Source organism: Camelus bactrianus, chromosome 2 (genome assembly GCF_048773025.1).
Source record: "Camelus bactrianus isolate YW-2024 breed Bactrian camel chromosome 2, ASM4877302v1, whole genome shotgun sequence".
In the NCBI taxonomy this organism is placed as follows: Eukaryota; Metazoa; Chordata; class Mammalia; order Artiodactyla; family Camelidae; genus Camelus; species Camelus bactrianus.
Genome location: NC_133540.1, coordinates 82,749,680 through 82,821,768, shown reverse-complemented (window position 1 = coordinate 82,821,768; position 72,089 = coordinate 82,749,680). Strand labels below are relative to the sequence as shown.

At 34.5% G+C, this 72,089-nt stretch overlaps 2 protein-coding genes across 9 annotated transcripts; both read left to right on the top strand.

The window, feature by feature from the left end:
- The first annotated feature begins 17,755 nt into the window (after positions 1 to 17,755).
- On the top strand, positions 17,756 to 35,282 carry LOC105080415 (sulfotransferase 1 family member D1-like). The gene is given in 7 exon segments (XM_010969391.3): positions 17,756 to 17,903; positions 20,644 to 20,769; positions 21,600 to 21,697; positions 26,014 to 26,140; positions 28,499 to 28,596; positions 31,417 to 31,597; positions 33,616 to 35,282. Coding segments are annotated over 7 exon segments (891 nt in total). The 3' UTR covers positions 33,729 to 35,282.
- Positions 35,283 to 45,396: 10,114 nt separating this feature from the next.
- SULT1B1 (sulfotransferase family 1B member 1) lies at positions 45,397 to 66,013 on the top strand. Of its 8 annotated transcripts, XM_045506198.2 has the most exons (11): positions 45,397 to 45,567; positions 46,224 to 46,298; positions 49,421 to 49,515; positions 51,487 to 51,657; positions 52,563 to 52,691; positions 54,454 to 54,543; positions 55,783 to 55,880; positions 57,614 to 57,740; positions 58,379 to 58,473; positions 61,816 to 61,996; positions 64,850 to 66,013. In XM_045506198.2, the coding sequence occupies exons 4-11, from the start codon at positions 51,510 to 51,512 to the stop codon at positions 64,960 to 64,962; spliced, it is 981 nt and encodes a 326-aa protein (XP_045362154.1). In that variant the 5' UTR covers positions 45,397 to 45,567; positions 46,224 to 46,298; positions 49,421 to 49,515; positions 51,487 to 51,509; the 3' UTR covers positions 64,963 to 66,013. The 8 variants fall into 8 exon arrangements, with proteins under 8 accessions (XP_045362154.1, XP_045362157.1, XP_045362155.1 ...); XM_045506201.2 differs by lacking the exon at positions 46,224 to 46,298; XM_045506199.2 differs by lacking the exon at positions 49,421 to 49,515.
- The last annotated feature ends 6,076 nt before the right edge of the window (positions 66,014 to 72,089 follow it).

Sequence of the window (72,089 nt, the reverse complement as noted above, 5' to 3'; positions counted from 1 at the left end):
GACCATGAGCCAGAACCACCTTGCTGCATCATTTCCATATAACTGTGTAAGATAAAAATTGTTTGTTGCTTTAAGCTACTATATTTTAGTGTATGTAATTTGTTACATTATAACATATAACTAATTCAATATAGAACTGGATATTGCAGATAGTAAGTGTATCTCTCCAGAGAATACTAATCAGTTACAAAGAGAGAAATGGTGACATTAAGACGTACAAACCTATCAGACTCCATTTAGATTAGTCAGTCAAAGATAATATTTATTTTGTCTCTCTCCAATCCAAATACTATTAAACTCCATGAAGGCAGGAACTTTGTTTTATTCACAGATGAATCTATATATAAAACATAAAAAGATTCACAGACATAGAAAACAAACTTATAGTTACCAAAGGGGAAAAGGGTAGGGGGAGGAATAAATTAGGAGTTTGAGATCAACAGATACAAACTACTATATATAAAATAGATAAACAAAAGGTCCTATTGTATAGCATAGGGAACTATATTCAATATTCAATATAGTCCTATTGTAATAAGCTCTAACGAAAAAGAACATGAAAAAATAATGTATATAACTGAATCACTTTGCTATACAACATAAACTAATATAACATTGTAAATTAACTACACTTAAATAAAAAAGCAACAAACAAAAATAAAATAAAATCTGTTCATAAGTTTGCCAATCAAAAATGATGATATCTAACAGACAGTTCTTCTTGGTTTCCACTAGTGATTAAAATTTTTAAAGGTTAAAAATTGTAATACATGTATAATTAGGAAAGCCATTGAAAATATAAGAAAAGCATTTCAATATGTAAGAATGGTAAGATATATGTTGTCTGCAAAAAAGGATGTAAAAAGTGGAGATAGTCTTCTTAAGAGAAAAAGAGTAATTTTTGTCCCAGTTTGTTATTCCTAAATGGGAAAGAAAAAAGGGACAAACTAAATATTAGTTTCCCCCAAATTCAGTAACACGACCACAATTCCCTTGTTTTCACTATATGACATATTTTCGTTGGCTACAGCTGGTGATCCTACTGCCTGAATCCCTACTTTTCAATTTTTCTAGTACATAAATCTCCAATTGCTTGCAAGAGGAGAAATAGGGGCAGAAATGGGCACAACCTAAGGATCATTTTCTGGTCCCAAATCTGGAGCGCAAACTAGGAATGTTTTTCCAACTCATCTGAAAAGTATCTAATTGCCTCCAGTGGTTTTTGCCTTCCTGTAGTTCTGTAGCAGCTTGATATCTGGGCTGTATCTTGGTTTCTTCCTTAAAGCACACTACAGAACAAATCTTCATCTAGATTTTTCTATGGGATTCAAAGAAAATATTTGTTTAGGATGTTCATGGAGGATAATAACATAAAACATTTACATCTTCACATTTTGTTGAATGAGAGATTTCAATGTCAAATGTCATTATTGTGCAGGTTGATAAACTCACAGATTTAAAAACTTTGCCCTTTATCGGCATTGTGATTTCAGGACCTAGAGACCAAAAAGAACCAAGTGACAAAAAATATTTTGGTCATGTGGAAAATGCCAGGAGTCCTCAAACCAGTTTTTTTTTTTTTTTCCTCTTTTGAAATGTGTTTTTATCAGTCACCACTATAACCAAGTGGCTTAGAAAGGTGATATAAGAAAGGTGATATAAGAAAGGTGACCTGCATTTAGATGGAACAGGCATTACTTAACATGCAGAATATGCTCCAGTATTTCTTGGGTGCGTTTCCCCTCCCCTTTGCTCTCACACAGGGAGCACGCTCTGGTCTGCCGAACTTACCCAAGCAGTTCTAGAAGTAAGGATAAATCATGTTTCAGTGAAGTATTCTGACAGAATTACTGAAGTGGAAAGGTCATCTGCATTTTGATTGTCCTTGTTGTTGATATCAGACACAAAAGTGAAAGCAAAACTAATGTGCCTTCATCTACTATACATAATTATTTGAGAAAAGTTAATTTCAGTTACTAAGCTTCATAGATTTCCATGGACTCTTTGTTTCATTTCATTTACCACCACAAGAGACAGCAAAAAACCTCCCCTTAAGTCTTTACCACTTAAAACACCGACAGGCTTTGTACAGTTTAGTCACCAACCTCACACAGCTCTGAAGACTTCATTTTTGCCTTCCTAATGCAAAGGACAGATTATCTTGTTTGACTGAAGCAACATAGAGAGTGAAACTTCCATTAACCAATGCAGTAGAAACACAGCCTGGACCTCCAGTTTTTCAAGACAGGCACCAGGTAAGTGATTTATCAAATCTGTCTTCACAGTACCTGTATTTTGTGTAAAACAATTGAAAACTTAGAGAATGAGAAATGGAAAATTCTAGTATGGATGTTTTGCCACAAAATGGGAAATATTTGGGAATTCTTAGGTCCAGGTTTCCTATCATCAATTCACAGGGTTATTTTTTGTATTTAAAATTGTGTTTAGGTACTCTACTCCACTAATTTTACATATATAATGTTACAAAAAATGTTAAAGTCTATTAGTCTTCCACCTTCTCAATGTTTGTATTTAATTCAAAAGGAATATTCTTGCATGGTCTGTGGCTAAATTGAGTTCTTAAAAAAATCTGTGTCTGGGAATATGAAAATCAGAGCTAGTCAAAGGTAGTTTTCACAAGTCTGTTTTTTTGTGTACTTCTGAAGATTCCTGAAGACCATGTATTGTATAATGCTAGATAAATGCATTTTCCATTGATGACTGCTTTATTTCCTTTTTCAAAAATATTTTGACTATATGGCATATTTTTCACTATAACATATATGCAATCTTTATTATTAAATCAGAGAACAACTACAGTAATGGGTTCTTCAAATTTCTGGAAATTAATTACTTCCTAAAGAGTTTTGAAACAAGATTTGAGCTATTTTTTTTTCCCACATATACTCTCCTATTGTCATCTTAATCATAACCACTTCAGTATGGTGTATACATCCCTTAGTTTTTTCTCTTGAACTTATTACCAAAGCTATTTTCCAAGAACACCACATAAGTACAAAAAGTCCTAATAAAGGAAGAGACACATATCATTCTTTATTATAGCAATAAAAAAGTGTGTCTAGAAACAAATGAAAAAGGCTCAACACATTTTAAAATGAAATATTTTAAATTAAATAGAATTCTAGGAAGTCAGATTAATCTATTTAAACTAATGCCTGAGATCAGTCAATACAAACTTTTTTTCAATGGATAAATGTTTCACAATTACTATTTTAAAAAAAACATCTAAATATTTTCCTCAGATACAAGAACAATTGTGTATCTGAAATTTATAAACCAGTGTTCTGAAAATGTTCCAAAACCAGATTTTTATTTTTAATGCTATACAGATTTGTTAGCTATCAAAGTGTATAAAGCTTTACTGGCCTTTAATATCACTACATACCCAACTTAAAGTGAGGTTAATATAGTTGAAGCCTTATACTATCATATGATATCTAGACTTCCAGATCTACTAAAAGAAGTACTTGTGTGATTTAAAAAACAAAAACAAAAACAACAAAAAAAAAACAGCTCATTTTAGGTCACACGACTTATTAGTATTTCATGATGGCCCAGCATATTTACAGGACGTTCTTCAACATCAATTTGATTCTTTGTTCTCCCTGGAATGTTAGCAAATGCATACCTTTCTTCACTGCATTTAAGAGCAACTTTCTCTTGGGGTCTGAAACTTGATACAAATAACCATGAAAGTCTTTGAAAGTGATTTGAAAAGTTGTTAGGAAGTAGCTTTCAAACGCCTTTAAAAATCTGCAGGATACTTTCACAGACTGTGGCCAGGCAGCAGAGGACTGGTGGCCAGGCAGAATCTAAAATGTTTCAGTTCTAAGATACACAAGTGGGTTAAAGTAAGCAGTCGTTTACTTCCATGAAGAACTGAAGTGCCACTTTATTAAGCTTCACAGTATACACATCTCATTTCATTCTGTATTTAGAGAGGAAGAAGAGTGGAGATAACATTAATCTTTCCTAGAGAAGAAAAATTTATTCTTTGGGAAAGCCTTGGCAATAAGGGATCTGACATTACCCAGCTAATTCTCGTTAGGTCTGATTTAGCCCAACACGGATCACTTTAGCTCTGGAAATGTGGATTTAAGGCTATCCCTAACTCTAGGCTTCTCAAGTTAGCAGAAATTATCAATGCTCTTAGCCTATGTAAATATCGCTATTTCTCGAAGACTAAATTTTGTATTCTATCTTCAACAGAAACTCATGCTATAAAAATTACAGTACTAATAGGAGTTGAAGATGGTCAAGGAAGAAAGAAACGTATTTTAAAGAAGAGGAATAAAATATCTCTGTTAAAGAAGTACACCTATATAGTAAGAAAATCAAAACTGGATAAATATATTTAAATGTAAGTATATGTGTATGCATATATACATATATATGGATTTTTTAAGGGATTAGTTGAGAAACAGATTCATCTAGACAAACTAAAATAAAATAGAATTCAAAAAAGAGAATTAAGGGGTAGAAAGGTGAATCTATGATAATAAATATTATATTCCATAGTAAACACAAAACAATAAAAGAAATCTACGTTTCAAATAGCACTCTTTCAAAGTGAAGAGGACACTGACATACTGTGTGTCAACTGAAAGGACCAAGAAGTATAAAGAGGCCAAAAGGTCAATTTATTTGGGGTGTTAGAATTCCATTTGAGAACCACAGATTCCAGAGGAAGCCAGAAATGTCCGACCAGAAGAAAATGAGGGAGTTAATGCTGCCTTGCATAAGTTGCTTATTAAGAATTTGGATTAAAGGGTAAATTTATTCTACACACATGATTGATTTATACAACTTATCTCACCTGTTATTAGGGAAAGTTACATTTTCTTTACTCCAAGAAGAGTCCAGTTCTCAGCATTATTCTTTCCTTTTGGCAACTCAACAAATATTCAGCAGCTTTATTTTACAGTGTTCAGCCAAAGGTCCACATGGGCAGCAAATATGGAGGTCCTTGGGCCATGTCTCAGTCATTCCTGACACAGTTCCTTGTACATGTGTATGTTAAAAATTTTGAGAAAAATTGATGCAAACATATGTACAGAGGGCAATTTTACACGATAGTAATCTGTCCAAATGATTAAATTTTTAAAGATTCTGAAGATTTAAAAATAATTGATAATGAATTCATTTGTTTGTGTCTATATATAAATGCATACATTTATGCTTATACCACCAATAGATAACATAACTTGCAACAAAATGATCACTCATTAGCATAAGAAAATCACAAATCTAAAATGTAGAGTTTGTGATGTTTGTATTCTCTAGATGAGCAAATTAACATAGAGTCCAATTAAACATTGTAAAATGTGGTTGATTGGAAAATTAAAACTAAACCAAACTGAAAAAAAAATAATCTGTTGGGTCAGCAGTCATATGATTCAACATAAATTATGTGGTAAATAATAAAAGCTAGAAATATGAAAAATCTCTGGGATTTGGCCAAAGCATTGATCAGTGGCAGGTTCAAAACCTTAAATGTTCATATTAGGTTTAAAAAAAGAACTAATGATTCAACTGAAAAAAGAAGGGAAAAGATTGTCACCAAAATCTGTAAGACCAGTTATGATTTTTTACTTCCCTATGTAGTTGTTGTTTGATTTTGCAAAGTGTTCATAACTTCTCTAAGACCGTTTCTTCCCCTGTAAGATAAGGATAAGTAATATTCATCTCAAAAATTGCTATAAGGTTAAACTATTATTCTAGTTGTTTTTCTTGCTAATATTTTATTGATCTTTACTTTGCATCAAATGTTATTCTAGGTACTTTACTCATTTAATTCTCACAACTGTCCAGTGTGATGGGACATAAAATCATTCCCATTTTAGATGAGGACATTATGGCAAAGAAAATTTAGATAAAGTATCCAAAATCACACTTGAAGGTTCCTTTTGAAAACTTAGCCCTGATCTATAATAAGTGTTGCATAAATGTTTATTTCTCCGCCTATCAATCCTAGCCTATTTTTGATTTAAAGATAGGAAACTTTATCTCAACTTGCCTCACCATCAGCTCCGCTGGAAGGTGTCTGTTTCTCAGCCGCCTACTTAAAACTTCAGGTAAAACTACAGAGCACTAGAGTGACAGGAAAATTAAATCATTAGGGAAAGAAAGACAAAATAAAGGTTAAAAAAAACCCACATATACAAGCACACATATACACAGTTATGGTTTTATTGAAAATCCACATTTGTTATCCTATTTCTAACACGTATTTCTTTTAGGCTGACAAACAAGCAAGGCCTATTATAAAGCAGTTGTTTATGTTTTCAGGAACTGAGATGATGATCTCACCAATCTCTTCTATTGCTATGGGAATGGAAAGTTGTTTTTCTGGATTTTATTAGACCTCGGGGATCCCAGATAGAGAAGACTATAATTAACTCTTCACTATAAAATATCACTGTTAAAAGACTCTGGTGATAAAAGAGTGCCTAATAGCAAAGGGCATCCAGTACTTCCTGACTATGTACAGTTAAGTACCCGGATCTCAGAGAACAGGGCATATTTAACCTTAGAACATCTGTATGAGGCCAAGGAAACAGGAGTAAGGGCAATTGTCTCCAATCAAAGGCTATAGTTGCCAAGCACTTATAGGGTTAATGACTCACTCAAGACTGTTTAGAAAGCAGAGATCAAATATAAAACCTTACACCCACTATCTCTTTTTGTGTGGAACTGAGTGAAGGATGGAGAGTTGTTCTTTAGATTAAATAGAAGGCATTTTTCTTCCAATTTGAGGTAGTTTTGAAATTAAAGAAGGGCATGAACTTTGAGATTATAATGGTATGAATGGCAATAATGTGATAATAATTCTGGTAATAACTTAAGCTGTGCTGAGTGATTTTTACAGACCAGACAGCATGCTGCATCTTTATCCATACTAAATTGTTTCATTTATGAGATTACAGCAATGCCAATAACACAATGACAGTGGTTTTATGGATTGGATACTATCTGCTAAGGTGAAGAATTCTATGCTCAAAAAAAAAAAAAAAAAAGTTGTCTTGCCCAAAGCTACATAGGTGGTAAATTAAAATTTTTTCTAACAGTGGCCTTTCCAGCAAAAAAGCTAAGTGCTTTTATCATTAAGTGTGTTACTTCCTAGGAATTGCAACCTGATTTTACCATTTATAAGTTTTATATAATTGGGCAAGTTGCATAAACTCTGAAATTTTCTAATAATTATATGGATTTGAAGCTATTATTAGGTTGAAGTGGAAATACATGATACAGAAATTATAATGCCTGTAATTGTTCAATAAGTATTAGTCGTTTTCATAGTCTGTGCCTTAATGTCGCTCCATGTTGCTTTTGCCAAATAAATTAGATGCTTGTAATATAGACCAAGATTGCTTATGAGACACAGTGTATGGGAAAAGAACATAGCGTAATTTCTAGCTATACAGCAAACAAAAAAGAACAGAAAACAATAGTCAAAAGCCACATAATTGAATCATATATTGCAGAGGTAAACTACAAATGATCATATGAAAAATACAGAATGGTATCTGTATTACTTTTGAGTTTGTATAAATGAGAAACTTCTATAAATGTAAACTTTGAATTTTTATAAAAGTGAAGCAGCATTTAATTATTAGTAATCTAACGGAATTTTTCAGTAATAAAGGACTGTTCTATTCAATTGCTCATTTCTTTCTTCTTCCTAATGTTGTGACTTAAAGAACCTGGTTTGGTAATCAAAGAGCATTAATTTTGCTTAAAATTTTAGCTGTACTAAATACCTGTCTTCGGTTTCCCAAGTCTGTGCTCAGAAGAGTCCTGCAAATAAAGCATTCCTAATATTAAAATGTTTTAGATTTCACATATTTAAAAGAGAGCTAACAAAATCTGTCCTGTTTAGATCAAAGCTCTGCTGAGTATCGACTACTTCCTGGGAGAATAACATATTGATTATTATTAGTTTAATATTCAATTTTTTATGACTAAGATACATCATATACCTAGGTATAACATTTCATTATTTCAGCTCATCAATAGTCAAGAGAGTGAACAGTTCTGATCAGGTTAACGTGGTCTAACACTGACTTATATCAGTGTGAAGGATATTAAATTATTTCCAAGGTCTTACAATTATCCTCCAGAGGAAGTTATATTTCAAGGGACATTTTCAGAGGAGTAAACAAAAGAGGCCTAAGGGAAACAACCATCTTCTTTCAACACTTCCTGAGCTTTCACCAACTCAATTTCTCTTGCAGAATAAAGTATACACCACTCAAGGGTATCATTCTTTTAATGATTTTCTGGCTCTGATTTAACTTGAGAATATTCACTTAAAGCTCTCAGGAGTTTAAAGGTAAGTTAACTTTGACTGCATTTCTTCCACAAATACTTTTCAGTTTTTTAGGAGTCATAATGCTAATTTAGAGTATTCAATTCTAGCAAAATTTGAATCCGATTTAGGAAATATTATAATGCATGAATGTGATTAATTCACCTTCAGTGTTTGATCCATAATGACCAGCTATTGGCAAAAACACAGATATTCCAAAAGTTATAAAATTCTGTATATAAATTAATATAAAACATTTCTTTGTACAGTTTTTGTATATGAAACAAGTTTGAAAATGTATGATATCTCCTTTTAGAAATGGCTTCAAATAAAATTTCATATAATCAGGTAAAATATATGAATATTGAATGAAAATAAATATTATTAAAGGAAATCATTAGTGTGATTCAGTTTTTCTAAAAGTCATCTCCTATGCACTTTAGTAGTCATTTCCATAGATTTATGAAGCACTTCAATGTGTATGATATTGAGGAAAAAGAGTATTGTTTTTATATCTTTTCTACCTTGAATATTTTTGTGTCTCTAATTAGCCAAACTTCATGGTCAAAATCAAATCACCCAACCTGCACTGTAGATCTACCGTCCACTTTGCCATAACTTGGCACTTCTCCAATGTCACCTTGTATTAAAATTTATCTCTTCAATGTTTGTATTTAGAAGCGAGTATAGACTATTGATTAAGATTGCTGGCCCTGTAGTCAGACTCTGAGTTCAAACCCAGTCCTGCCACTTACTGAGGGTGTGACCTGGTAAGTTACTTAACTGTCTCTATGTTAGTATTCCCCTTGGAACAATGGGGATAATAGAACTTAAATTAGAAGATTTTTATAGTAATTAAATTACATAGTAACATGCACTGAAAGCAGGGTTGTGTCTGTGTATATGTCTATGTGAATGTGTGTGTATTTTGAATAATGAATTAGAATGTAAACTACTTGTTGATTGGGTTTATGACCTACTGACACTTCCAGGTATATCTCAAAGTGTTAACTTGATAATCAGAATTATAGTGGTACAATAAAGTAATTTAATCTCTGATTATTCCACCTAGAATATTAGAGAAGCTTCATTTCATTTATTACATACATACATTTATTAACCTCAATAAACTAAAGTCCTTGGAATTATAAAGCCAAACATATGTTCCAATCTAGGAACAAGGAACCTGAATTCTAGATAGAGAAAAAGACACTGCAAACAGATAATATCAACACACTAAAGTATATAAAATAATACCTGTATATTCAAGGTATAGAAATGGAGGAGAGAGAGTGACTAATTTTGTCTTTAGGTTACCAGGAAAGCTTTTCAGAGGATGTGAAACTTGTACAAGATTTTGAGGAAAGAATAAGAGTTTTCCAAATAGACGAGAGAAATGAGTATCAGCTCAGAGACAGAAACATGCAAACACAACAGCTAGGTGTCAGGGGTGGGTCTATTTTTTTAATTGCCTTATTGCTGGAGGCTAAAGTGTAAGGGGGCAGAGGTAAACAGAGGGAAGGTCAGAGAAGTTTAAACATTAAAACTATGATAAATCTCTTTAAACTTTATCCTTTCAATTATGGGGTTGTGATCAGCTATTATCCCAATAGCAGTTGGAAGGAGCTGAGCTTGGAGATAAGGGGAATAATGTTAAGACTGTTGCCAAAATACAGGGTAGATGATGGTAAGGATATAAATTAAAGCAGATTTGGGGGCAATAATAATAATGATAATATTAATGATGCCTACAACTTAACAAATATACATATACTTTATAACATGTTACATCCATGACCTTATTTCTCATTCAAAATAGCTCTATAAAGTGCAAAAGTCATTGCCTCCATTTAAAATTAAGAAATTGAAGTTAGGTTTATGATTTGTCCAGAGTCCCACTGATAGTAAATGACAGATACGACATATGAATTTGGAATCTGGAGACCTCACAGTCTTTTTCTCTTTTTTCTTTTTTTTTTTTTTTTTTTTTTTTGTTTGAGTAAAAGTAGATTTATTTAGAGAGATGTACATGGTGGGTGAGGGGGGTAAAAAGGTTAAAATAAAGGTAGAAAGAAAAAAAGAAATTGCACTTCAGAAAACACACAGGTAAGGGGAGGGGGCCAAGATGGCAGAGTAGAAGGACACTGGCAGCTCACCCTGTCCCACAAATACACCAAAACTCACATCGACAGACCCACTCAGGCAACCAGAGCACCTGCTGAACTCCAGCACAACATCACCCTCTTCAAAAGACAAAGACACCATGAATCTGGTAGGAGAAAAGGAAAAAAGAAAGAAAAAGTAAAACAGTGCAGGACCACGCAGAGGGAGCAGAAAAGGATGAATAGCGCTTGTTCACTGAATCTCCCCCTCTCCAATGGAGAGGCCAGTGGGACGGAGGGGGAGCCTTCAAGGCTCAGATCTGCCTGGAGCAGCCCTTGACCGACAGAACTAAGTTAAACAGGCACAAAGGGTCCCTGCGACACCCAGCCCGAGACATGAGCTGGCAGCTGGGGGCCGGGACAGGCCGCCTGAGCCGGGCGGAGGACTGACGTAGCCCCGGGAGACTGCAGGGTGCTGCGCACCGTGGCCGGGACGGAATACAGAGCAGAACAACCTGGGCCCCCCATAAATTACGGGGGAAAAAACCCAAAGCAACACTGCTGGTGTGCCCTGGGGGGAGGGGCACTATAGCCTTTGTCTCCTCAGACCTGCGGCACCATTACAGGTGCTTCTGGAGAGAACAGAGGTGGGGTGCCGCCACAACCGCCATATCCTCTGTGCACAGCGCCCTGGCAAGGGCCGGGCTGAGACCTGAATCTGCACCTGAGGGCTCTGCAACCTCCTAGACAGGACTGAGACTTGTTTACAACCCAAGTCAGATAGGATCTTTCTGCCCTGGTACCTCAGAGAACTCGCACTGCCAAGACAAACAAGGAGCTGGGTTTTGGAATAGAGCAGGGGTGGGGCGGTTCCACAGTCTTCCCCGAGCCCGCCTTCTGAGCGCCGACCGGAGGCAGAGTGGGCAGCTGCACAGAGCAGCAGAGTGACAGGTGCCAGGAGAGGGCAGGCAGCCACCTGCCTTCCCGGCAGGAAGGCAGCACCTGACCACGGTGCTGTGAGGGGGCATGATCCACCCGGCTACCTCCCCACAGCAGAGCATCTGACTGAGGCATCGGGAGGGGGAGTGACCCGCCCGCCCACCGGGTAAGAGCGCAGCACCTGACCTAGTGTTGGGAGGGGGCGCAATCTGCTTGCTGACAGGCACTGGGAGCAGCACAGACGAGGGTGCCAACGGAGGGCCTCTGGAAACAGCAAGCTGAGTTCCCGAAACAGGGCAAAGACAGAAAGACTCCTCGATAAAATCATTAAGACCAAACAGTCTCCAGAACACATCCTTTTTTTTTTTTTAAATCTTTCTTATAACTGTTCTATTTTCTATTACCTTTTTAATTTTTACATTTTAAACAATTGTATATGTCTACAGTTTTAATCCCTTTAAAAATTTTCTTTTAAAATCATTTTATTATTATTATTTTTAAAAATCCACCTCATTTCATTTTTAATTCTCTTGATTTTGATCTCCTGTTATTGATTATACACAGGTTTCAAATATTGTTTTCTGATTTTCTTCTTTTTTTTTTTAAACGTTTTTATAAGACGTCTCAACTCAATTGCTATTCTTCTTCAACTTGTTCTTCTTTTATTGATTATACACTGTTTCAAACCTTTTTTTCTCCATTCTTCTAAAATTCTCTCTCTCTTTTTTTAAGTTTTATTCCTGCATAGGCTTTAGATAGATAAATAAATAAACTCCTTAAGGACCACAATAGATAACTGATATTCCTTAAGCCACAGTACCAGAGAGATAATGAGCAATATAAAGAAGCAGAGGAACCACTCCCAATTAAAAGATCAAATAAATCCCCCGAAATCACAATGAATGAAATAGACATTGATGGCCTACTTGATCAAGATTTCAAAAAAGGAGTGATCAAAGTACTGAAGGAACTAAAAGAGATAGTGTTTAGAGATATAAAATATGTCAAAAATGAGATTGAAGCTATAAAGAAGAGCCAAGTAGACAAAATAGACTTTAAAACAAAGGCCGTAAAGATAAAGAAGGGCATTTTATAATGATTAAAGGAGTAATACAAGATGAGGATATTACACTCCTTAATATATATGCACCCAATATAGGAGCACCTAAATACATAAAACAATTACTAACAGAGATAAAGGGGGAAATTGATGGGAATACAATCATTGTTGGAGATTTTAACACTTTATTAAACTCACTAGACAGATCTTCCAGACAGAAAATAAATAAAGCAACAGAGAAATTAAATGATACAATAGAAAAATTAGATATGGTGGATATTTTCAGAGCATTACACCCCCCAAAAATAGGATATACATTGTTTTCAAGTGCACATGGAACATTTTCTAGGATTAATCATGTACTTGGGCACAAAAGAAGCCTCAACAATTTTAAGAAGATAGAAATTATCTCAAGCATCTTTACTGACCACAATGTCATGAAACTAGAAATCAACAACAGAGAAACAAAGGAGAAAAAAAGGAAAGCATGGAGAGTAAACAACAAGCTATTAAAAAACCAATGGGTCAATGATGAAATCAAAGCTGAAATTAAAAAAGACCTTGAGACAAATGAAAATGAAACTACAACCACACAAAATTTATGGGATGCAGCAAAGGCAGTTCTAAGAGGGAAGTTTATAGTGATACAGGCCTTCCTCAAAAAAGGACAATATCAAATAAATAATCTAACCCACCAGCTAAAAGAATTAGAAAAAGAAGAACAAAAAACCCCAAAAGGCAGGAGAAGGAAGGAAATAATAAAGATCAGGGAGGAAATAAATAAAATAGAGATTTAAAAAACAATAGAAAAATCAATCAAACCAAAAGCTGTTTTTTTAAAAAAGTAAATAAAATCGACAAGCCTCTGGCCAAACTCACAAAGAAGAAAAAAAAGAGAGCACAAATCAGCAAAATAAGAAAGGAAAATGGAGAAATTACAATAAATAACATAGAAATACAGAATATCATATGAGAATATTATGAAAAACTATATGGAACCAAAATGGATAACCTAGAGGAGATGGACAAATTTCTGGAAACATACAGTCCACCAAGATTAAACCAAGAAGAAACTGACCACTTGAAAAAAATGATCACTAGAAATGAAATCAAAATAGCAATAAAAAAAAACCTCCCTACAAATAAAAGTCCAGGACTGGACGGCTTCACCAGGAAATTCTACCAAACATACAAAGAAGAACTCATACCAGTCCTTCTCAAACTCTTCCAGACGATTGAAAAGGAGGGATTACTCCCAAACTCATTCTATGAAGCCACCATCACCCTGATACCAAAATCATGCAAAGACACTACCAAATAAGAGAATTATAGGCCAACATCACTGGTGAACATAGATGCAAAAATCTTCACCAGAATATTAGCAAATAGAATCTAACAACACATAAAAAAAATTATACATTATGATCAAGTGGGGTTCATCCCAGGGACACAAGGCTGATTCAACATACACAAATCAATCAATGTAATACATCATATCAACAACAGAAAGGACAAAAACCACACGAACATGTCAATAGATGCAGAAAAAGCATTTGATATCATTCAACACCCATTTATGATAAAAACTCTCACCAAAGTGGGTATAGAGGGAACATATCTCAACATAATAAAAGGTATATATGACAAACCTACAGCCAGCATAGTGCTCAACGGTGAAAAACTCAAAAGCTTCCCACTAAAATCTGGGACAAGACAAGGATGACCACTATCACCACTCCTATTCAACATCGACCTGGAAGTCCTAGCCACAGCAGTCAGGCAAGAGAAAGAAATAAAAGGGATCCAAATTGGAAAAGAAGATGTAAAAGTGTCACTATATGTTGACGACATGTTACTATATATAGAAAATCCTAAAAGGTCCACACAAAAACTACTAGAGCATTCATCGAAGAATTCAGCAAGGTAGCAGGTTACAAGATTAACGTTCAAAAATCAGTTGCATTTCTTTACACTAACGATGAATAAACAGAAAAAGAAAGTAAAGAAAAAATCCCTTTTAAAATAGCACCCAAAGTAAGAAAATACCTAGGAGTAAATTTAACCAAGGAAGTGAAAGGATTATACACAGAAAACTAAAAACTACTGATGAAGGAAATTAAAGAAGAGTTTAAAAAATGGAAAGATATTCCATGCTCTTGGATTGGAAGAATCAATATTGTTAAAATGGTCACATTGCCCAAGGCAATCTACAGATTTAATGCAATCCCTATCAAATTACCCAGGACATATTTCACAGAACTAGAACAAATCATAACAAAATTTATATGGAACCACTAAAGACCTAGAATTGCCAAACCATTACTGAAGAGAAAGAAAGAGGCTGCAGGGACAACTCTCCCAGACTTCAGACAATACTACAGAGCTACAGTCATCAAGACAGCATGGTATTGGTACGAAAACAGACATATAGACCAATGGAACAGAATAGAGAGCTCAGAAATGAACCCACAAACTTTTGGTCAACTCATCTTCGACAAAGGAGGCAAGAATATACAATGGAATAAAGACAGTCTCTTCAGCAAATGGTGTTGGGAAAACTGGACAGCAGCATATAAAGCAGTGAAGCTAGAACACTCCCTTACACCATACACAAAAATCAACTCAAAATGGATCAAAGACTTAAACATAAGACAAGATACAATAAACCTCCTAGAAGAAAATTTAAGCAAAACATTATATGACATACATCAAATATGTTCTCCTAGGGCAGTCTACACCATTTGCAGCAACATGGATGTCCCTGGAGAATGTCATTCTAAGTGAAGTAAGCCAGAAAGAGAAAGAAAAATACCATATGAGATCACTCATATATGGAATTTAAAAACAAACAAACAAGCAAACAAACCCCCCCCAAAACAGAAACAGACTCATAGACATAGAATACAACTTGTGGTTGCCAAGGGGCATGGGGTGGGAAGGGACAGACTGGGATTTCAAAATGTAGAATAGAAAAACAAGCTTGTTCTGTGTAGCACAGGGAAATATATACAGGATCTTGTGGTGGCTCACAGCAAAAGAGAATGTGACAATGAATGTGTGTATGTTCATGTATAACTGAAAAATTGTGCTCTGCACTGGAATTTGACATAACATTGTAAAATGACTATTATGCAATAAAAAATTTTTTTAAAAGCTAAAAAAAAATTTAAATTCATTGAAAGAACTCAGATTTATACAGAGATTTTGACAATATTAATCTTACACACACAAAAAGGATAATATAAACAAGAAGTATTATTTAAACAAAATGTATTTGTTAAGACATTCTTAATACTTTGGCACATTAAACCTGACACATCTAGATCACTTTTTGCCTTAGAGACATCGATTTATATGTTTATGCACAGGGTATAATTTGCTATGCAGCACTCATGATGCAGTGTTTCCTCTAACAGTGCTTTTCTCTTGAGATGTTTTCCAAGACCCTGACACCCTTTCTGCATATTTTGATGCTATTGCTTACTTGATCTTACTGGAAGGTTTAATAAAAGATTTTAGACAATGAAGAAAGGAAAGAAAGGAAGAAAGGAAGGAAGGAAGGAAGGAAGGAAGGAAGGAAGGAAGGAAGAAAGAAGGAAAGAAAGAAGGAAGGAAGGAAGGAAAGAAAGAAAGAAAGAAAGAAAGAAAGAAAGAAAGAAAGAAAGAAAGAAAGAAAGAAAGAAAGAAAGAAAGAAAGGAAGGAAGAAAGGAAGAAAGAAAGGAAGGAAGAAAGAAAGGAAGGAAGGAGAAAGAAAGAAAGGAAGGAAGGAGAAAGAAAGAAGGAAAGAAAGAAAGGAAAGAAAGAAAGAAAGAAAGAAAGAAAGAAAGAAAGAAAGAAAGAAAGAAAGAAAGAAAAAAAGAAAGAAAGAGAGAGAAAGAAAGAAAGAGAGAAAGAAAGGGAGAAAGAAAGAGGGAGAAAGAAAGGAAGAAAAGAAGAAAGGAAGAGAGAAAGAGAGAAAGAGGAAGGAAGGAAGGAAGGAGAAAGAAAGAAAGAAAGAAAGAAAGAAAGAAAGAAAGAAAGAAAGAAAGAAAGAAAGAAAGAAAGAAAGAAAGGAAGGAAGGAAGGAAGGAAGGAAGGAGAAAGAAAGAAAGGAAGGAAGGAAGGAGAAAGAAAGAAAGAAAGGAAGGAAGGAAGGGGAAAGAAAGAAAGAAAGAAAGAAAAGAAGGAAAGGAAAGAAAGAAGGAAAGAAAGAAGGAAAGAAAGAAAGAAAGAAAGAAAGAAAGAAAGAAAGAAAGAAAGAAAGAAAGAAAGAAAGAAAGAAAGAAAGAAAGAAAGAAAGAAAGAAAGAAAAAAGAAAGAAAGAGAGAGAAAGAAAGAGAGAAAGAAAGAGGGAGAAAGAAAGAGGGAGAAAGAAAGGAAGAAAAGAAGAAAGGAAGAGAGAAAGAGAGAAAGAGGAAGGAAGGAAGGAAAACATACAGGTTATATCCATTGACTCCAGAGATTTCTGATTTTAATCTTTGAAAAGAAGTTCAGTAGCTGATGGAGGGCTTCAGGAAGATTTATAAGCCTGAGCTTATGGACAGTATCTGTTTCTCCAGAATTTTAGAGAGAAAAATAACCACTCAGCTTGTGCTAAATTGGGAAAACAACAACAATGACCCATTTTGGAGTTGGACTTGGGATATGTTTCAAGCTCTTCCACGTTTTATATAAGGTGGCTAAAAGATGAATTAAGGCCCTTGCACAGAATATAAAATGACACATGCTGTCACTTAGCGTTAAAAGGTTTGTTAGAGCAATGTATCTCCCATGTTACATTTACCTCAAGTTGTTTCTTTTACTCTTTCTATTTTGTCATTTAGTTCCTCTTGTCAGCCCTCCCCTCCCCATATGCCTTCATTCCTGTGGTCTGTTGTAGATAATTTAGATAGAATAATTTACCAATCCACCCTGTGATTTCAGGGGAGGAAAGTACTAATTTAGATCAGCCCTGTTTTTACAGTTAAGATGGTCCAGTGCAGTTACAAGACTTGTTCAAATACACATTACAGTGAGTTGGTGGAGTGCTGTGGTTAAGCCTGTCTCTTGATTCCAAAGAATCCAAATAATAACAAAGATTCCAAATAATAACAAATAACTTTGTTATTATTTAACAGAAGCAGTATAAATGAAATGATTTGTGCAAGGCTTCTTTAGTCTTTGTAATACCTTCTCTCATTCCACTGATTCATAACGTACAATACTGTGATCTATGCTGCTAGTCTAGAGTAATGAAATATTAATTTATTTAATACAATATTGATTTACTTTTCAATTTTATTGATGCTATTAAAACAAAGACTATTTTGCGTGCTCTCCTTTGTTTAAAGTCTAGTTTTTCAAAAATGGACGGCAAGCTGGATATCTTCAGGAGGGAGTTAGTGGATGTTAGGGGCGTCCCCCTCTTCTGGAGCACTGTTGAGGAGTGGTCCCAGGTGGAATCATTTGAGAGCCACCCAGATGACCTTCTGATCTCAACCTACCTGAAATCTGGTAAGATTCTTTTATTTATTTGTACTAGCTGGCTAGTTATTGATCAGTATGTGTAAGCCCAGGGATCTGCAGATCACTTGACAAGGGAACAAGGGAAATGTGTAGCAGTTATGGGACAGTTTTGTATTAAGTTACACAGACTCACTTCTTATTTTGAAAGATCTGCAATTGAATGGAGGCTATATCTGAGGAAAAATTAATACTGTTGCCTTTTGTTTTTTAAATTCAAATAAAAATGATTAAAACTGTATATATAAAGGATGTAGGTACATTAGAATATGTATACATATACATTTTCTGTACACTTTAATGTTTAAATATTTTACTTATTTTAATATTTAAACATGTTTTATAAAATAATATTGTATTATTTCAAACATATTTTATAGATTTGTTTGAAAATATTTTGTTATAAATTTAAAAAACTACTGACCTCAGTATATGATCTCAAGAGAATTTAATATGACTCAATAAGAATCAATAATTTGTATTTTTCATAAAATATATATACAACTGAATCACTTTGCTATATAATTTAAACTAATACAATATTGTAAATCCACCATATTTTAATAAAATAAATTTATATTTTTCCAGGTATTTTAACAATAGAGTCTTCCAGTTATGCAGTAAATATCAGATATCAGAGAAATGAAACTCTCTCTTGCCTTTTATCTAATTCATTTACTTGAGCCCATAATCAATCAACTGTTCTAATTACTACACTCTCTAAAGTCAACTTTCCTTTATATTCCTGCCTCATTTTTTAAAGGAATTGAGAAAAAATAATTTTTAATAAATATACTGACTATTGATCTTTTCTTTTTTAGATTATAAATATCAAAATTACTTCAAAGGAATATATAACAAGTTCTAGAAGAAAAGCCCTGAACTTGGGGGATTCTAATGTGACAAAATTACAAACACTGCATGAGAGCATAGGGTTCCTGCTCAGAAGTAAACAAATGTATGATACAGATCTTTGCAGACATGAAAAACAAGCTTGTTTTGGCAAAAGCTGTTTTTCCTTCTTTTGTTCTACTTGCCTTGCTCTCTGAAGAGTTCACAAAACCCAAATTGTTTAGGACCATAACCACTTCGCATTTCTTTGTTGAGATATAATTTAGAAAAGAAAGGTTAGTCCCTGAGAATGTATAGGCTCTTTTGTTTTTGCTATTTTTTGATATATTAACAAGCAGGAAACCATTACAACAATCTCTGGAAGCAACCATTATACAAATAGTTCATCTGTGGAAGTGATATTTGAGGCTGATTTTTTTCTGACATAGTAAAACCTAAATGGCTACACATAAATTAACATATGCTCTTTGGTCGTATTCTTTTCTTTTCTTTTCTTTTCTTTTTTTTTTTTTTTTTTGTCCCCTTTACAAGCTGTTGAAAACATGTCTTAAAATTATTAATACATCAGTGTCCTGTTGATTTTGTTATAAAGGATTCAAGTTAATTAACTCCTTATATGACCTAAACCATTTGCCATTTTTTTCAAGTATTATGGAAAATAAGCAAATGTTTATTTTAAGTTCAAAGCGTAGCTAAATTGACATTCCTTTCAATCAGATTTCATTGACCACAATTTTAATCACCCACTGATAGGAAATAAAATGTGTTTTACTGTACTTTGGAATTTAGATCCCTTTTTTTCCCCATGAATCATTGCTTAAGCCTAAGTCAGATCAGGCAACAAAATATTTAAGGATAGTATTGATTTGATTCATCTTTTTTCTTAGCACTGTAATTGTCTGTGTTAGAAGGATGGGGAAGATAGTCCCATACTCATGATTTAGGGACAAGAAGGAGAAAGAGTTGTCCACAAGAACGGACTAAATAATAAGGAAGTCTAAAGTACTCTAATATCTGGAGCCAATCGAAAGGTGCATCCCTGTGCAGAGCATTCTTCAGAAATGTTGCTGTGTGCACAGATTAATTATTTAATTTAATTTTTAGTCTCCACCCATGATTATTCAATTTAGACACTAGCATTACACATTTATTATAAAGGAAGATGACAGAAACAGTTAAGAAGATATTTTTCTCCTAGGCATTGTAATTGATTTTTTTAGCAGTGCATCAATACTCTGACTGAGTGCCACAGACAACTGAGTCGATCATAGCTTCATACACTATAGACCCATTTCTCAAAAGACTGGTGAGGCACAACTGCAGAAAGATCAGAGTGACTTGATCTGTTCTGCTCAGTCAGGGTCTATGGTCTTTTGTATGTGAATGGCACACTGGTCTCCACAGATGCAATCACAAAGTTCTCTTTGTTCATGCCTCACCCCTTCACCAAATGTTGAACATTTTTACTGGAAGTACTCTTAAGTCCCAAAGCCTAATGGTCTTTTTGATTTAAATAGGAAATGTACAAGTTGCCGGTCAGACTCATTGAAATTAGCTGCTTACCCTATCCATTTCACCCAGGAGGGTGTGCTCTCATTACTTATATACTGGCCCTTTTATACTCCATGTTTGCTTCCTTTTCATGTCTTACTTTTCTGATTATTTTAATCATATTTCACACACACACACACACTATATATATACATACAGGTTCAAGGTAGATAAGGATGTCCCCTAGGAAAAGGGAGAAGAGATGAAAGGCACGGAAATGAAGAGTACATTTTTGTTTTTGATGTTACATGGCTTCTCTACCTCTTTTAACCCTCTCATGGTCTTTTTAACAGAAAAGTTTAGAATTCCTCCCATTCTTTTTCCTCAGGAACAACCTGGATCAGTGAAATATTGGATTTGATCTGTAACAATGGGGATGTGGAGAAATGTAAACAAGACGCAATATTCAAACGAGTGCCATTCATGGAACTTATAATTCCTGGAATCACAAATTGTATTTTCTCTTAATGTTCCTTTTCACCATAGGAATAAATCCTCTGGCTTTTTGTGGTGTCTGGAGGAATCATGGTGGAAAATGATACAGAACAACCTTAGACAGCTGAATCATAAGTGTCTGTAATAGAAGAGGAGAAATTCTGTTATGCCAGTAGCTATGTGGTGCTCATCTTCCAGCCAAAGATAATATCTGTATAAGAGAAGATTTTGATGAGTGTATTTTTTTTTCTGAATAGGATGGATGGAAGTCTTCAACATTTAAATAATGTGTGATGATTATATGTAGAAAATTCAGTGTTTGATCCAATACAGAATCATGTCTACTGCTATGTAGCTAATGTTTACAGACTCAAAGAAAAGGAGGATGAGAATATATGACCTTGTTTAAAACTAGCCCTAAGCTTCATGGCTTAATTTGGCTTTGGGATTTGAATATAAGAAAGCTGGAAAGAAATTTTGAAATCCTCTAGTTCAATTTCCTTATATTTTAAGTAAGAAAAAGAAGAATGAAGGAAATAAATGAAGGAAAAATTAGGACATCTTGCACTTGAACTACTGCTGTTTCTGCCTCATCAAGGGATTATATCTGAGGATTTTATAGACATTTATGAAGATAATAAGCCCTACTATTTATAAATAAAGCAGCCTAACTAACCAGATGTTACCAGTTTCTATTCTCATTGTAGATTTTAGAAGTATTTGAGGCCAATAAAGCCATAGCCATTTCAAGTCATACTGTTGGGTTAATGTTTACAAAGTCTTAGGTTATATTGCAATTGACCTTTATGATTCCATATTTATAATGTAGCTCAACTTTTGTGCTTGTAGGTGTTGAGGAATTGAATGACATGCAGTCTCCTCGATTAGTGAAAACACATCTACCGGTTCAACTTCTCCCCTCTTCATTTTGGAAAAATAACTGCAAGGTAGCAAATTAAAAAAAAAAAATGTGTTGTGTTCTTTTACTAATTATTCAGAAATTAAGATGACAGATTGCAACCCCTGAATAAATTATTGCAAAAAATATAATGTTTTTCCTGTATCCCAAACACCAGCGGACATCAGTGATATAAATAAAGGACTGCACTCAATGTGCAGGCACTGAGACTTGCTCGGGTTTTCTGTTCTCAAAAATGCCTTCTTGTCTAAACCCCTTCATTCACTGTCTGCTTTTAAACAATGGATATTTAAATACACTAGAATTCGCCGGATAATAAATTGAAGTTTACCAGCACCCCAAAACCTCTGTTCCTGTGCCCTTCCAGGCAGGAACTCCTATCTAAAGATAACTACTATAGCGAATGTTTTCACCATAAAATAGTTTGATTGTTTTGTCTGTAATCATAAATACACTTAAATATTTAACTTATGTCACTTAGCATAACATTTATGAGATCAATTCTCATCATGCTTGTTATTTTGCTTTGTATTGTTTCTTTAATGTAGCCTGCTGGATCACAAACTATGGTATCCTTGCCCAAAGTAGCTTATTAGAGGTGCAGATTCTCAGGTCCAGTTCTGATCTACTGAATCAGAAACTCTGGGTACGGGTCCAGCAATCTGAGTTTTAATAAGACCTCCAAGTATATTTGATTTATACTAACATTTGAGAACCACTGATGTAAGGTGTTCCGTTATGTGTGTGAATATTCCACAAATTACTTATCCCCGGCACGGTAGGACAGCTAGGTTGTTGTTAGTTGTCAGGAGTTAAACTAGTGCTGCAGGGCACATCCTTAAGCAAGTCTTTCATTGCACATATGCGTACACGTTTCTCTTGGTTATGTATCTTGGATAGAATTGCTTGATCTTAGAGTACGTATTTGTCCACCTCTAGAATATATATTCAAATATATTTTCAAATCATATGTACCAGCTTACACTTTGACCAGTAGTGTGTGAGTTGAAGTTCCTCTACATCCTCAACAACGCAAAATATAGCTAAAATATTTAATTTTAGCCATACCCGTAAATGTCTGGTGACAGCTCATTGTGGTTTTACTTTGTATTTCCCTAATGACTAGTTAGGTGAAACGTCTTTACATAGCTTTGATATTTTCTTTTCTGAGGTATGTGTTCAAGTACTTTGCAATTTTTTTCTATAGCAGCTCCTTTTTATTTATTATTAGGGTAGAAATTCTTCATATATTCTGGATGTAAGTCTTCTGATGGGATAATTTAATTTCTTTATATTATCCCATTTTCTTTTTTCTTTTTTCATTTAATAATGTTTTTAAAGAAGTTCTTAATTTTGAAGTTACTTGATTTATCAGTCTTTTTTTTTTTCTTTATGGTTAGAGCTTTTTGTATTTGTTTAAAAAAAAAAAAGTCATGCCCAAAGTCATGAAGACCTTCTCCCTTCTGTTTACGTCTGTAGGCTTTATTGTTTCAGTTACTGCATTTAGATCTACAGTGCTGTTTAATACCTATAACAGAAATAGCAATGTTCTTTTTAAAAATGTCTGAATCACTCTCTCTCCCCACACACATGAACACACACACAGACACACTAACGTTATTTTCCAAGTGTTGCTAGTATATGAACATAGATCTTTTATCTCGAAACCTTGCTAAATTTACTTAATAGAGCTTGTTGCTTTTTAAAAAATAGATTTCACTCATTGTTCTATATAGATGCTCACTCTGTCAGTAAATAAAAAATATTCTTACTTCTTTTTTTCTCAATCTGGATATCTTTTACTTCTTTTTCTTGCCCTCTTGAAATGGTAAGAATCTCTAACGTAATACTTAATAGGAACAGTGAGAGCAGAAATCTTGCTTTTGACTTTAGAAAAAAATGCATGAATATTTCACTTCTAAGAATGATGATGTTACCTATAGGTTTTTTGTGTATGCTCTTATCCAGCTGAAGAAGTTCCACTCTAAGTCCTACTTTGCTGAATTTTTATCAGGAATGGATATTGGATTTTGTCTGTTTTTTATGTCTATTTAGACCTATTGTATGGTTTTCTATTATTTTAATCTGTTTATCTTGTATTTCTTTATGATATATTGTCTTTTTTATATTGTTGGATTCAACTTGTTAATTTTTTAAAATTTTCATCTTTGAGAAATATTGGCCTATAGTTACTTTTTGCTATCATAATGTCTTTGTCATTAGAGAATAATCTCTTTGATGTTAGGGTAATGCTGGCCTCATAAGATGATTTGAAAGGTATTTACTCTTTTTCAATTTTTTTCCAAGTATTTAGTTGGAACTGGTACTATTTCGTTCTTAAATATTTTGTACAATTTATCAGCAAAGCCATCTAAGCCTGGAATTTTCTTTATCTGGAAGGATTTTTAAATAAAAATTCAACGTATTTAATAGAAATAGGATTATGTAGACAATGTACTTCACCTTACCTGATCTTTGGTAGTTTGTGTCTTTTAATGAATTGGTCCATTTCATTTAAATTCTCAAATTTTTGTAATAAAGTTGCTCATGAAATTCCTTTAATATCCTTTTAATGGCCAGAATCTGGATTAATGTCACCCTTCTCATTCTTTATATTTTTCTATCAGTTATTGACAGAAGGATATTGAAATTTAACTATAAGTTCTTTATTTCTCTTTGGTATTTTATCTGTTTCAACTTTCAATAAGCAAAATCATTCAATAAGTGTATAGTCAGTAAACATCTGTGGAAATGGTACCATGTATGTACCAGATATGATGATTGTCATTATAAATGCAAACACAAGCTATTCTCTGGGATCTAAGAACATGTTACTACAGAGAGAAAAGTATATGCACATAGCCTAACAGATGTGGAAGAGCAAGGCTTGTGTCAGATCCCACAAGTGGCTCAGTGTGTCTGGAAAATGAATCTGGAGAGCTGGGCAATCACCGAATCCCTAGGTATGAGAAAGGTGTTTAGAGTATGCCATTGCCACAGCATTTTTCATAAAATGAGCAAAACAGTTGTTGTTTTCCCTTTGAAAAACTGATTGATTATGCTTCCAATTTTGTTATACAAAGGTTTTATATGTGTGTTTGTGTGTAACTTCCTTTATCACTTAAAGTCTAATTAAAGCAAAAGTGATAAGGATGTAAAGATACAGTTTATCATCTTAAATCTAGAAGTAAAAATCTATGGAAGCCCCCAGAAACACATGCCCTTGCTATTAAGAGAACTGGGGGATATATCCTTAGATAGCCTCCTGTCTACACTGAGGCAAGGGGAAACAGACCTCTTTAAGGAACTTAGATGTGATGATGATAGGAAAAGAAAATGCTGATTCCTTACCATAGTCTCTCAGGACTGAAGTAGGAAGTTATTGAGCCTGCTTATAAGGTTTAGTATTTTCTCAAGAAATTCCGTCAAAAATAGAATCTCAATTCTCAAAACTCTACCCTCAAACTTTTGAAAAACCCCTTTCTAGCCACTGCCTTTCTCCTCCTCTTCTTGCCCCAGAATATCAGAACTACTACCAGTGATTTGGGATTATAAAAATTTTCGTTTCCTTTTCCCATCAGTTGGACAAGAAGGAAGCTCAGATTCTACTTAGATGAAAGGAGATTTCTTCCTGAAATATATTCTTCCTTAGATATATATTTACAAATGGGTGGCTGGGGCCTCAGTATTGTTAGTTGTGCTTTAGTGGAGAAGTGGGCTTAATGGATTTCAGTGGACCTAATTGCCAATGAGGCATAGCAATGTCATTTTTATCGGGAAACATGTTCAAAATTCTGCCTCCAGGCAGGCTTGAGGTCTTCATACATAAATTTTATTCTCATGCCAATCATTATAAGCAGCAGTGATTGTTATGTAGCCATGATCATGGACAGAATGAAGAATGTTTAATTTCCTTGATTAAATTTACCCAAATAATAATTTATTTTCAATGAAAAATAAGGTATTTTGTTAGCTTTAAAAATTTACTTCTTATTATCATTATTAGTTTTAACAAGTGATACAGAGAAATATTCTACATTTAGCAACAACATTAGTTCATTTTTGTCAATTTAATATTTACTATAATTCTTCTTATAATTGATTTTCCATATGTTAAGAGATGTTCTTCTTTTCAAAGGCTGAAGACAAAGCAGGGGCGTGAGAGATGAGAAGTCTTTGTGTTAACATAATATGTAGTTGTGAATACACTACATAAGGCTATAGATATAAATGCTTGGATTAAGAAATAAAACAGAGAAAATAAGCATTTTGTTAAGGTAAGCAAAAGTTCACAAACAAGTCAAAAATATAAGCAAAATGATGGTTTTCCTTATCTCCCCACAGATGGTCTATCTGGCACGGAATGCCAAAGATGTGGCTGTGTCTTACTATTATTTCTACCAGATGGCAAAAATGCACCCTGAGCCTGGCACCTGGGTGGAGTTCCTGGATAAATTCATGACCAGGAAGGGTGGGTACAACTTGTACTTTGATCATGGAGTTCCATATTGAAAAGTCTTTTTGCAAAAAGGTGTAAACTTTAAATATAAATCTCATATGTATTATAAACCTAGTATGTACCCAGCACTCTACTAACGTATTAGGAAGACGATAGACAAAGCAGAATATATAGTTGTCTCTTCCCATTAAGGACTTTTAGGGGATATGCGACATAAGAGATTTCTCTCTTTCCTTCATTAGTGTAGGGACCACTACGAAGTGCTTTCTTCTCTTACTGTCCATGCCATTGTATTGTTTTGATTTTATACATAGATCTTGGACACTCTTTTCTCTACTACTCCTTCATTTTTTATTACATAAACTGGAAATTCTTGAGTGAAAATTTTATGGTCAAAGTTCTGTTCTTCTATCTCTCAGGGAAACGTATTCATGCCCATAACAGTAACTCTACTTATAATTCTCATATAAATATTTCTTCTACAATGACTCTCTTTTCGAGGCAATGCATTTCAATGGTGTCCTGTAAATTGCTACCACTGCTATTGCTTGGACTGTTCTCTGTCCATAGAATGTCTACCCATTCTCACCATTATTAAAACCCAACTCTTCTTCTTAGATCTAAATACAGTCTACCTCCTCCACAGCCCTTTCTTAACCTCTCAATCTCTTTGTTTTTCTCTCCTACTCTCCTTGTCCTAAGAACTTCAGTACCACTTACTGTGGCATTTGTGTTCCTTAGTGTCTGCCATCTTGCTCCTGTATTTTTAGCTTTATTTTTTCATAGTTGTATTTGTTTGCTAGGGTCACCACAACAAAGCAACACAGACTGAGTGGTTTAAACAACATAAATTCATTTTCCCACAGTTCCAGAGGGTAGAAGTCATCCGAGTTGAAGGTGTTCTCGGGTTGATTTCTTCTGAGTCCTTTCTTCTTGGCTTGTTGGTAGCTATCTTCTCCCTCTGTCTTTGCGTGATAGTCTCTGTGTGTGCATGTCTGCTTATCCTAATGACCTCATTTTAATTTAATTACCTAAGATGCTATCTTCAAATACAGTCGCATTCTGAAGAACAGGGGTTGGGACTTCAGCACATGAACTGAGGGGCACAAAGTTCAGCCCATAGCACTCCGCCTTCTGGCCTCCTAAAATTCATATTCTTCTCACATGCCAAATACGTCCCAATATCCCCAAAAGTCTTAACTGATTTCAGCATCAACTCAGCCTAAAATATCATCTAACTATCATGAAAATCAGGTATGGGTAAGACTTAATGGTATGATTTATCCTGAGAAAAAATTCCTCTCTAAGCTGTAAATATGTAAAAACAAACAATAAGTTATCTCCTTTGAAAATACAATGCTGGGACAGGCACGTAGGTTAACATTCTTATATGAAAAGAGAGAAATCAGGAAGAAGAAAGCCTGAAGCTTAGCAGGGCAAATCCCATTAGATGTTAAGGCTTGGGAATAGTCCTCTGACTTGATGCTCTGCCTTCTGGGTCCACTGGGGATGCCCTTACCGACCCCCGAGGCCCATGACCTCTGTGCCTGTGGTGACAGTGACAGCCCTGCTGACCCTGAACCTTCTTCAGAATCATTCTTGAAAAATAAAGTATGTCCACTGCCAGATAGCTCTATTGGCTAATTTCTCGTCTGTAGCATCCCAGGGGTACAAGAATCTTCCTGCACTGCATCCTGCCACTGTCCCCTTTAGTCTCAATTGGCAGTGTTTTTCCTGAGATGATTTATTGGATCCACAAGTCACACATTTAATCTCTTTGATAAAGATTGTCCAGCCACACACTTGGTGGTCTCTCCAGAGCATGCTTTCTCATATTTTTGCAATATGGATAAGCTGAGAATTTACAGAACTGTGCTCAATATCTTGTAATAACCTTTAATGAAAAAATATGAAAATGAATACATGTATGCATATGCATGACTGGGACATTGTGCTGTACACCAAAAATTGACATATTATAATTGACTGTACTTTAATAAAAAAATAACTAGATAAGCTGAGAATTTTATAAATCTTCAAGTTCTGGTTCCTTTTTGCTCAATAATTCCTTTTCCAATTTATTTCCAAAATCAATTATAGTCTGAAGTACTGGGGGTTAGGACTTCAAAGAATTTTAGGGGGACACAATTTATCCCATAACAGAATTATTTTATCCTTTCCAAGCAGATTGTAAGTTCAGTGAGAACAGGGGTTATTTGATAAACTTTTCTTGTCCTACCACTCCGCATTCTTGAACTAATAAGTAATTGATGTGTATGTATTGATAATGATGACTGGGAATAATGGTTAACAATTCCTTACTTCGTGTAAATAGGTTTAATTTTGGAAACATTTTATCCTTCAATTTAGCGGCCTTTGGTTCTTGATATGACCATGTTAAGGGCTGGTGGGAGAAGAGGAAAGAGTATCATCATATTCTTTACCTATTCTATGAGGACATGAAAGAGGTAAGAGCAAAGTGCAATTTCTTCTTTATTTTTAAAGAAACCTAAGATTCATCTTCTTTATATCCCACTTTTCTTTCTTTTTGATCTATAACTATGACTAATCTACTATCCTATTAGCTTTACCTTGAAAATTGATCTTTCACTTAATCCACTTCTTTCTACCATCACTGCCTCCTACTCTGGTTCAGGCAACTATCTTGACTTATTTGAACTATCTGATTTGCTTCTATGATCCACTCAGAGAGAACGATCTTCTTAAAACCTAACTCAGGGTACGACCAATCCTTCAAATCTCTCAACGGCCTCTGTCTCTAGGTGAAATATAAAATCATTAAGATGATATATTGAATTCAGCATTAGTCTCTATCTCACCAACCTCTTGAGGTGCCTCTTTTTCCTTCTCACCAAGTGAGCCTACCTGAAATACTTTTTCCCACTATTTTTACATTAACCTTTCCTCATCCTTCATGTCTTAAATGTTACCTCTCCAGAGTTCTTCCACAGCCACAATGTAAAATAATTTACCTTGCTGTTACCTATTAAAGTCTCTTGTGCTGCTGTTGTTCTTTTCATTGTATCCACCACCATTACTAATTATTTTATGTATGAGTTTCTTTGCTTATTCTTTTTTTGGTCTCCTGTACTATTTATTATGGAAGCTCCTTGAATATAGAAATTAAGGTTATCTTGTTCACAGTTGTTTCACCATGTCACAAGTGCAGTGGGGAAACAATATAATTTTATTACTTAAACTGTAAAACATCTAGCTTTTATTTTTTTTTCTTCTTCTGTCTGATTATTAGCATGGAGAATAATACTCTCCAATTTGAATAAACACTTATCCTTATCTGACTATTTAAACAGCCCCATTTAAGGAATGTTTCACATCTCTTAAATTGAATGCCTCTCAACAAGCTTGTCCACATCTAAATTCCTTTAGATGACTTTAACTACCATTCATCTCTTATTTGGGAAATCTGTTCCGTAGCCCCTAGAGAAACCACCTTACCCAACTAAGGTGACCCCTATGGCAGATTCCTTAGTCAAATTCTCAGCTTCTTCTGCATCCTGTTTAAACCACTTAGCACTGGTCATTCTGGACTATGGGGTGATATGCTTCCCTACTCATGGGTCTTGAAGCAACGAATAGTGGTTGGAGTGTGTCTGGAAGAGGATACCTCTTCCACATTATCTTGAAAGGAAACTTTTCACATTAAGTTATTAAAAAGGCTTCAAGGAGAGAAAGCTTAGTCTTCTTAAATACAGGAGAAGTTACATCTACAGTCAGAAAAAGCTCAAAATTGTTCAAGGGTTCCAGGGTCTCTGTGTCATCAGATCCACCACAGATTTTATCATTCTAAGACTGAGCAGTCCACCCTTTCCTCTTCACCTTTCCATTTAACTTTCACATAATAGATTTGGCATAACTGGGAGTTCAACTTTCATAGTGATTCTTTCACTTGAATAATTAAGGTGTATGTCTTATTTACACAAAGATATGCTCTGTAGTTACAATAAATAGCTTCTATTAGAGCCACTGTATCTAACAAGCTGTCCTATGCACAGTCCTGATGCACAGAGAAGGGAAATCATAAGAAGTACATTACATAGATCCCTCTTCTTTATCATTGCCTCTTCCTCCTCCCCAGCACTTCTTAGGTTGGAAAATACACATGATTGTATTCTACTGACCTCCTCCTATACTCAGACTATCAAAAAGTCTATTTAAGTATGAGAGGTAGAAAGAGTATTTTTTCCCACTGTAAGAGAATTCTCTGAGATAGGTAACCTATTCTTTATTTTTATCTAGATATAATTGACATATAATGTAATATTGGTTTCTAGTGTGCAACATAATGATTCAATATCTGTCTATATTGTGAAATCATCTCCACAATAAGTCTAGTTGAAATCTATCACCACAGATAGTTAACACATTTTTATCCTCGTGATGATAACTTTTAAGATCTACTCTCAGCAACTTTCAAATGTACAATGTAGTATTATTAACTATAGCTAACAATTATTCCGAATCTTAGAGGAAAAGCCCTCAGCTTTTCACCATTGAGTATGTTAGCTCTAGACTTTTCATATATGGCTTTTATTGTGTTGAGGTATGTTCCGTCTCATTTTGTTAATATGCTGTATCACATTGATGATTTGCAGATGTTAAACCATCTTTGCATTCCTGGAATAAATCCCACTTGATCACCATATATAATCCTTTTAACATGCTGAATATCTTTTGCCAGTATTTTGCTCAGCATTTTTGCTTTGGTGTTCACTGAAGTTATCGATCTGAATTTTTTTTCTTCTACTGTCCTTGTCTGGCTTTGGTATCAGGGTAATGCAAGCCTCATAAAATGAGTGTGTAAGTGTTCCCTTCTACTTTTTGCAAGAGTTTGAGAAGGATTCATATTAATTCTTCTCTAAATGTTAAGTAGGTAATCTATTCTTGATATTAAATATGCTAAAAAATGAGATCAAGGGATTTTGAATATTCCACCTTATGATAATAGTAGATTGCTTTATCACCATCTGTTTTCTACAGATTCTACTTTAGAATGTGAAAGGTTGAGTACTAATCTTTTTTTTTTTTTGCTTTTTTTTAAAAGAAATGTCAATCTTCCTTCTAGCAGATGGTTGCTTGGTATAACCAAGAATAGGATATGCACTCTGGAAAGGAAAATAAAAAGTGCACATAAAAATATAAAATCATTTCTTCCACCATGTGGATATATATAGAACCTTATTAGATGCATTGCCTACTTTGTGACTAAAAGGACATGAAATAATACTTCTTATTTATAATTTCTTTAGGATCCAAAGAGTGAAATTCAGAAGTTATTGAAGTTTCTAGATAAAGACCTGCCAGAAGAAACTGTGGAGAAAATCCTCTATCATAGCTCCTTTGACATTATGAAGCAGAATCCTAATGTAAATTATACCACTGTACCAAAATTTAGTATGGACCATTCTGTGTCTCCCTTCATGAGAAAGGGTAAGAACATCATATGCTTGTTTCTGTATAGCTGGATAGTCACCTAATGGACAGTATATTTGGGCAGATAAGAGCAATATTGTAGTCAAGGAAAAGATTAAGTATGCTAGGGAGAGAAAAATATGAAAAAAATCCTTAGAGGAAATAATTTGTGGCAAAGATATTTTACCATTGCTAAAACTCTAACATGTAAGATAAACTTTCTAATGAAAAATATTTACTCAAGAGTCTATGTGCCGATAAGCATGAGTCTGGGCACCTAATGCTGTATTAGAAAAATACCTTTCATTTGTATGAATTATCTAGGTATTCTTCATATTCCTCAAGGTTTTTGCTATGGTCAGTAGTAAGCTTAAATGATGTTGAGAATACTAAAATAATGAGGGGAAAATCTCAACTCCTTGAGATTGTTACTCTGAGTATGGTAAATCATTGCATCCTAAGCACTGAACTCAGTGTATAGCTAGCATCTTACACAAAACTGTCCTTTAATGAATGCATTGCATGTTGAGTGGAAGTGTGTGTGTGTGTGTGTTTGGGGCCAGGGTGGCAAGACAAAGAGAGAGGCAGAGATTGGTTGATTGAGTCTATTAGTTGTGTATGTATTAGTCATCTTGCTAAAACAAACAACCCCTAGAATCTCAGTAGCTTAAAATCACAAGATTTATTTTTCTTTTAATTCTGGTGTATGTTGGCCACCTGGAGTTTTGCTCAATTCTTTTTTCACTCTGATTAGTCTTGTTTGGCTCTCATGGTCTCAGCCTCTTGTGTCTCCTCTTTCTGAAACCCGGGCTGAAAGAGCTGCCCACTTGTGAGATATGCCCAACATCATGGAAAAGAGGAAAAGCAAGAAAGGTGTTGGAAACTTGCCATGCCCTTTGAAGTTTCTGTTCAGATGTGTTATATATCACACATATTTGCATTCTGTTCACCAAAACATATCAAAAATCAAAGCCCAAAGTTAATGAGGCAAGGAGGAATCACACAACACATGACAAAGGGCAGAGATATAAAATCTTACAGTGAAGAAGAGGGTAAATAATTATGAGTGTAATCTAAGATGGTTTGGAGAAAGATGTTTTGAGAAGAGCCCATAAAGGGACTATTAAGGATAATTTTAGTTATAATGTGTCTTAGTACAGTATAGAGATTTTTTTTTTCTAAGAAAGTTAGGAAGTGTGCCATGGATAAGTCTTGCTGGAAATATCTGGATCTCAACCAGGTATGATTGTGCCTCCCAGGGGATGTTTGACAACATCTGGAGGCATTTTTGATGGTCGTGACTAGAGGGTTGCTATTGATACCTAATGTACAGAGGCCAAGAATGCTGCTAAATGTCCTATGATGCACAGGGCAACCTCCACATCCTTCCCAGAAAATAGCTGTCTAGGTTGAAATGTCAGCAGTGGAGATATAAATATAAAAAATAAAATGCCAAAGGTGAGAAATCCTGGGTCAGATTGACAGTTATTTTGGCATGTTTTCTTCCCTTTTTTTCCTATAAAATTGTGCTTTCAAATGTGTCTTCTAGGTTGCCTTGTGAGAGATATTTAATATATGTAGAATTTAATTTAATATATCTAAGAAATATATTTAATGACATTTAACCCAGTAATTTCCAAATCTTACTTGATCATAGAACTTTTAAAATAAATTATTATTTGACATTGGAAAATATAATTTTAAAATACCTAAAAAATTCTCTGTATCCTTTGTTAACAAATCTCTTGAAGCCAAAAGGTAAACATTTTGAGACACGTCTCCCAGTGATATTTCTTGAAGCTATTTAAGAAATTATTTTTTTTACATAAGATATTGGAAAAAATCCATGGGGATTTTTGGAAAACTAAGAGGGCCCAGGAGTCTGGGAGTGGGAGTAGGAGATGACGAATAGGGTTGTGGATAGATACGGCATTCTAAAGCTAGAGGTTATTACAATGTGGCAATTCAAATTAAAACTGGTTTTAGAAGGATATTTTACAGTAGTCTCAAATTTACCATCTCTCTTCCTTTTTCAGGTGTTTTGGGAGATTGGAAAAATCATTTCACTGTAGCCCAGTATGAAAGATTTGAGGAAGATTATAAAAAGAAAATGAAAGGGTCTACATTGCAGTTTCATTCAGAGATCTAAGAAATATCCGCTTTTTCCTCACCTCCTTTAGCTGGCATTTAAATTGAAAGATAAAATAATCCCTTCAAATGTCTAGTGAAAGAAAATTCTATATGTAGTGTTTCCTTTTTAACAAATATTAGTTTGTAATAGAATATTCAAAAAATATCAAAGTTTATGTATGAAAAATCAATACTGTCTCCATGATTTTGACTACCTTCTACAATGTTTTTATTATTCTTAAAGACTAAATAATAAAGTGAAATTTAAAATCTTTTTAATTCAAAGCTGCATCATTGGACTAGTAAGGAAGATATTTAAGGCAGTCTTCAAGATGGATGAATTAGAACCATAATATCATCTTAAAAAGGACTTAAAGTCCCTTTGTTGTATGCTTAGAATGATGCTAGTATAATATAAGATCAAAGACATTTTTGTACAAGGAGTTCATTGAAATGTATTTCCCTAGAATATTCTACTATAGATTAAATTTTGGACAGTTTACTAATCATAGTCTTCTGCTATTATAGTTTATAGTTAATAATCTGAAACAGCACCAAGAAAGTAGCCAATGAATATGTTATCAAAGTATTGTTTGCATAATAATTCATTAGTTACTATCAGAGAGAAAAATCAACAGTGATTTATCATAATGTCAAACTTAACAAAATTTATTAAATACCTCCTATGTATAAATAATGTGTTTTAGACGTAATAAACAATGAAACATGGATCCCAGATTCAAAGAACTTTAAGCCAGGTTAGATATAAAAAGAAAATACAGAGAACTAAGTGTAAGAAGGATTAGCAAACACTTGACCCTATCCAAAGCTCCCATAAAACCTTTAGTCCATGCCAAAAGGTCCTTGAAATTTAGTCCTATTCAAAATGTCCATGAGCATATTAGGTCTATGGCAAATGATTTTGGACAGGATAAAATATAGGGAATTTTTGACATGGGCCAAAAGTTCACATGGGCATTATGGACAGGACAAAATATGACCAAATTTCAAGAACCTTTCAGCATGGACCAAATGTCTTAATAGATGTTCTAGACAAGATCAAATGTTTTGCAAGGGTATAAAGAACATAGGAAAGAGCTACAATACTAATAGCTGATATTTATTGAGAACTTACTATGTACTAAGCACTGTGCTATACAATCCGCATAACTTTACTTCAATCAATATTCATTCAGTTCTTTAAAACAGGTATTCTAATTTTTGCAATTTTGTTAGTCGGTAAGCTGCAGAGAGAGTAATTATGCAGCCAACCACTTACGTCAAATATTCAGTAAAAGCACTTAGAATGAGAAAAATGTAATTGAAATGACTTTATGATCTTTTGAAATTTTGGTTTAACACTCTGATTTGGAAATATGGCTCTAAATTAGGATTATTTCACTACTTTGCCTCAGTGATTATAAAGATTAAAAAATATATGTTACTAAAATCAAGGTCTAAATGGAAAAAAAAATGTAAACTTTCCTGTGCTTATCAAATCATGTACTCAGTTTTCAACTTTGTCCAGCATTTAGGAAAAGAGTTCTGCTGGAATTTTGTAAATAAATTTGTATCTTCATGCACTTATGTATACTATGTATGTGAATAAAATATGTATCTATACACATGTGTATATTTATTTAAAAGTAAGTAAATATTTTCTTCTTGAATCACATTTTATTGACTTCAGTGCTCTGGAGTGCATGCATGTCACTTTGGAGACCAATTGCATAAATCATGGGTAATAATCCTCTTTTTATTCTCTGTCTTCAGAGAAAATTTGTCAACTAGTTTCTTCTCACTTCTTTACCATAAATATAACATTATGTAGTTTTAGAGGCTCCATATTAAATTATCTTTCTCTGACTTAAGATTTTCCCGTAACTCTTTAGTCTCTCATGCTCTTAGAACCCAGGCTTCTGAAGAATGTAATTTTATTACAGCCTTTAAGTCACCATGTAAACAAAGATTACAATTAACTCATTGAATTAATCTGAAGTTATCTTAAGACATCATGTTTTGACATAGGCAATTTAATCTAGTTCACAATGATAACATTTTAAAATATTCTTTCTATCATTTGCCACTTTTTTACTTTTTATGTATTTTTATTTTTTTAATTTTTTAAATGAGGTACTGGGACTGAACTCAGGACCTCATACACGCTAAACATGCACTTACCACTAAGCTATACACCACCCCCCACCCAAGCTCATGATGTTAAAATACCTCATTTCCCCTTTATGGCTAGTCTAGATATATTAAGTTTCAAAAGATTGGGCTAATCCTACTGATTCTGTAGCACCTAAAGCAAGGAAGGTTAGGAAGGTCCCGTTATTTTTATTCTTCATGTAGCATATTGAAACCACTGTAAAATTCTACTCCTGCTGCTGGTGATAATTGCTCACAATATTCTCAGTAATGACCACCTTTTTGTCCATAATATTGTCCATAATATTAGATCCATATCTCCATGTATAATTACTGACCTTTCAGTCAGACCTCTTTTATCCTTTACCCTCCATCGGGTCCACATCAGAATACACTTGGTAGAGCATTGCTCCCTCTGCCATTAACCATTCTCTGTTGTGGTACAGACTCTTACCCAAGATTCACTAATGAGCAATAAAAAGAAATATGCTATTGATACATAAAACTAAGAAGAATCTCCAGGGATTTATGCAGAATAAAGAAAAACTAACCTCCAAAGTTTAAATCTTGTATGATTCCATATATATAAAATTTTTTTTTAAAAAAAACTGAAATACAAAAATAATTAGTGGTTGTCAGGATTTAAGGAAGGGACTGGAGTGAAGCAGGTAAAGCTATAAAGGCACAACCAGAGAGAACTTGCAGTGACAGAAATACTCTGCATCTTAACTGCATCAATATCCTGTGTTGGTATAATACTACAGTTTTGCAAGATGTTACCACTGGGGAAAATTATGTAAAGGGTTTAGGATCTTTGTATTATTTGTTATAACTTCACGTGAATCTACAATCATCTTAAAATTTTTAAATAATAATTTTAAGAAACAGGTTTAGAAAGTGTTGTGAACTACAGCCTGAAGTAAAACCTAGTCCAAGAAAATCCATTACAGTGCAATTTAAGAGGGTTCTTTGTGAATGAAGCTCCAAAGTGGAAGGCACCTGCTAGTTACCGGGCACGTGGCTACCTGCTCATAGGGCTCACTTAGCTCTGAGTCCTGAGGATACAGAGATGAATAGCTTTGTGGTACCTGCTTTAGTGCTTTTTTGTATCAGCCTTCTGGTTTCCATTGTTGTTTATGAAATCTATTGGCAGCCCAACTGTTACTCCTTTACAAGGCATCTCTTCTTGCTTTTAAAATATTTTCTTCATTTTCGTTCTTTGCAGCTTCACAGCTATGTGCCTCCCGGCGGATTTTTTTTGTTTTAATATGTGTCCTGTTTGCAATATATTGTACATCTTGATCCTGAAGAGTCACATACTTTATCCTTCACGGAAAATTTTCATTCACCATGTAAGTAATTTATCAGCTCCATTTTTTCTGTTCTCTCCTTTCAGAACTTCAATTGCACATACATTAGAACTTCTCATTTCATCTAATTTTCTGCAGCTCGACTCTTTTCTTTCATATTCTCTTGCTATAGTCCTTTTCAGGACTGTTCAGTTTTACTATTTTGCTGTTTGCCCATCTATTGAATTTTTCACCTCAATGATTTTAATTTTTTAAATTTCATTTTAGTGTTAGTCATCTTGATAGTTTAATTTTTATTAATATTTTATTTCTTAAAACATTTATACATAATTAACTTAAATTCAATATCTGATAAATCCAACACCTGACGTATTGGAAGATTTGAATCCATTATTTCTGTTTCTACAATCTCTATTTTATTATGGATTATTTCATTCTGTGTTATGTAATTTTATTGTGAGATAATAATTATGTGAACTTTACATGTTAGAATCCCGAAAGACCCATATTTAAGATAATTTTCCTTAGAGGATATTTCTACTTTCATCTGTGGCCACTATCAACCTGGAAAAATTTTATTGCAGCTTTAATATCTGGGCTCCAATTTGCAACCCTATGTCGATAGTACATACTTAACCACAGAGTCACCTGCTAATGGTTACAAATTCTAATATGGTATTATTATTAATATTATCAACTCAGAGTCTTGTCATGGAGAGGCAGCTTTCATTCTGGGGTTTCCCTGATCTCATTAGCTCTGCAATATTTGTTGTAATAAATTTCATTTTATCATGGAAAGATTTTTTTGAACATTTGTTTGCTACACTTAAAAGTCCTGTTTTGTGTTTTTATTTTTTTCTTCTGATTTCTAGGAACTACTAGTGACTGGAAATTATTACACAATGGCACAAAATAAAATATTTTATTATGCATATTTTATAAAAAATTGAAAAACAAGGACCCCACAAAAACTTAAAAGTGACATTTGTTACAGAACTGGTTTCAGCATTGTGGAGATTATTGATAAATTGTGGTGGTTTTTATTGCAAGCAATACTCTCCAAAAAGTGCCCATGAAACCAGACTCCATTAATACTCAGCTGGAGCAAAATTGGGAAAAGAAACAGTTTTATATTAAGCAAGCTCTAATAATTATAAAGTCATATGTTCTGCTTCACTCTCAGACCACAAACACTCTTTATTAAACATTAACATTGTGTCCATGTGTTATGGAAATGGCAGGCCAGTCAAGAAACAAGCACCACTCGGAGGGTTGAAGCACTCAGATGTATTACGCCGGCGGGCTCAGAGGGGCTTCTGCTCCGAAGCTCTGAGCACCTCCAAGACGTGTGCATGAGATTTTATAGGGTTAATTACAAGCTTGGGGTATTCGGCCAATAGGCATGGAACAGCTTTAGTGGCATCATTATCACAAAAGCAGAGGCAGGGAGGCAGCAAACCAACATTTCAAGGCCAGATATGTCTCTCTGAAAATCCAGCTGGCTAGCAAAACAAAACAAAACAAAACAAAAAAAACATGAGCAGGTAATCAGCAAACCAACACTTATTAACTTATATTTACGAGTTAGCCCAGCAGAACTCAGATCAGTAATCTGACGTTTGTTACGCTTAGATTTATGAGTACCCCCAGCCCGGCTTTTCCTTCAGACATACAGTTCTGACAGTCAATTTATACTGATACATTTGTGTCCTATTTACATCTTTTGTTAGAGATCTGCAGAAGAATGCACATATGCATTGAAATTTTATATGCACATATAAATATATAGTAGCAGAAATGGACATCTTGGTGGAACTTTGTCAGACAATGGAATGGAAAGCTCAAATGTTATTTCTAGGGACTGACCTGTAAGGAAAATTAGACTTAGCATAACTGAGGAGGAAGCCAGCTGTTGACGGCAGTTCCATGAGGATAAAGTCACTACTGTTGTGGACAAAATTCCGTGAGCATAACTGCATCTGGCTCATTAAGAATTTGAGTAAGTTGCCCATTTCTGCTTAGTCACTGCTTAGAGCATTCTCTATTGTTCTAGCCTATCTTGCTACTGAATTAGAAAGTGAATGCAGGAATAATAACGAAGTTCACACTTAGTGTGACTACCAGTGGAACATTGCACTAAGTGCTTCACAAATATCTTTTGAAATTTACACATTGTCTTTATGAATTTGGCACAGTATTATCATCATATTATATAGGATAAAACTGAAGTACAATGATAGTATGTAGCTTCCCCAATGTCCGACAGTACTAAGATTCAAATCTAGGCAATTCAGCCTTGCTTTAACACCCTACCTCATCCCGACCAAAGTCAGTGCTTTATAAAGTAGAAGATTGACACTGGAGAAATTAAGAACTATTTCCCAGGCTATCCTGAGAGCAAAGTGGCAGAGGCCAGGGTAGAAAGTATCTTTAGTTTTGACCTTCAACTCTAAATCTCTAACATAATTGGCTGAAAATGATGTAGACTAGAAAGGGATGAGTATTTAAAAATGAAGTCATCAAAACAAAAGAATTAATTACATCCTAGGCAAAGGATCACAAACAGTGTGAATGGGGTAGGGGTGAGAGTTTAATTATCATTCTATGCTTTCTATACTTTTACCCCTTATAAGGTTTTCAGTATTTTCAGTCTGTCTCAGAAAGTTACAACTCTTTAGGAAAAATTAAAAATAATATGAAGAATAGCAAATGCATGAGCCACCTATACTTACAGAAGTCTGAATCATCATTCTGTGTTTACTTCCTGGTTAAAGTTTTTTTATTACTATTTTATGAGTATGTTGAGGTATTCATAGGATGTGTGTTCAACCATGTCAATTAAAATACTGTACAGCCAAGTGACATAAAATTAACCCTAGAGTCAGCTTTTTATTTCTTTAAAAATATGTAGTACCTTAAAAGGTCTCATAGATCTCAAATTAATATAAACTTTGGAAAGTTCAAGAACTAAAACATATACTATCACCTTAATTTTACTAAAAGCAAAATGAAAACATCATTACTATACCTTGCAAAAGAAAAATAGATGCATTTTATTTTGTGCAAGTAAAGTCAAAACAATCTTTTTTTTTTATATTTCAGATGGTCATAAAACAACTCTTTTAGACCAATTACTCTTTGATATGTGTTTACCTCATCCAGCTATGAAAGTCAAAATTCTCAACAGCATTAACAATCTAACTTCTAAAGCAGTAAATGATGGAATTTATGCAAAAACAATTTTAGTAAAAATCTAGAAGATAGGTGCTTAAAAGACAACAGAAAATTCTTCTTAGGACTTGCTCAGCTATGAAATCATAATTTCTAAATATGTTTCTAAAATTTGATTATACAATATTTTTACTCAGTTGATATATGTTCAAAGGTATATCTCAATCTAAAATACAAACCATTAAATATTCATTTTTAAAAGCATACACCAAGCTATGTGTTTGATAGGGACTCTTGCTCAGGCACACACTTTATCAGGCTGAGTGGGTGAGGTCCAGATATTGGCCAAGTGTCTCCAAAGCTGCAGAGGTCAGAGAGGGAGAAATCACAGCGTAAAATCTGGGATATTAAAGTACAAACTACATGCTAATAGAAAATCTCATTTTTACATTTTGCTGAGGCAGCTTATGGCGTCTCAGGCCAAAGATGTACTTCCTTATGAGAGTTTTTGATTGTTTCTTTTTCAAGAAATGTAAACCACAGGAAAAGAATGGGCAGTAAAGACAGCTGGTCACCTTTCTCAAGCCTAGCACAGGAAGGAAAGAGCCATCTTGTGTTCTACTCACTTCTCTCCCACCTTGGAATAAGAGGCGGAAAGGGCTTCAACTCAAGCCCTTTAACATTATGGTAAACAAGAGTGAGGTTTACCCTCCTGGCATTTGTGTGTGTGTGTGTGTGTGTGTGTGTGTGTTGTGTGTGTTGAAGGGGGTGTGTATATATGGAAAGGAGGTGACCAGACATTAGATAGCAGACCTTGTTAATTTCCCTCTCCAGAAGCAAGATAAGGCCAGTATTATTTACAAACTCCAAAGCTGTCAAACAGGGCTTTTTTTCTTTGGCAGCTAAGAAAGTACACACTCCTATAGGACCCAAGATTACAACTCTGGTGCTGAGACATTCACTATCTATTGTTCTGAAAACTCACTTTTATTAACAATGAGAAAGAAAGAAGAAAGAATATATATCCATACTCACATCCCCAAGAACCTTGCTTCATCTGACCAAATTAAGGTCCCTTTCTTGAGGAAGAAGAGAATATATTTGATTGGCAGCAGTTGTATACAAGAATTTACTTTACTGCTCATTTTTGTTTCAATAGTGTTTACCCACAAGTAAGTGGGAGAATCTGTGTTTGAACTCAAGTTTATCTTGCAGACACTGAAGTTCATGATCTTATCACTCTACTAACTTCTCATTGAAGCTGACTACTTGGACTTTGGCTCAAAAGAATTATGAGAAAACAACTGTGAGATTAATTACATGCTGGTATTTACCAAGCACAATTGACTAAATAAAATTAATCTGCTCCCTATATCTGGGACTAAAAATTCCTTTTAATATGCCACTAACTCTATGATTATTAACATAAATCAAACAGCCTTTAATTCAAAATGTCTACCAAGTTGATTCTAAGGGTCAGGATCATTGCTAGTCTATAGCACTAGCAAGTACAGTTGTATGTGTTGTGCATTCTACAATTCTAAGAGATACTATTCATGCTGTAGTATAAAACCTGATGTGCCTAAGTAAGACCTTGAAAGACAATTAGTTTATAAGGAGGAATAAACTCCAGGTTTTGCCATCAAGGGATTTTTAACTATGTTGAACAAGCAGATTCTTTTGCTTTTGAAGACATTTAAGGAAAGAAATCTACATTCTGTCAGCCTCCTTCTGGACATTTTTATTTATTTCCTAATGGCATAATTTATATTTATTGTGAATATTTCTTTATCCAATAATGTCCTTTATTGCTACCATCCCTCTTCAATAAAAATGACTAAGTTATACAAGGATATCAATATTCAGATGAGGGACTTCCCTAGTTCTGAAAAGGAAGTGAGGCAAAAGCATTTTGGTGAGACCTGTCAGTATTACCTGCCTTCAGAGAGGAAGCAGATTGATCTTCAACCTAATCCCTGCCTTCCCTGGTAGATGAGCTATGATGACATAAAGAATTTCAAGGAAGTGACTCTTAGCTTGGGGGAAAAGATATCCCTGTGCTCAGGAATTTACAGGTACATACACAGTTTCAAAAATGATTAGCTTCTCCTTTGGACTCACACATTCATAAGAAAGGTAACTGAGAAAAATATTATATATGCAGAACCACTGGTATAAGAACATAGAAATTTGGAGAACATAGATATATATTTGGATATTAAATTGCATACTCTTAGATAAGGAAAATAAAAAGAAATGTCCTCAAAACATAAAAGAGAATTAGGAAAAACATCATAATCTGAAAAAAGCTATCATCCCTTTTGCCTTGAGTTAAATATCACAAAAATAACATTTCCTGTTCTAACGTTTCTTCTCACTTCCCATGTTTGAACTTGCTCTTTAAAAAATTTAGAACATTTATTCAGTATTACTAGGATCACAATTTGAAGATACTATCTTTATAAACATGCAATAAAAAATAATGTCCAATGTGGTTATTTATGTATGTGTGGCTAAAATTTAGAAGCCCCTTTCCTTACTAATGCCGGTACAAAAATCAAATGTATATTCAGCATTTCTTTGTATTTGCCTTCTATACGCATTTTTTAAAAAAGCATAAGACACATTCTCTGTCTTCAAGTAACTTATCTTCTTATAAGATAAATCATAAAAAACTAAAATTAGTTAATAAACATCAGGCTATTATGCAAAAGTAAATTGCATGTCACAATTCCTGTGAAGGAAATAAATAAAATTAAAATGGCAAATGGGGAAACATTTGTTCTATTCATGGAAAAAGTAATTCTTTGTCCTTAATATATAAAAAGGCCTCAAACTGTAAGAACATAAATATTTTAACAGAAAAATAAGAAGAGACTATCAATAACTTACCCATCCCTTTTAAAAAACACATTAAATCAGAATAGCATAAAAAAGTCAAACTCTGATGTAACTAAAGAAGTGCTAACTAAATAATGAGATGATAATTTTTGCCCATAAGCTTATACAACAGGTTTGCCATATCAAATGTTGGTCATTAGGATGGATAAAATGTGCATTGATATTCTGCTAATGAGAATTTAAATTGGGATGAACTTTACAAAGGATATATCTTTGATTTAGCAATTCTGCTTCTAAATTTTTTTCTGAAGTATGAAATATTATTGTAGCACAATTCAGTGTAAAACTGGTATGTATAATATAATACCTTTTTTGCAGGAGAAAGCGGAATGAAAATATTTAGAGTATTCTGCAAATACCCAAATATTAATAGTGGTTGTTTCTGTAGTAAAATTTAGAACAGATTTAAATCTGTATTTTCTATATCTTCTAGAATTATTTTGCAATGTTCATTTATTACTTTTACAAAGAGAAAAACAAATATTTTAAAGTTTTGAGTGCCTCTCAATTTTATATTTCTCACCTGCCATAAAATAATTTCCTAATTTTTATTTAACTCTTCATAGAATTTATTTATTTTATTAGACAGTGAAATTGAAAGGATCTAATCTTCTTAAATACTTCTGTTTAGACTGGTTGATGTGTACACAGGATTAATTTTAGGGGAAAAAGAATACATGCACTGTGAATCTTTTGTTTTTCTTAATCCCTCTTCTATCTCTGTTACTCTGTTTGTTAAGCTTACATGGCTTAAAAGTCACAAGTTATTTTCTGAGCCTGATTCTTTACCTAATGTTTAGGAGTTTAGACAAATCTTTTAGAATCTCTGAATCTCATGGGTAAAATTTGAGCTATCAACAGATACAGAATGCATTCAATCAATAATTTTTTATAAATCAGCAAGGCAAACATTAATGCTTTTCGTTTTATTCTAGTGTAGTATCTGGAACATGATAGGTCTGGTGAATGACTGAATGAATACATAAATGAATGGATAAAGAGATTAATGAATGAGTTAACCATAGGATATTAATATATATTTTAAAACAAGAGATATTTTTACTCATGGTTCTCAAAGTATGGTCCCCAAACCAGTAGCATCAGCATCATCTCAGAATTTGTTGTAATAGCAAATTCTCAGGCTTCACCCTAGGCCAACTGAATCAGAAACACTGGGAATTGGTACTCAGTAATCTATGTTTTGTCATGGCCTCCCAGATGATTCTGAAACATGCTAAAATTCAAGAATCTCTGATTTAGAGTGTTTTTCAATTAGTATATACCAACTGAAGTTTGATGAGTTAATTAATAATGTGGTTATCAGGCAATCTATGCACATCTAAGTAGAGTTTTTCTGAAATTAACACCTTATGCCAAACACCTTTGCAAATTACATTCCTTGCCATGTGCCATACAAAAGTGTTTATATTGTTTGATGCATGTAGTTAGTTGCCAATAGTTACACATTTAGCATTTGGACCCTTCACAAAAAGAATCTAGATCTCTAAAACTGTTGCTCTCTATTTCTGCATGGCAGGGATATGCTGGACCTTAGTCTCATCCAACATTAGCATCTTTACCACATTATTCTCCCACTAAACTCTTTATCTGAGTATATGGGACTTAGAACACAAAAAACAAACAAATAAAACAAAACGAAACAAAAGGTCTGAGAGGTTGTAGAAATGGTTAGAGTGACAGAAAGCAAATGTATTCTTCAACCATCAGTTCTACCCTCCCCGTTTCTGATGTCAAAATTATTTTACCCTTGGTATATGCTTTTTTCATGATATTGGAAACTCATGTTTCTTTCAGATGAAAACTCACACATATGTGTACATGCACAGAAACACACACACAATGGCTTTCCAATGTAACCAAAATTATTACAAGACATTCTTAGAAGTTGTAGAGAAGCAACGGGTATCCGTCCACTGACCCTTCAGGTTCTTTCCCTATGTATTTCTCTCAAACCCTTTGAAGGAGTGTGGAGAACTTTAAATCCAGGTAATCTCTTGACTTTATTTACTTTTGGTCTCCACCCTGATCCATTTCCTTCTCAAGGCTTCCTGGCTTTTCCAGCTATTGAAACAACAGGCCCTGCCTCTGTGTGTATAGTTCAAACCTTGTATATCTTAACAGCCTATGAAGTCACTGACTACAGCCTTCAGATCATATCTTTAAGCTTATTTTTCTTCCCTGGAGTGAGTCTCCTGGGGCTTCTCTTGCCTGCCCTTCCAAGGACTACCATCTGTACCCAGAGGTCCCTTTGGCAGCTGCACCACTAACTGAAATTTAAACTGAAAAAGGAAATTCAACCGCAAGGTAAAATTTTCTTTTTCAATCTCTTTTCTCTTCTAAGTTTTGATCTTGCATCCACAGAGCATGGTTCTCCCTGAATGGTTTCCATTTTGAACACATGTTTATAATTGGGATGTTTTTCCCTAATTGCAATTTTCTCACAGGAAACTCAGTGTTGTTGTTGACGCTATGCAGGCTTTCTCAGACTTTCAGTGATCGCTTTTACTTTTCTGGGTTCAGTGAGACTCTTGTGAAGAATGTCAGGGTTGGGGGACTTCTCATAGAACCGTAAGCCTCATAAAGGAAGAAGGAATCCACTTGTAGTCCTCCCTTCTCTTCCCCCACCCCCATGTACACACCTGCATGCGCGCGCACACACATCACTTTAACATACTTTCCAGAATACAGAACATGTTATTTAATTCACTTATTTTAGTGGCTTGATGTGGACCAAGCAGAGCTGTACTTTGTTAGGGTGAAACAAATGGAAGAGATACTATTTTCTCATTAAAATAACCATTCAAAACAAACGAATGAGATGTATTAAAATAAACATGGTATACCCACCTGAAGAAAAAAAAAAAAAAGAACCATTCAGGTTTAATGTCAGATGACTCGGTGTCTCCTAAGAGGGGCATTATTTTCCACTTTTCTCTTTTTTCCTTTTTTCCTTTTTAAAGCCAGTTTTAGGCATTGAGACTTTCAGCCTGCGGCTCGATCTAACTAGGAAGACGCGCAGTGCCATGTAAACTACAGTAAGTAACCGCGTAACGTGGTCTGTCACTTTCACGTAAGACTTACAAGATTTTTAGGAACGAATTTTTATATTCTAAAGTAAATGTCATTTATAAACCATCTTCCAGGGTATCTGACTCAATCACATTAGTTATCAGTTGTTGTATGTCTTTGGGTCCCCTCCCCTGAATTTACCTTCTCACATAATTCTAAACCTCATCATTCACTGGTCGTGATGCGGCAATGCTAATTCAGGACTGCTCCTCCTAAGTCCCTGAGTTGGTTACACCCACGTCCCAGATGTGACTAGGATGTGTTCACAATCCGCTGCTTTATTTTCATCTTGTTACTCATATCCATAGTTCTCTGACAACATTTTTGCAGCATAAGGAACGTAAGCTTTTTGTCAGAGGGTAGTTGGCTTTGTCAAAAAAAAAAAAAAAAAATTCCTTACAAACTGTGAACACCCTTATTTGAATGAGGTAAATCAGGAACATCTTTTGACTCTGGTCAGGCCCACCGACATAGATTTGCAGTATGACTAAGAGCAGAGCTAGGAAAACAAGTCAATTTCTGAGTCACGCACTCACTTGCTGTGTGTGTGAGGAGACTCCCTGCAACTCCGTTTCCTAATCACTCCCACAAAATGAAAGTAAGGCTTATCGTCACTGTGGGTAATGATCAGAGGTCATATATGTTAAGCATAATCAATACAATTTAATTTCTAGGAGACGCAATTCATTTTGATGAATCATTTATGTTTACCTTGTATTATTAGAGAGTAGATAAAAAGTGGTTTAAAATCATGCTTCCTAAATTTTCTTGTGCTCATAAATCACTTGAGGATTTTATTAAAATACAGATTCTGATTCTAGATTGCGGCCTGAGATTCTGCATTTCTAACAAGCTCTCAAGTGATGACAATAGTACATGGCATTTGTACATGGACAGTATTTAAATAACGATTTTGAATCAATTATACAAATATAAAATAATAGTATAAGTTACGTTAAAATAAAGAAAAAAATGGAAAAGACATGAACTAGGACCAGCACTGATATTTAAATGTATAACATAGTGTTAATCACTTACTATGCGGGGAATAAATGTGTCTATATAATTTGTAACTGATGATATATAAAACTGTATCCTCAATATCCATTTGCTTTCTCATAATAATCTGTATACATAATAAGAGTTGGTAAGTGGAATTATATTTCTGAATTTTACATTCTGGAACCAAAGAAGAAAAAGAGGGCCTCACTTGTTTCCCTCGATTAATTCAGACTATACAAGTATTCAAATGAGATTTTGAATTGATATTTACCTTTGTATTATCTGGGAAGAAACGATTTTCTAGGAAATTAATAGAGGAAAGCTATTTCATTTATTATGCAAAATTCAAATCTAATATCTGAATATACTATGTTGACTTCTGCTGTCATTCATCCCTTATATTCAAACTCGGAAGTAGCACTATCCCCAAGGTCTTAGAAGAGTCTGGATGAGAAGTGCAGGTCTCACTATTCATTCATTCATTCATTCAGTCCATCCAGTACCTACTTTATTCCAGGTTGAGTGTTTACATACTCAATTTCTCGTCTTTCCATCTCCTCCTTTGCTAAGTTCCTGGCCATTACTTGTTCCTTTCATGAGGCTGCCAACATGTTCTCCAGTAATTCATGCTGGAGAATTTTTTTCTACTAGAACCTGCCCCTGCACTAACAAAGGTACTACAGAAGCAATCAGATACTTTATCAAAAATAGAGGATAAATGAGAAGCATAGAGAAGACAGCAATTTAACATAGAATATTTAATTTAATTTTCCTAAACGCCCGCTCATTGGCACACTTGCCTTAGGCTTTTGCCTGCTCTAAACCTGTCTGTGTCTACTCTGTGCTAGATTCTGCTCTGTCATTAATCTACCCTTTTCTAGGCCTCTGAGTCCCTAATTCTTCTACTCTGTGAGCAGTAAGGAAAATACAAAATTCAAATTATTTTCACCATATTTCTAGCATAAAATGCTGTCTATTTTAAGACAAAGCCATTATTCAATAACTATTTTTACTGGAGAAATTAAAAGATACATTATTTTTGTGTGCATACCCATTAATTATAAGATAGAAAATCTGACATATAATGCATGTCTTACAATGTAAAAAATTTTTTAATGTGTCCAGCTTTCTCTCTTCTAGACTTTTTTAAGGGGTTGAGGAGTGAGGGTGGCAGCAGGATGTGGAGGAGTTACCTCTAAAATACCAGGCTGCTACACCAAAATATTTTTTTCCTAATCAAAAGCAGGTCTTTTTGTCTACAAATCAGTGTTAGGCATATGAGTTTAAGCAGCAGCTAGCTTTCATAGTAGTGATTTCACTTGTGGTCTCATTACACAAGTGACTAAGGAAAGCTGAGCAAGTGCAGCCAATGTTTAAAGTGCCCTCAGGGAAATTGGAATCACCAAATTACTGACAAAATATTTGCCTGATAAAAACATATGTATCAATCAATTTGCCAAACAGAGGTTGGCAACCTCTGATATCTAGTCATAGTTATTTTACTAGAAGCAACAGAAGTTTATTTAAGATATTACATAATTTAGGTTGTTATTAATTCAAACTCTATTCATCTGGTTGTATCCATTATTGTTGACTGACAGATCCTCAGAAATAAACGGAACAATAGATTATGAAGACTTTTATAATGTCTACATTCTACAGTTTCTTCTATTTCTGGGACGTTTACGTTCCATGAGGGCCAGGGGGAGAGGTTGTAAAATGAGAAACACATAAGCAAGAGCAAGGCTAGAGTTTTCCTTACAAAGTTCAGTGACAATGAAGCAGAAAAAAAATGAGTAGCCCCTCTGTGATGGTCAGTTTTGTGTGTCAACTTGATTGGACCATAGAGAGCCCAGATATTTGTTCAAACATTCCAGGTGTGTCTGTTAGTATATTTCTGGATGAGATTAGTGTTCGAATTGGTAGACTGAGTAAGACAAATTGCCCTCCCTAGCGTGAATGGGCCTTATCCACTCAGCTGAAGACTTGAGTAGCATAAAAAGGCAGACCTTCCTGGGAGTAAGGGGAATTTCTCCTGCCTACCTTCATACTTGAACTAAAGTATTAGTTCTCCTTGGGTCTCTAGCCTGCTGGCTTTCAGATAGAAACGACAACATTGGCTGTCCTGTGTCTCCAGCTTGCTAACTGCAGATCTTGGAATTTGTCTACCTCTACAATCATGTAAGTAAATTCTCACCCCTCTCTCTTTACCTCTCTCTCTCCTTTGCCTGCATTATATATGTGTGTGTGTGTGTGTGTGTGTGTGTGTGTGTGTGTGTGTGTGTATCTCCTATTGATTCTGTTTCTCTGGAGAACCCTGACTAATAGTCTATCAAGACACAATGAGAACCTTAGCAGATCAATGAGATTCTAATTCAAGTTTAGTATTATTAGGATTATTATGATAAGAATAGTTATTAATCAAAGAGTATACAAAGCAATTTTTATATTATGTGTATACACATAAAGAGATATATTATAAGTAATTGGCTTAGGTGATTTTAGAGGGAGGCAAGTCCCGCGATCTACAGGATGAATTGGCAAGCCACAGACCTAGAATAGCTGATGAATTAGTTCCAGTCTGAGTCTGAAAGCCCAAGAACAGAAGAGCTAGTGGTATGGTTCCAGGTCAAAAGCTGCCAGGCTGCAAATCCAGGAAAAGCCAACATTTTAGTTCCATTCTGGAGGCAGGGGAAAAAAACTGATGTTACAGTTTAAAGGTCATCAGGCAGGAAGCCCGATTCTTTCTTACTCAGACATTTTGTTCTAGTCAGGCCTTCAAATGATTAAATAAGGCCCACCCACATTAGACAGAACAATCTGCTCTATTTAAGACACCGATTTACATGTTAATATCATCCTAATATACCCTCACAGAAACACCCAGAATAATATTTGACCAAGTATTTGAGCATCTCATAGCCCAATCAAGTTGACACATAAAATTAATCATCGTAGCTTCTAACCAGGATAGAGTAACAAAAAATAAATTTGCCCTGGAAACAACCACAATGAACAACAGTGGATAGAAAACAAAAGAAGCCCTACAATTTCCCCAGCTAACTGCCTTGCGAGAATTCCCAGGCAATAGCACAGGAAGGAAAACCCCAGACACAACACCAGGCATCTAATAAAAAATATCAAGAATGACTAGCAGAAGAAGGCAACCATAGTGGAAGGAAATTTAGTCAATTGAAAACAACCTTGAATTTACATGGATGTCAGAATTAGCAAATAAAGACATTAAACTGTCACTATTTGTATATTCAAAATGCTAAAAAAGTTGAGACAGGAGAAGTATAATCATTCACAAAATCATCTTCTGGAGATGAAATCTACAATGTCTGAGGGAAAAATGCATTGGATGGGATTAACATCAGAGTACACATTGCAAAGGGAAAAGTTAGTGAATATGAAGAAATAGCCATAGATGTTGTCCAAAATGAAACACAAAGAGAGGGAAAAAAAGATTTTTAAAAGTAAATAGAGCTTAAGTGAGCTGTGAACAACTTTTTGTGTCCTGGAGTCTCAGAAGGAAGAGAGAAAGACAGAAAAAAATAATTTGAAGAAATAACGACTGTAAATGCTATACATGCCCAATTCTCAGAAGCTCAATAAACTTGAAGCACCGGGACACACATAAACCCGGGACCATAACCACACCAAGGTATGCCATAATTTAATTGCCCGAAACTAATGATAAAGAAAGGATATCTTAGAAGCAGACAGTGAAAGCAAATGCATTATATACAGAAGATCAAAGGTAAAAAAGACAAGTTTCCTGTAAGAAAAAATGAAGTGCAACTGAAGTGTAATGATAAGTGATAGGTTTATTTTTCCAGGTATTTTTAGCATACTTCTGTGAAATGTGATTTTTTTAATTCAAAGTAATACATACAGCTCCATTTCTGTCCAAAGCCTCCACTAAAGACCTTTGTTCTGCTTGTCGCAGAGCCAGCTGCTACTCTTGCAATCCACAGCTGTATGCGCATAAAAATGCCCTTTGTATTTAGACCTCTGGTGTTCAGTGGTTAAAGACCAACTTTGCTCTGTGTCAAGTTACAAAGTCTTAAGAATAACGTTACTTATTTAGCTTTTGACTTTTATCCTCTTTATTTCTCCATGATTTGATTGTGCAAATATTCTATTAAGTATTCGTACAATCTGAAACAAAAATGACTTCCCAAAATGACGTCCTGAGAAAAAATCTGAAGATAGTCCGTGGCTGTCCCATCACCTACGCTTTTGCAAGTGGCTTGGAAAAGATTGAACAGTTCCAAAGTAGGCGGGATGACATAGTGATAGCCACTTACCCCAAATCAGGTGAGTTTTTTTCCCAGACAAATGTGGGTCTGACTTTGACTTTTATTTCCTGAAAATTAGCTTCTCTACAAAATCATTAATGTTCTAAATAAAATTAGCATTCTTAGCAGTCAGTATAGCTGATTCAAGAAAACCAGATGTGGGGCGTGAGAAGGGCTGTGTCCCAGGCTTTGGTTGAGCCCCTGGGACGTGCCACGCCAAGTGTGGGTCCTTGGCTTCACACAGGAAAGAATTCAAGAGTGAGTCACAGTTGAGTGAAGGAAGATTTATTCAGGCAAGAGAAAGGCAAGAGAAAGGCCACGAGGTGTGGGGGTTGGGTACTCAGATTAAAAGTAGGTACACATTCCACAGAGAGTGTGGGCCATCTCCCGACGAATGGAGAGAAAGAGGCCGGGCCCATGAGGGGCAGTGTTGCCCATTTTTATGGGCTTTGGTAGCTTCATATGCAAATCAGTGGAAGGACCAGTCTAACTAGCCTGGGGAAGGGGCTGGGATTCCCAGGAAGGTGGCCGTTTCCCACTCTTGGACCTTTTGTGGCTAGCCTTGGGGCTGCCATGGTGCCTGCTATTCACCATGCTAACATATTACAATAAGAATATAATGAAGCTCAAGGTCTACTAGAAGTCAAATCTCCCACCATCTTGAGCCTCAGGGCCTGCTGGGGGTTGACTCTTCCACCATTTTGATGTTATTCGCTGTAGCATTCCTTGAATGGCTGTGCCCTGCCCCCTTCCTGTCTCGTAGCCATCTACTTTGAGTATACTAAAAAGGGCATTTAGGCATAGAACGGGAAACTGCAGAATTAAGTTTCTAAGAGAATATATTAAGATAGTAGGCTTCCAACAGGAACCTTTTCCCCCTAGATTCAGGTGAAGGTTGTAAAAGAATGTTATTTATTGCCACAGGTACCACCTGGATTAGTGAAATTCTGGACATGATTTTAAATGATGGAGATGTTGAAAAATGTAAGCGAGATTTTATAACTGCTAAAGTTCCAATGCTGGAAATGGTTCTCCCTGGAGTAAGAACTTCAGGTAATTTTAAATCACCCAGGAATTATAATTTTGTAATTTGTAGAAAATAACTAAAATTTTGGTTGATAGGCAAAAATGTTTCTTGTCTTTTACTGAGTTTTTTTGTGCAGAATTTACCAGATTAGGACAATAATTTCTTAATTTTGGACATTGCTGAAATTAAATAAGTAAAGAAATACCAATGCCTCTCAAAATATAAAACTTATTATTAATTGAATTCATTTTTCATTCTACAAATATTTATTCATCGTTTCTAAGAACTAGGCACTATGTTATGGGCTAGATATAAAGTGATCAGGAAATTAGATGCCCTGCCCACAAGGAGCTTGCAATAATATTGTGACATTAAACAAGTAAATAAACTAACAATACATGAATATTATTGGTCAATGTATCCAAAGAATAGGGCTCTAAAGAGAACAAGAGGAGAGTTTTCTTTCAATTGGATATTCAGGGATATCAACTGTGAATGGAGACCTAAAGCCACACATGTAGTTGGAGAAAGCATATTTCAGGACTTGTGGGTATGAGGCCCTAGATGCAGAAAAGACCTTGGTTTAGTCCAGGGACTGAAAAAAACCCACCACCACAACAACAATGAAAGACAGGAAAAGTGAGAACAATTGGAGACTAGACAGAAATCACGTAGGGCTTGTAATTTTCAAGAAATACTCAGTGAGCTAAGAAAGAATCAGCAGGGTGTGGTGTTCTGTAGGCAAGTGATAAGGGTTCAAAAAGCAAGGCCTGCCTTTCCCACGCTGCTAGAAACCTGGGATAAGAAGACTGTAGTATGATGGTGAATATCTATAAATTTAAAGAGCAGAATCCAAATTCCTCCCCTTTGGGAGCCATTTACTTCCATAGGCAGAGAAGGATCAACAGAGGTGTCATTCCTTCTATGTGGCTGCCTAAAATCAGAAAGCAAATGATAAAGCTTAGAACTAAAGGATTATTCTGGGACAAGCAACCAAAATGAATGCAAGAGTGCGCTGACTCCAGAGCCATAGAAAAGTCTGAAATAACAAGTGACAGAATCTAAGTAACCAGGGACAGGGGAGTCAGGGATTACGGGCAGAGACCAAGGGCTGCGGGTGGGGAGTGAGGCTGTGGGGCATCACCAGAGAGTGAGCAGGGGAGGTTCAGCAGGTAGAGTAGAGGAAACTGTTGCTCAGATTTACCCTGGAGCCTGAATGTGAATACTTGCAATGCCATTATGTACTCCCAGCAATCATGTTTGTGCATGTACAGGGTTCATTGAAAGGACTTCACGTAGCAAAAGAATTACAAGATGGGAGAGGGTGAGAAATCTTTTGGTGAAGTTGAGGAAGGAAAGAGAAAGAATGGATAGGGAAAACTTCATAAAACAAACAGACATAAAATTCCTCGTCATGGCATTGAGGAAGAGTGCGCTGTGGGAGATTGTGATTTCTCACTTCTGCATGCTGGATAAAGTGGTTGTAGCTACCAGTGGAAGCATAATGAAATGCCTGGTAGAATTTTACAGATGTATAATTAACGCTTCCAGATAAAATCCAGGATACCAAATTAAATTTGAAAATCAGATACATAGCTCTTTTATTTAGTGTAAGTATATCCCAAATGGTTCAGAGGAGATACTTATACTAATAGGTGTCTGTTGTCTACCTGAAATTCAGATTTAACTGGGATTCTTGTATATTTATTTCCTAAGTCTGCCAACCCTCTCTGCACTGATTTTACGGGGTTCTTCATACAACCATGTGCTATGACCTGTTCTCCCCAGAATATTTATTGGTGAACAAAACAAGCTACATCCCTGCTCTTATGGAATCTCCATTTCAGTGCATGTGTTTGGGAATGAAGATGGGAAGAGGTATGGGAACTGACAATAAACAAACAAATATAAACTGTCAGACAAAAATAAGTGCTGTATAGAACATTTTTAAAAGGATGCTATATTAGAAATTGAGTGGCTTTTTAGCATATGTAATTAAGTTTTGTAAATAACTGAAGCATAGTATTGCTTTGAATGAGTGAGTCAGGTATAATGTGGGGCAAGTGTGCCACTGTATGCAAAAGATGGGAAGATAATATAGGATTAATAGGTAATCTATAGGTTAGCTTGGATATAAGTAATACTGTGAAAAAAAATGCATAGGACTCTAAGATTTATTGGATGTGAGACTTGGAGGAGGAGACTACTATAATTGAGATTTTAAGATCGATGACTCTGTAGGGGATGGCATCATTAACAGATATATCTGAGCTATGAGAAAGGCCACTGAGTCCATTAAAAAGTCATAAATTAAAAGGATTAGCCCAGCTCTTCCTAGTCTATGTCTGAAATTCTATGAGTATGCCTTTACTCCAAAAGTGCCTTCTGACTGGGCAAGTTATTTACATAGTGATCCAGGCCCCTGGGATCTTCCCAGCTCTTAATATAGAAAATAAATGGATACTTTCTGTCTCAAGAAGTTTGTATATCCCTAACCCAAAGACTTAATTTGAAACTAAATTCTACCATATGTTAGGTGTATGACTTTGGAGAGTTTAGCTAATACCCAAAAACCATACAACAATTTCATTTGGTATTTATGTAGTATATGTATGTATATATAATATATGACACATAAAGGAAATAACGAAAATGCAGATACAGCAGCTGATGCTATACAAAGATATCATCTATACTAACATAGCTGCCACAAAATAATAGTCTATGTGAGAATTACTAGCTGTCAATATCTCTTTGACATAAAAAAACATTTTTATAATTATTTATAATAATGCACATTATAAAACTCCAAATTGCTAAAGTTGGTATAACTACTCCTTATTTTGGAGGTGAAGAAAGTGAAGCCTAGAGACTGAGATACTTCCAGATGTTTCAATGATAAATAAGAGATGAAAGGATTTGAACGAAAGAGCTAACCACAGAACCCAAGCTCTTAACCATTAGAAAATACTGCCTCTTAGAATGCTTGTGAATGGTTCAAAATTTGACAGCATTATATACTGCTTAGAAATATCCTGAAAGGTTGGTTGAGAAAATCAGGAAATGCAGGCTCTTTGGAAACTCTAGTATCTCTATAATCAAACCAAATTTTCCCAGGGATAGAACAATTAGAGAAGAATCCATCACCCCGGCTTGTGAAGACGCATCTACCAATCGATCTCATTCCCAAGTCTTTCTGGGAAAACAACTGCAAGGTATACTCATTTACAAGTCAATTCTTTAACGTGTGGCCCTTGCCTCTTTCTCATTCACACAGTAATAAAGTTAATGGCTCAAATGTTTTGTTTACTTGTTACCATGAGAACTGAGCTACATATGAAAGTGTTTCAGTTTAAAAAATACATGGTTAGCCTAAACCTACATACTCAAATTTTCCAAAGTGATGTAGCAACAAGATCCTTATCTCAGCACAGTATTGCTAATCTTATTTCCCAGCTGTCTGAGATATTCTGACCTTCTCTGAAAACTCAACGTAAGGATGTCGGTACTTATTTAATTGTTCGGTAAAGTTCTCTAGTGAGACACTTCAGCCTAGATACTCGCTTTGGGGAAACTTTTAAATTTGAGATTCAATTTTTTTCAATAACTGTGAAGCTATTCAGGTTATCTATCTGACCTTTGCTAGTTTGTGATACGTAAGGAATTCTGAGTTGTTGAATTTTGTAATGAAAAGTTGTTAATAATATTCTCTTCTTATTCTTTCTTTTAAGACTTTATTTTTACAGTAATTTTATTTATTTTTAAAGCACTTTTAGATTAGCAGCGAAGTTGAAAGGATGTTAAAGAGATTTTCCATATCGCCTCTGCTCCCACATCCATAGATTCCTCCTTAGCACTCTCTCTCACGTCTCACCGGAGTGGTACACTTATTACAACTGATGAACCTACATGGATACATTATTATCTCCCAAAGTCCATAATTTACATAAGGGTTCACTCCTGCTGTTGTTCATTCCATGGGTTTTTACAAATGCATGATGACATGTATATATAATATTATAGTATCATACAGTGCAGTTTCACTGCCCTCTTAATTCCTCTGTGCCCCACCTACTCCTGCAACCCTGGCAACCACTGACCTTTCTATTGTCTCTGTGGTTTTACCTTTTCCAGAATGTCATATAGTTAGAATCATACAATATTTAGCCTTTTCAGATTGTATTCTTTCACTTAGTAATATGCATTTAATATTCTTTCATGCCTTTTCATGGCTTGATAACTTGTTTTCTTTTTAGTGCCAAATAATATTCCATTGTCTGGAGGTACCACAGTTTATCCATTCACCTACTGAAGGGCACTTTGGTTGCTTCCAAGTTTTGGCAATTATAAATAAAGCTGATATAAACATCCATTTGCAGGTTTTTGTGAGGTCTTTATTTTTCAACTCCTTTGGGTAAATACCAGGTAGTGCGACTTCTGGATCATTGATACGTTAAGTTTTGTAAGAAACTGCTAAAATGTCTTACAAAGTAGCAGTACCACTTGGCATTCCCACTAGAAATGAATGAGAGTTCCTGTTGTTCCACATCCACACCAGGATATGATGATGTCAGTGTTCTGGATTTTGGCCATTCTACTAAGTGTGGAGTGGTGTCTCAGTATCACTTTAATTTGCATTTTCCTGATGACATAGGAGGTGGAACATCTTTTTATACTATTATAATTCTTTTATTAGTTGCAGGATTTGTTGTGATACCTCCTGTTAGTAATTTGTGTCTTCTGTATTTATTTTGCCATTCTTGATAGATGTTTATCAATTTTATTGATTTTTTTAAAAAGATTCAGCTTTTGGTTTCATTAGTTTTCTTAATGTTTTCCTGTTTTTAATTTCATGGATTTCAAATCTGTTGTTTTATGTGCCTATATGTTACATTTGTTTCTTCAGTAAGATATCATGCACCTAATTTTCTTCCTTCTCCCCCTGCAGATGATTTATCTGGCTCGAAATGCCAAGGATGTCGCAGTCTCGTATTACCATTTTGACTTAATGAATAATTTGCAACCTCTTCCTGGAAGCTGGGAAGAATATCTAGAGAAATTCATAACTGGAAATGGTAGGTAGGCCTTGGCTTAAAATTAATAATTTTAAAAAAATGTAATATAATACTATTAATCATTACTGGCATGTATTTTCCTTTCAAAACACAGTAACAAGTACATTCAAATTGCATTTTAAAAAATTAAATCAAATACATCTAGTATTTTATTATGGTATTCTAGTATTCAGTAGGTAAACCTGGTCTTAAACATTGACTTAATGAATATATTCTCAAATCTCTTTTCAGTTGCTAAAAATCTAATCTTAGTCCCTGCTTACAATAGAAATTATTTAAACTGCCAAAATCATTAGTTAGATCTGTTATACATGCACAGTACTTAGATAAATAGTTGATATGAGTACTTCATAAAAGTATAGTTTTCTTCCATGTGAGGCTAAGTATAACCTACTGGAGGTCAATCTATTTTCATTTGAAGTGCTTCTTTTGTGCTTCTTTATATATTTTTAAAAATCTGACTGTTTATACATCCATCAATGGCTGATTATCTATGTAATTATTTAAATTGGCTTTATAGTCTCAGCTCCCTTGATTACTAAATTCCACAAAATGTTTGTACAATTTGTCTCATTGCTCACAAACAAATCTTCAATCTGATGAATCCTTGTGGAATTAGACTGTTTCTCTGGTTTTAGTGGCCTTTGGTTCCTGGTTTAATCATGTGAAAAGCTGGTGGAAGAAAAAGGAAGAACACCCAATACTTTTTTTACACTATGAAGATATGAAAGAGGTAAAAGAGTAGAAATGCATTCTGCATAATTCCTCAACCACACCTGGGGGTAAAAGGAGTAACAGATTTTCTTAACTTAATCTGTGGAGTCTAAAATGATAATGATTGCTTTGCCTCTTTCCATGTCTGTTTACCCAAATCTTGCTAAGATCATTAATGACTTTATAAGTGAGAAATCAGTGACATTTATAAAAAAAAGGATATATCCTTTTTTAACTGGTGTGTTCTTTTGAGCATCTTTTCTTTTTGAAACTCTCTCCTGTGCTTTATGCGTTATCGCACTGTCATGATCTTCCTGTGCATCTCTACCTACCACGTAGTCTTTTTCTTTTTGAACTCCTTGCCATATTTTGGTGATCATGCCCATACCCACTGTGCTAATGACCCACCAAAAACTCCGTTTTAACTTCTACCCTGAATCCAAATCCATGCTTTTACTAAAATGACCATCTGATTTAACTTGTCCAAAACAAAACTCCACTGCTTCTCTCTCTCTGACCAGAAATACTTTTCTTTTATTCTCTCTTTTGGTTAATGATGTTATTTGTTCATCCAGTGTTCAAAGCTTGAATGTTAGTTGTCCTCATTGGCTTTCATACAGTGGATATGGTTCCTCTATATCCTGAACATCCTGCTGGTTCACACTCCCAACCTATTATATCTTTCAAATGTGTCCCTCTCTTTTACGTTCTTACTTCCTCATTCTTAGTCCAGGGACTGCTAAGCATTCATTTGGTTTGGTCTCCTGTATGAACTAGTATTAGCTCAAATACTGCTGCAAAGTTCCAGGCCTCTTCGTGGGCTATTTTACTTAAATTAGCCAAATACACAAAAACAGACAGATTCACACACATGCACACACACACACCTGCGAAATATGTGGAAACCAAGTTTATCTAATTATAAAAGCCTGAACATGCAAATGAGGATACTCTGTAGACTTTCATGTTCTTGATGGAAGACAAGTTTCTTTCTTATAACTGAATCCACAGTACCTCATATAGCACCTGTCACATAAACAGGGGCTCATGGTCACTTGTTGTATGAATAATTGATTGCTTGAATGAATGAATGAGCAGTAATAACAACATTTTAGTGACATCACTCCTACTTTGCATAACAGAAACCTTGCTCTCTGTAAAATCTCCCTTGCTCCAGGCATTTCTGAGAAACTCTCAGGGTATTTCTCACATCTCATCAATATGTGTGTCCTTTGCATTTTCAGTCCCTGCCCAGGCACCCATCCTCCATCACACTTGTTTGCAGCCCAAAAAGAATCTGTGATCTAAACATTACCATTTCCCCTTCATGCAGGCTTGAGGCAACAAATGTCAATTTGCTGACAATATAATACACAGCTGTAAAACTAAAGTGGTTTTATGAAACCACTTTTAAAAAGTGGTGATATCCCTTGAGTGTTAGATTAATCAGAGTTGTTATAAATTCTTCATAAGAGAGAAAATTGTTCTTCTGTACCCAATGTCTCTCTTTACTTCTTGGACACCAAAGTATCACTTATTAGCTTTATGAAAAGAGCAATTTTAGCTTCTGAATGTAGACCCTTTTCTCCATAGGATGAAAAAATGCGTTTCCTGGGCTGGGCTGGTATCCAAATGCTGAGGAAGATGTCATGTCACGCTGCTCCCCAGTATAATACTCTCTTGTCCAAACTTTCCCTCCGTATTCAGTGAAAATACCTTATTCTAATCAACTTGTTCACAGTGATTTTTCAGTCTATCCCAATCAGCCAGATATTCTGGATTCCATTCAAACCTGCTACATACATCAAACGTAATAGAAGATGTTTTTCTCCCATCACACAGTCATTTTTAGACAATGTTTTTATATGTATGTATATAAATTGTTTTAATAAAAATAACAATAGAACAAAAATTATAATTATATATAATTAAATTCAGAGAGAAGTCTAGTAATTTTTATCAGGCTGACAAGTGTCTACATCAATTCTCAAATTCCCGATCAATGATGTGAAAGAGAAACAGAGCAGAGGGAGATACAGTAGGAGGCAGCACTCTCTGCTTTAATGTCTACTGTTCTATAAACTCACATCATCATTGATATTTTGGCAGTGGGCAGATTATTCTTCAAGCAGTTTAAATCCCTAACAGAAATTGCTATTTGCCTGTCCACCTGTAGGTTCTTCTAGTATCACTACTAACTTCTCTTTTGGCCTTTATTCCACTATCATCGTTTCTGAACTTTCATTTATTTTAAGCCCTGACACCCCTTTAGTAGTCATCTTAATCTTTTCTCATTGAGATCTGATACATAGAATATTGCCGGGACGTCCCTTATAGGGAACTCCCTGCCAAAACATACCCATACGTGCACACGCACACACACACACACACACAGACATACATACACACAGTTAATAAGACTATTATTAAATACTATTGCTTCCCTCCTGGATAACAGATACAGTCCAAATCCTTCAGCAAGACATCCGAGGAGTTTCTCAATTTTACCCTAGTGCATCTTTCCAGATTTATAGCCTCTCTAACTCCTATGAACTACTCAATCCTGACTCCAACCACTTTACTTTTTGTCTCCCTTGAACACATTGTGAGACCCTATCCATCTGAGAGTTTTAATCATTTTTTTGTTGGAAATTCACACCTCAGGAGACCGTGCATCTTGGTAAATTGTGACTGTTTCTCAACTCCGCTTATATGTTACCTCCTTAAAAATCTTTCCAAATATATCCATGCAGATTAAGGCCTAGCTTTCTAAAAAGTTACAAATATTAAGTTTATGATATTAAAATCTGAAAATGATTCATTTTTCAGATTTTGTTCTTTTTATCCTCAGTGGTTAATGAATAATTTAGATTCTGATATCTTTGCACCTTCATTGGAGTAGATTTGTAATATTTTTTGTCCAAATAAGGTTTAATCAGTATTTTTACTCTAAGGCAAACATACCTGAAGTTGTCCCTAAATTGATTATTTTTGTTTTTAAATATTATTATTAAAAAGAAGAAAGCAAGTTTGATTAAGAACAGAAAAACAAAGGCAGAGAGAAGGAAAAGATACTGGATCCCTGAAACATTCACAGTTCAAATCGGATTATAAATTGAGCTTAAAATAAATTTTATAATTTTTTTCTCTAAATATTGTTAATATTTAGCTCAAGGCTTATTTTTACTGTACTTTGAATATAAACTAAAAGTATAGGCTCTAGAATAAATAAAATATTTCTATTCTACTTTTACTAAGTATAAATGATTGATTTTTTCATTTTTATGATTAATTTTTTCACATTATGTTAATGATTGATTGTTCACCATTTATTTGATTATGTCTCTTTACTCACTGATAGAATCCAAAGCAAGAAATCAAGAAGATTGCTCGATTTCTAGAGAAGAACCTGAGTGATGAAATGTTGGATAAGATCATCCATCATACCTCGTTTGAAATGATGAAGGACAACCCTCTGGTGAATTATACACATCTACCAAGTATGTTGATGGATCCCAGCAAATCCTCTTTTATGCGCAAAGGTGAATATTTTGCTGAGTTTAATTTTCATTTTTGCTTTCTTATGATTCACTCTAAAATGAGGACTAGCTTTGTAGTCTCTAACAAATTACTTAGCCAATTTGGGCATGAAGTTCTTCACTTGTAAAATAAAGACTCTAATAATACCTCTCACAAAAAGTTACTGAGTTAAATTAGAAATTATTAAAGGAAATAATGCCTGTAAACTTGTTACCAGAGCACCTTGTGTACGTGATACATATTTCTCTTCCTATTTACTACTCTGCTAAAAGGCACTGTTTTGTCAATTCTGATGTGAGTCGTTCTAAATTTTTTATTCCTAAGTCTTAATTGCAGTTCAAATTGGCCTAGGCTTCCTTCTTCTTTCCACTAATAACCTAATGTTACTCAACACAGTATCAACTTCTTTAAAGACCTCATATCATTTAGAAAGCCGTGGTCACTTTGTTAAGGATTCACCAAGACAAAGGACATTTTTTACCCTATGTGAAGTTTTTGCTCCCTAAGAATAACATCTGAATTATAAGAAACATGGAATCTAAATTTAACTTAGAAAGATGACAATAGAGAAATACAGCATCCTCTGTTAAAATAGAGCTTTACTTTCACTGAAGCAAATACTGTATATTGTGATTTATTGTATACAGTTTGTGTCAAAATGTGTTATTAACAATAACAATAATAAATTTAACAAATTATTAACTTAAATTTAAGCTGTTATCCACCTAGTAATGTCACCCGCTGCTTCAATATTCTTTCTTGAGTTGGAGAGAAAGAGATACAATTTCTGTTGGTGTGCTGGGAAGTAAACATAACCCTAGGACTACATTGTGCATATGAACGTGTGGAGCAAAACCCTCACTCTTGAAAGAATTATATGATTATAGATTTTTCTAACGCGTTTTTCTCTGTACCTTGAAATAGTCCTATTGTTTTCAAATTATTTTTTTTAATTTTCAGAAACACTACTTTTCAAAACGAACTCTAGTGTAAGAGGGCAAGACGAGTTTTTCATTATAAATGATGCATTAAAAATTCAAACAAAGAAGAGTGATACACACACACACACACACACACACACGAACATACATACACATTTTCCTGGTGGAAGAATCTGAGAAAAAAAAACCCTCTTTATTAAAAAGGCAAATTCTGATTATGCCAGATTGTGGAATGTGACTTCAAGGAGAGTTTTATCCCCAGTCCTGTGAAAACAGATATAATCTCATGATGTCTCATTAAAGTATAGAGATAGATGAGGCAAGCTCAGTGTCTGGATTCCATGGTTTCTCCAACTTCAAGGAAGAGTGAGTAAGAGAAACAGTCTGTACATCGCCTGTACAGTAAAGAACACATCCTTTGTGGTTAGATTGATATGGAATTTATCCAGGCTATGCCATTTCCTGCATCTATGACTTTAATAAATACATCTGCCTAAGTTTTGATAACATCACTGACAAAATGGAGAAAGTAACAACACCTGTAGCATAAGTTATGGGGGAACATAATGGTAAAAAGAAAATACAAGCATCCAGTACATTTTTTCTGACCCAAAATAATAGACTAATAAAGTCATTTTAGTCTAAATAGTTCAAGATTCATCTATCCATTTACTCATTCATGCATTCACTGAACACTTAAAGAATACCCTTTATTCATTAATTAACATCTAAGAAAAGCTGCTCATGAATACCTACGGGCAGCTCGTATTCCCTAGAACATAAGTGACACATACATTTGCTTCAAGAAGCTTATAATACAAGAGGCATGTATATCATAGATGTTGAAAAAGCTCAAAGATGAAGCATGAACAAAGGGACCGGCACAGCACACTCACTCTTGAAAGATGCCATGCTGGATAAATCAATGTCTTAATTTAGCCACACAATGGTAAAGGTGACAGGGAGAGAATAAATGATGTCCACAGTTTATGCTGATGTTGCAGCAAAATAGAAAACCCTGGGATTTTGCCAAAATTCATTTTTCACTTCCCACACTATTGAGAAGGGAATGTGTTTATGTATCTAATATTCATATTCAAAATAGATCATTAGAATACTTTGTAGATGGCTCTTTATTGTTTAAATCTGCACTTTCTGTTTTCCATCATATATTTACAGGTGTATTATCCCAAATATGCACTACCCTCACGTCCACTCCAAAGAGGACGTGCCATCTGGAGAAAATAGAGCAAAGTATAATAACCAAGCAAACAACCTTCTCTTGGGGATATTTTTCATTAAAAGGATTTAAAATCTTCATCAAGCCAACATGGGTTAATAAGGCTTGTGATTCAATACGATTATATTTAATGTTACATATAATGGCAAAATTAATGTTTTCCTCAAAACATATTTTTATGGTATTAACCATAAAAATTATTTATTTTTCAAATAATTATTTTTAAGCATCCAAGTATAAAAGATTAAATGTGAGTTTATATCCCAATAGTTTCACTTCTGCAAAAATGGTTCAAGGACATTTTATGTCTGACTTTAATGCTATTCTCATCCTCTAAAATTAAAATAAGATATGAGTCCAGTGAATTCAGAGAACACAAGCACCATCCAGATATCACAACACCCTCATTTACTATTTCTGGGAAATAAATTTTTCAGCTTTGTGTTTCATGATTTGATTGTGCTGCTGACCAGTTCTTTGTACCGTGTCCAAAAGGAACTCATGAAATAAAATATTCCCTGACCATTGATTCAGTGACCGGTGGTAACTCCATGACCCAGGACAATTAGAAACACTAAAAGAATTTCTTTCAGGAAACTATTGGTATACATTAACTCTTCCTTCACAATGGAAATATTTTATTCATTCGTATTTTTTTTATTTGTAAATTTTAGGGATTGCAGGTGACTGGAAGAATTACTTCACAGTGGCTCAAAATGAGAAATTTGATGCCATTTATAAGAAGGAAATATCTGAAACTGAACTTCAGTTCCGCATGGAGATTTAAAGAGCCTATACCGAAAATCTGAAGAAAGAACTGACCTGCAGCTTGCTGAAACAGGGGCAGTGATGGCTTGACTTGGGCAATCCAGTGGTTTTATAAAGAAGAAAAAATATGCTTTTAAAACTTTGATATTTCAGCATGGTTAATCAGGTCCCAGTTTTGCTCCTCATTCACTCTGAACTTCCAAATTCCCTAATGTTAGGACTAATCTTTACTTTTTTGTAGGTCATTCCTGCCTTTTCCTAGACTAGTACTGACAAGAGAAAGTTTCCTACTCAATCTCCGTATATTATGGTTTAGAATTAAGTTCTATGCCTTATAAATATGGCTCAAGAAATGCTGCTTTCACACTGACACTGTATTTCCCAGTTCTGCTCCAATTTTCCTTTCCTAAAAACTTGACCCAGGACACTCTATTCCACTTCTGTCTTCTGGATTTCAAGTTGTTCCTTGAGTCACTCATCTTGCAGAGGCTCTATTTGAATAATATGGTTCATGTTCCAGATAATGTGGTTCAGATTTCGGAAATATTGTTTCTATACCTAATTTCTGTGTGTCCAAATTTCTAACTTCTGATTATGTAATTTTTGAGCAAAGAACTGAAATCCACTTGATGTTCAAAAGGATTTTCTACCCAGTAAATAGAATTGTGCTTTGTCTTAATTCTAAGAAGAATGCTGAAATGATTTAATGAGACTTATCATACAATTTTTAATTATTGCTGCTACATTTTCACTTAAAGGTAAATTATTTAACCTGATAAAAGAAAAATTGGGAAAATAAATTGATGTATATTGTTTACAGTTCAAGGGACTGGGGATGTAACAATAGAGTGATGGGCATTATGCCTCCCCTCTCTGGTTTCAAATACAACAGTTGTGCTTTTTTTTTTTTTTTAATCTTTTTGTTTAGAACAGTTTTAGATTTACAAAATTATTGCAAAGATAGTACAGAGAACCTCATACCTGGAAATCTCACACCCAGTTTCCTCTATAATTAATAAACATTAATATGGCATACTTGTCACAATAAATAAAGAAATATTGCTGGATTACTACTAACTAAAGTCTAAACATTATTTCGATTGACTTGGTTATTCTCTAATGTTATTTCTTCTGTCAAGACCCTATCCAGGGCACCACATTACACTTAATTATCATATCTTCTTAGATTCCTTTTAGGTGTGAAAAGTTTCTTACACTTTCCCTGTTTTTGATGACCTTGACTCTTTCGAAGAGTACTGGCTAGCTGTCTTGTAGAATGCCTCTCAGTTGGCATTCATGTGGTGTTTTTCTCATGATTATACTGAACAAATATGTTCTGGTGGAAAAGATCACACACAGAGTTAAAGTATCATTCTCACCACATCACATCAAGAATATATACTAACTATATGACTTGCCAGTGTTGATGTTCATCTGGTTCAAACAGTGTTTATCAGGTTTCCATTGCAAAGTTCTGCTCTGTGTTTTATTCTCCCTTTCCATATTGTATACTTGGGAAGAAAATCACATCCTGCAGCTCACATTTAAGAAGCGTGAAGTAATGCTTCATCTCCTGACATAAGAAGTATCTATAGAATTTAGAAATATTCTGCTTGAGAGACTTTTAAATTCTCTACCACTTATTTATGTATTTAATCATTTATTTAAATCAGTGAGGACTCATAGGTATTTATTTTATACTTTTGGTTATAAATCAGTTATACTTTATTTTCTTCCTCAAATTTTTCCAATTTGTCTGTTGGGAGCTCTTTAAGTTGGCTTCTGAATTCCTTTGGCATACCAGCTTTATTGTAGATTTGTTTGTGTGTTTGTTTTGAGCATTTTTATTATTTTCTGGCAGTGCAGAATACTCCAGACCCATCTTACATAGTCTGTGTCCCAGTTGTAGACTCAGCCATTTCTCCAAGGGGCTCTGGTTCCCTTTTTGGAGAATGGTATTAGAAAAATCAAGATCTGAGTGCCAGGCGTGTTCATTGCTACTGTGTTGGCATTGCTTCTAAGCCCTCTTGACTGACAGAACAAGGAGTTACATGTGTGTATACTAACCTGTGTATAGACATATATGTATAAATATTTCTATAGGTAGCTATCTATATCTGTATTAAGTAAAACATGAGTTCACACCGATGTCTCCAACATTGATCCATGTGACAGGGATCATAATTATTATTATAATTTATATTTCACTACTATTTTTATTGATCATTTATTAAATATCATACAATCTTGTAGAAGTATTATTACATCAATTTTAAGGTGAAGAAACTGAAACTTGGAACTAAAATTTAAAGCTAAGCCTGCCTTGACTCCAAAATATCATTCTTAATCACTCTATGACATATTCGATTACTTCTCAAAATATTATCATGAATATAATCAGATAATGATGCCCAAGCTGACACTGTGAAGGTTCCAAGCTCTGTCCGGTCTCAGAGCCCTAGTGTTGCTGGGACACTGCCTGCAAACCTGTGACAATTGCATTTGTGAATGTTTTTGTTCTATAAGCTATGTTGTAACTGGTACTTATTTATTGTTTAAATAAAGATGGAAATAACTTAACTGAAGCTCATCTAGGTTAATGTACATTTCAAGTGATATGATTAGAAAGGAATGTCTTGGGTAAAATGCATAGAGGCCAAATAAATGACTAATAGTTTTTGTAATGCAGCCTGTTCATAAGGTGGGGCTTGGCTGTGCTCTGTTCTGTTCTGTTCTCTTCTATTCAGGGAGGAGAGAACAAGCTGTCATAAATCTTATGGAGACCCTTTCTGTGCAACTTTGAATATGAGAGAAAAAAGGGCAGAAAGAACAAAATATTTCCCCTCAACTTGGACCTTCTATATCTCCTCCCTTCTTTCAGTCTTAATAGCAGGAGTACCAAAATTCCTGAGCTTATTGGAAGCATTTGTAAAGAAAATAAGGTTCTTTGGGTTCTCTCTGGAGATTTTGATAAGATAGCTTGGACAAGGCCCTAGACTACGCATTTTTTAAAAACACCGAAGGTGATTTAATGGCTGTATTATTTATGACTATTTCCAAGTGATAAAGATGAACTATCCTTGTTTTTCAGGTAAGTGCCAGGTCGATAATTTCAATAGATAGATAGGTAGACAGATAGACAGATTGATAGATAAGACAGAAAACACTCTTTTTGTACTGATTGGAATTGGATTCATATTTGAAAATGCAAAAATTAAGCAAAAAAACTTAAACTCAGTCATTTAATATAATTTGAAAGGAAGAAGGAAGTTCATTGAATTATACATTTCAACACTGGGACTTTAGCCAAATATGCACTGTGTTTCAAAATAAAAGAAATGAGTAACTTTTCTGAGTACAGTTTGCTCGGTGTGTGAACTGTTCTTTAGCTTAAACAATTGGTGTAGATTCAGTTTCATTGAGAACACTTTTGCTTATTTCCTGGGCAATTATTCCTTCTATTGTGTAAGAGCTAAATTTCTAAATAGATTAAAATGTGTGAAAACTACACTCTCCCACTGTTTTGCCTGAATTTTTCTTATTGACATATTTTGGGGCCTTAGCTTGAAGCACACTGGGCCTCTGCAAAGAGGCCAAAACACACAAAGAAGCCAACGAAAGTAAACCAGAAAAAGGCAGAAATACATAAGAAATGGATATAAAGTAAAATCTTTCAATAGCAGCCTACTGGTCAAGGCACAGTATTTGAGTGGTGCGAAAATTCCACCCCAGTATCTGAGTGCTCCATCATCAGCACAGGTTTCCTTTTTTGGAAGCACAACACACACAGAGAAGTATACAAATCTTAGGTATCCAGATAAATCTTCCCACGCAAACATATCTGGATAACCAGATTCATATCTCAAGAAACAGAATAATACTGACATATGAAAGCGTCCCATCCCCTGTACCCGCTTCCAGTCAAAATTTTCCACAATGAAAACCACAATTCTGATTTTCAAAACCATAGATTCAATTTGCCTTTTTTGACATTTATATTAATGGAATTGTACAGTTAGACTCCATAGCTTTCTGACTTTTTTCACTCAACATTATAGTTGGAAGATTTACCCATGTTGCATGTTGTTGCATTTTTTCTTTCCATGTTCATCTCTATATAGTATTCCATTGTGAACATATATCAATACTTATTTGCTCTTGATGGACATTTGAAGAGTTTCCAGTTTGGTTTTTACAAATACTTCTGCTATGAACATTCTTGTTCTCATTTTTTTATATACATATTTTCAGTACATTTTCCTTGGGTTCAGCATAAGGATTAAATTGCTAGATAATACGATATGCACATGTTTAAGATACCACCAAAGAATCTTCTAACTTTTGAAAGATATGTGCGTCTTTGTTTGTATGTGGGGGTGTGTGTTTACACTATGTATAGATATGCATATAGGTGTACATATATTCTGTTTGTAAATCCTGTTTTATTATATGTCTTTCAAATATCTTCCCTGATTCTATGACTTGAGCTTTGGTGTCTTTTCATGTTCTTAGTCTTATTACAGGCCGGTTTATCATTTTTTCCTTTATACTAAATATTTATATCTTATATAAGAATTATTTGCTTAATATCAGCTGGATTCAGAGGGATGACTATGGGACTTGAGCATCCACAGATTCTCCTACCCACTATGGGTCTTGGAACAAATCCCCTCCCTGAATACAAAGGGATGACTGTACTGAAAATACCATTCCTTTCTTGCTGGAAGCCAGGTTTGTTATAAATCAGTGGCTCATATATATGTGGGTCAGTTTCTGGACTCTATTTTATTTTGTAGGCTTATTTTTTATTCTTCATTTAATTAATATATAGCTCAATAATCTAAAAGAATATCTGGTAATATAATGCCTTCATTTTCATTTTCTTCAAGATTGCCTTGTCAATTATTGGCCCCTGGCATTTCCATATACATTTTAGCTTGTCAATTTCTATTTTAAAAAACTGCTATGATCAATATTGGAATTACATCCAATGTATTGATCAATTTGTGGAGAAGTGACAAGTGTAAAACACACATCCTTTTATCTAGGATTTCTTTGTTATATTAGTAAGATTTTAAAAAATTTTTCAGTGTAAAAATCTTACACAACATTTTTTTTTCACGTGCCTGTTGGCCATCTGTATGTTTTCTTTAGAAAAATGCCTATTCAGGTCCTCTTCCAATTTTTTAATTGAGGTTTTTTTTTTATATTGAGTTGCATGAATTCTTTATTTTAGATAGTCGTAGAGAAAAGCAAACCATCATGCACTGCTGGTAGGAATGTAAATTCGTACAGCCACTGTGGAAAACAGTATGAAGTTTCCTCAAAACACTAAAAATATAACTACTGTACTGTCCAGCATTTTTCACTCCTGGGTATTTATCTGAAGAAAATAAAAATACTAAATTGAAAAGGTATGTGCACCTCAGTGTTCATAGTTGTGTTATGTACAGTAGCCAGGATATGGAAGCAACCTAAGTGTTCATCAACAGATGAATGGATAAAGAAAGTATAGTATGTACACAATTGAATATTATTCAGCCATAAAAAAGAATGAAATTTTGCTACTTGTGCCCACATAGATAGACCTGGAGGGTATTATGCTTAGTGAAATAAGTCAGACAAAGGCAAATTCCATATGTTTTCACTTACATGTGAAGTCTAAGAAACAAAACAAATAAACAAATATAACGAAACAGATTCAGAGATATAGAGAACAAACTAGTGGTTACCAGAGAGGAAAGGGAAGGGGAGGCAAAATAGGAGGAGGGAATTAAGAGGTACAAACTACTAGGTACAAAATAAGTGTTACAAGGATGTAATATACAGAATAGGGAATATAGTAAAATTTTATAATAACTTCATATGAGGTATAATCTATAAAATATTGAATTACTATGTTGTACATCTGAAACTAACATAATATCACTCAACTATACTTCAATTAAAAAATAAAGATAAAAATATGTAAGAAGATTATATTAAGAAAATCTTACACTACTTCTGTTAGATTTATTCCTCTATCTTTTATCTATCATAATGTCTTTTAAAATATATATTTTTAAAATTATATGTTATTTTTGTTGCTGGTGTATAGAAATGCAATTGAATTTTGGTTTTAACTTTATATGCAGAGAACTTACTGAATTCATTAATTAATTTTAATAATTTCTCTGTAGATTCAGTCAAGTTTTTACATATGCTATCATGTCATCTATGTATGATAAAAGATTTTAATTCTTTCTTTATAAACTTTATATATTTTTCTTACGGTGCAGTTTTGGACATCAAATACATACTGAATAAAAGTAGTCAATTGAGTACTCACATCTGTTTCTCAGTCTTTCATCCTTTCTTATTTAGGCTTCATTTTCCGTCCTTTTCAAGGAACTCAAAGCCATTTTCAGAGCCATTGTTTGGAGGACTCCAAACTGCTCTCCTCCCCAGATCAAGTGATTCTTAAGTTGGAAGCTCTCATCATTAATTTTCAGTTTTCAATTTTCCAATATATGTTTTCAAATGTAATTCACTTGAAAACTTCTTTATCTGTACCCTACAACTTCTGAAGTGCCATGCTTTATTAACATTTAGTTCAAATACATATGTTAATGTCCATTGAAAAGTTTTACTAGATTTATAACTTAATTCCCTAGTAATCAGAGGATATATTCTATCAAGTTTCATTCTTTTGATATTTACTGACATTTTCTTTATAATCAATCAATCAGTCTTTGAAAGAAGTAAACCTCACTCTGGCAAGACTCCAAGAAACCCAATGGGAAACAAAAAATAGAATGTCGAAAATAAATTTCCTTAGTCATAAGGAAAAGTTCCCAAGACTGGGGGCTATGGCATAAATTTTTTTTAAAAAACCTGAAATAGACCTATTAAAAAACCCATATCAAACATCCATAGAATCAAGAGGGAACTATAGGCAACTATTTCAAAACTCAAACCTTTGTAGAAGAAATGACAGAATGCAGAGTCTCAAAATTGTATTATCTTCAATTTCCAGAATCAGTTAAAAAGTATTAGTCATTGAAGATATATGATAAGGTGATCGATGATCTAGAGGAAAATCCATCCATATACAGTCTCACAGATGATTCAGCTCTTAGAATCAACAGCAAGGCCATGATTAGGGCA

Coding starts and splice junctions, on each gene's coding strand:
- SULT1B1 (XM_074344453.1), top strand. CDS start 51,510: ATGACTTCCCAAAATGACGTCCTGAGAAAAAATCTGAAGATAGTCCGT. Junction 58,474..61,815: donor ACTATGAAGATATGAAAGAG/GTAAAAGAGTAG, acceptor ACTCACTGATAG/AATCCAAAGCAAGAAATCAA. Junction 61,997..64,849: donor ATCCTCTTTTATGCGCAAAG/GTGAATATTTTG, acceptor TGTAAATTTTAG/GGATTGCAGGTGACTGGAAG.